Genomic DNA, 72,089 nt, shown 5'->3' with positions numbered 1-72,089 from the left:
TTTTGAAAAATAGAATACTTGCACAAAAGGAAAGAAAAGTGCTTTAGTTCCAAGCACTTCAGTAACAGAGGTGATGAGAATTCACAGGAAAACTGACCCACAAATGATATACACAGCTGAGTTGTGTCGATCAGGAGGAGGAAAGAGACTCATCTCCCCTTCTGTGGACAAACACGCCTAGCTCTTTAACATCAAGGACAAACAAGGTGGAGGAGAGCAAAAAGCAAAGGCCAAGATGGTTAAGTGACAAGATTAATGACATTCATAAAATTGATGGAGGCCTGTGGGCTTGAAGTGATTGTAATAGTTCACATGAAGCCCAAGGACGTAAATATTTAACAAATAATTACTTCTTGGTCTCATATCCACCACAGGGCCAGAAAGTGAAAGTAGAGATTATTTTCTCTTTGAGGACTCAGTTATTTAACAATGAGAGGAAGGGGGAAAAAAAGCCAAAAAGATTTTCACTTGACCTTATTTCTCTCCAAAACTACACTCGGTCCATTCAAGGTTTGGGAAATAAAGATTCTCATTACTTTGCTTTTCTGTATGCCATAGGCTTTAGGATATTTCTGGTAAGTAGTTCCTCCTGTTTAAATTAGACTCTATACAATCTTCCCTCCCTTGATTGAGACACTTTGGTAAATTGGCTTGCAACCTCAGGCTCGCATCTCTCATTGGATTTAATTGCTCTTGTTAAAGCGATTTGGTTTTTCTTCCTGTTTTGGGACAAGTTTCAGTAAGGAGGGCATTTCCTCAGTGTCAACCTGGGTAAGCTTCACAGACCTCACCCATCCATTGTCAATACTGCACTCTTGGCCAATTTGGTCAACTTTCCTTCATCCTCATTCTAGTCGCTCCACTTGTAATCACTTGACAATTTCTTTCTGTCCACTCCACAGACAAAACCAATTCACTGAGATCATGGTATTGCAGTAAAGAAAGAGTTTAATTAACACTGAACTACCCAGGCGGTAGGACTGCAGTTATTACTCAAATCAGCCACCCTAAGAACTCAAAGGCTAGGGTTTTATGGATAATTTGGTGGGCAGGGTGCCAGGGAATGGTGCTGTTGAATGGTTGGGGATGAAATCATAGGGGTGTGGAAAACGAGCCTCATGCACTGAGTTTACCTCTAGGTGGAGACTCCAATACTGGTTGAGTGAGTCATAAGTCCCAGGTCTGGAAGGAGTCAGTTGGTTGCCAGACTGCAAAAATCTGAAAAACATCTCAAAAGACCAATCTTAGTTTCTACAATAACGATGTTATCTGTAGGCCCAATTAGGGAAGTCACAAGTCTTGTAACCTCTGGCCACGTGACTTCCAAACAGCAAGGGATTATAGAAAGGCAAGCCAGGGACAATGGTTGGTTTTGTTTACTCCTACATTTTAGCAGAATTCACACCTCTCCCATAATCCTAAGCTTGCGGACTTTCATTAGTCTTACAAAGGCAGTTTTGGTCTCTGAGCAAGGAGGGGCTTCATTTTAGGGAGGAACTATTATAATTGTTGCTTCAAAGTTAAACTATACACTAAATACCTCCCATGGTTAGCTTGGCCTGTGCCTAGGAATGAGCGAGGACAGCCAGCCTGTGAGACTAAAGGCAAGACACAGCCAGCCATGTTAGACTTATTTTGCTGTTGTAATCTTTCAAAGGCTGTTCCACACTTAGGCCAAAGCAACAGTGGCACTGTTAGAAATATTGTTAAGTTTATTCCTGCCAGGAAGAAGAGAGAGTGACATTGCTCACTTTGGAAAGGTAAATCAACTTCACAAAATGTACCGTCAGTTTAATAAGAGTCTATATTTATTGAACACTAATTATGGGCCAGGCACTGCATTGAGTGATTTACAAACATTATTTCATTAAACTATCACTACAGCTTTATGAAGTAGGTACTTTTATTATTCCCCAGCTTACAAGTGATGTAACTAAGATTTAGAGAGATTATGTAACTTGTTCAAGGTCACAAAGCTAGGAAGTGGATGACCAAAGATTATATTCCATATCTGTCTAGCTTCCAGAGTTTGTCCCTTAATTAATATATTACAATGCCTCACATATTAGTGCATGAAAAGAGACAAAGCACTAAATAAATGACAGTTAATTTTTAAAAGATAAACAAGGTACTTGCAAAACTGCATGATGATTGAATGTTTAAAAGAACTCTGAAATCTCTAGAGGAGAAACGTATTAATATAATAGTAATCTTGTTTTTGTGAGTTTTTCTTAAGGATCCCACTGTGCGGACATCTTCATGGGAATATGGAATGGGATAATAGCCAAAGTCAATAAAAGTCAGTTGAAGTAACTAACATTCAAGTTGGTTTTGAAGGGACAGTCTCCTACAGGATAACTAATGCACTCAATATTTGTCCCTGTCTATATTTGCCTGGCTTCTCTGTTCCCATCTACCCAGTCTTTAATAAGATCTGAGCATGCAGGAACCCTCTCCCTCCAGTCTTTTTAACGCCATATACCATTCATTCCTTCTGCTGACTCTTCTGGCATCTGGGGTCTCTCAGGAATTCTCTATACTGTATCTCTTTTCCTTAATATCTCTTAACTCAGTATCTCTTAACTCAGTGTCTCTTTTCTTCTGAACGTAAGCCCTTCCTCTCTTATATTCCTCCTCCTCTAGACCCCATTTAAATATCTCTGCTTCTGTTAGAACTTGTTATTAAATGTGAGTCTCCAAATTTCATTGAAACAAGAAACTGTTTTATGAAAGATGTATTAAAAACAAAATTAAATGTAATTTTCTGGATAAAAAGTCAATATTCAATACTTTAAAAATTCCACCCTAGGTACTTAATTATGATAGTAACTCTTAAATTAAATATCTTTTATTCAGTTAATAAATAATTATTATCAATTAGGTAAATATTAACACATGCTGAGAGACACGCTATCACGATGTTTAAGAATGTAGGCTCTGGAGGCAGACTGGATCCAATGGCTATCTCTGCCACTTGTAGCCATGTGAACTTGAGAAAACTGCTTCATTGTGTTATGTCTCCGTTTTCTTATCTGTAAAATGTGAATAATTATGTCAACTAATTCATAGGATTGTTGTGAATAGAAAATATATTGATGTATGAAAAACATTTAAAGAATAGTTGGTACATGGTAAACACTCAAAGATGTAATAATTATTACTATATATCTTCACAATATCGATAGAACTGCTTTAATAAACCCCCCAAAAATGACTGACAGATTTGCTTAGGCTGATCCACCAAACTTATGCCGAGAGCCAATAAATAAATACGTGCCTGGATTTATACCCAGTCTGTGCAGTATGTCTGGCCTTATCTAGGGAAAGGAAAAGGAAACATAGAAGCATATTTGCAAATACTTGCCCAAGAATAGAAGAGAAAAAAGAGAACCTATCTATTTTAAGATTTTTTTGTGGTAGGAGGAGCATGGGATTTGACATCAGAAGAATTATTTTCCACCTCTAAGGTTATCATTTAAGAGTTGCAAGAACTTCTAAGCCTCTATATTTCTGATTTCAAAAATAATACTGCTAACCATAGTGACTTCCCAAAGTTATTATGACAATAAATGAAATAAAATTATGAATATATTATTTTTATATTCTATTGGTTATATTTAGTCATGAGATCACAACTGCGGCAAGATGAGCTAGAAAGTGTAATGGCTAGATGATCAGTCACCCTCAGGAACATTTCCACACTATAGTAGGCAGGGAAGCAAATATTAGCCTTAGTTACCAGAGTATGCTACATATAGTAAGTGATAGGGATTTGTAATTCCCTAAAAAATACCTCTGGATCCAACTGGGTTTTAGTATTCAAAAATTTTAGATTGTAGGAAGATAATATAGTTCCTGTACCATGTTACATATAACACCCACATTAGAGTCTAGAAAAGATCCCCATAATCAAAATTAGTGATATTTCTGCAGTGAAACAAATTAATTTTCACAATAATGTGACACATAATTAATTAATATATATAAAATAAATAAAAATATCAGTAATCTCACATCAATTGAAGCTACAAAAGGGGCTTTCCAAAAACATACAGTGATGAACAAACTTTTAGGTTTAAACTGCTAATAAGAAATTGTGAACCTACATCAGGACACAAACGTGTTTCAACAAAATCATAAAAGAAGGACTTGGATGCTGCTAACAGCATGTAGAAGAGCTCTCGCTCAAGTGAAAGGAGGTCAAATGTGCCTGGTCAGTTACTATGTGCTTTAACGCCTTAACAACTTAAATGTTTTGATCTTTTTGTATTTCTAAATGCAAAGGTTTATTAGGCCAAGTGATACAATAAGTACTTAATCATTTGTTACTCACAGAAGAATAGCTGTTTCATAGCATTTTCTCTCCATTTACAAAACTAAATAGATGAACTGACACTTTGAAAATAATCATCAAAATGTCCTTTCCACTAAGCTCTAGTCATTGCCAACAGGCACTTTTAAATGAGCCATAAACCTTTCAGCCCGGAAGCACAGCAGCTTAGCCTAGCTTTGTGATATAGCCATTCCATTTTTGTCTCTTTTTCACATTCAAAATAAGATAGAGTTAAAGGTGATAGAGTTAAATTGAAATCATATGACCAGGTCAGACGTTATTAGGATTGCTGAGGGAGCTCTTGTCAGTGGTCAGGGGGTGGGTTTAACTATATGGTAGGCATGTGTTTCGTGGGTCATTACATGTTGTCATATAGGTGAAGGCTTACTAGTAGTGTAAAGACATAGGCCTGAATAAGGGCTACGGCGAATTTGAGGATGGTCAGTAGGGTTAGAATAATGAGAGCAATTGAAGCTGTGGGAAAACTGTTAGTTGATAGTATTCGTGTAGCTCCTCCAATTAAATGCATTAGTAGGTGTCTGGCTGTAATGGTGACTGTTAATCGTACAGCTAATGCCATTGGTTGAATGAATAGGCTGATAGTTTCAATGATCACTAGTATAGGGATAAGTGGCATAGGTATGCCTTGTGGTAAAAAATGAGCTAAGGAGGTTTTTGTCTCAAAGTGGAAGTCTATAATTACTGCTCCTGCTCATAAGGGGATTACTATACCTAGGTTTATTGACAATTGGGTAGTTGGTGTAAATGAATGGGGTAGAAGCCCAAGGAGATTGGTTGAGGCAATGAAGAAAATTAGGGAGATCAGTATAAAGGATCAAGTTCATCCTTTAATGTTATAGTTAACTATTGTTTTACTACAAGTTGAATTAGTCACTGTTGAATGGAAATCAATCGGTTACTGATTAGATGACTGGAGGTTGGAAATAGTATCGTGGGAAATAAAATGACTAATACTACTGCAGGTAGAACTAGAATTGTTGGGGTATTAAAGAGGTAAATGGATTTTCATTCATTTTAATTCTCGGGGGCTTTATGGTTTTGCGTTTTGATTATTTTTGGTGTAGGGGTATACAATAAATGAAATTTGATAATTTTAACTGGATGATGGAGAATAAAGTTATTATTATTAACAGAATGACAATGGATCATGCAGAAGTATCTAGTCGAGGCATTCACTGCAGAGAGATGCAGATCCCCTCAGTCTTTAACTTAAAAGGTTAATGCTGGATGACTTTGCAGTAATATTATAGATCAGACATGGATCAAATTATGAAGCATTTTAAAAGGATTAATTCTAGGACAATAGGTATAAAACTGTGGTTAGACCCACAGATTTCTGAGCATTATCAATAGTAAATGCCTGGTTGTGTAGCGGTTAAGGTAGTTTAAGTGTCTGGGGATTGCATCTGTTTTGAGGCCCAGTGAGGGGATAGTTCATGAGTTCAGAACATCTTTGGATAAGATTAATATATGGATGGGGATCTCTATTGGGACAATTGTTTGGTTATCAGCTTCAAGAAATCGAAGTTCTCCTGCCTTTAAGTTTGAATTGAAGCCTAATTCTTCATAGTCTGTATATTTGTGGCTTCAATATCTTTGGTGGCCAATTGTTCTGACGGTAAGAGAAGGGTTGTTAAGCTCATATGTTATGTACAGAATACATAGGGATGGGAGGCAATTAAAATTAAGATAATGGTAGGTAAGATAGTTCAGACAGTCTTGATTTCTTGAGCCTCTATGGTGCTAGGATGAGTTAATTTTGTTGTATTAGGGAAATAATGTATAGGACCAGGCAACTAATTAGGAAAGTAATTATAAGAGCATGGTCATGGAAAGTGAGTAGTTCTTCTTTAATAGGGATGTAGTGTCTTGAAGGCCTAATTGAACTAGATCAGCCATTAAGACATACAGTGTTTAACTTATAAATTTACTTTGACAAAGTTATGTAATAATTTCACTAATATCTTATCGAGAGAGTCATATAGGTTGTGGGATTGGCTTGAAACTGGTTTCTGGAGGTTCAATTCCTTCCTTTGTCATTTAGGTTTTTACGTAGGTTGGCTCTTTGAACGTGTGGTAAGGTGGTAGACAGCCGTAAAGCCACTCTAAATTAGTAGATGATTGTTCAATTGTTAGTACTTTTCATTTTGAAGCAAAGGCTTCTCAGATTATAAAGACAATGTTAGTATAACTGCTGTTAGTGAGATAAATGAACCTACAGATGAAATAACATTTCATCCGGCATACACATCAGAATAATCAGAGTAACATCAGGGCATACCAGATAGACCGAGGAAGTGCTGTGGAAAAAAATGTTAAATTAACACCTATGAATATCATGGTGAAGTGAATTTTAGCATAGGTCTGATTAAGTGTGTAACCTGAAAATAGGGGGAATGAGTGGACAAAGCCTCCTATAATGGTGAATACTGTTCCTATTGATAGGACATAGCAGTAATGGGCTACAACATAATATGTCGTGTAAGACAATGTCTAGTGATGAGTTAGCTACTATGATGCCATTTAAACTTCCTACTTTGAAAAGGAAAATGAATCCTAGGGCTCAGAATATTGTGGGAGGTCATTTGATATTACTGCCATGCAGTGTAGCTAATTAGCTGAAGACCTTGACACCAGTAGGAATAGCAATAATTATGGTAGCGGAGGTGATGTATGCGCGTGTGTTTACACTTATTCCTACTGTAAATATATGGTGGGCTCATACTATAAATCCTAAGAAGCCTATTGATATTATGGTTCCTACTATACCCATGTACCCAAATGGTTATTTTTTTTTCCAGAATAATACGATGTGATGTGGGAGATTATCCCAAACCCTGGTAGGATAAGGATATAGACTTAATATCTATGAATTAGAATAAATGTTGGTACATGATTGGTACAAGACAGTGTCACCCCCACCAGCAGTGTCAAAAAAAGGAGTGTTGAGGTTACTGTCAGTTAATAGTATAGTAATGCCGGTGGCTAGGACTGAGGGGAAAAGGAGTAGAAGGACTGCGGCAATGGAGATTTATCAGACAAAACGGGATGCTTGATACTGGGATATGGCTGGGGGTTTTGTGTTAATAATTGTGGCAATAAAGTTAATGGCCCCTAAAATAGAAGAAGCACCTGCTAAGTGGAGCAAGAAGATGATCAGATCCACAGAGGCTCCTGCATGTGCTAGGTTTCCTGCTAAAGGGGGATAAACTGTTTAGCTGGTTCAAGCGCCAGCTTCTACTACTGAGGATGCAAGTAGGAGTAGAAAAGATGGGGGAGAAGTCAGAAGCTCATATTATTTATCGGGGGATATGCCATATCAGGTGCACCAATTATCAGAGGGACTAGCCAGTTGCCAAAACCCCCAATCATGATTGGTATTACTATAAAGAAGATTATAATGAATGCGTGGGCAGTAACAATAACATTGTAGATCTGATCATCTTCTAGCAGAGTCCCTGGTTGGCCCAATTCTGCTCGAATCAGAAGGCTTAAGGCGATGCCTACTATCCCTGCTCATGTGCCAAATATAGTGTTCCAATATCTTTGTGGTTAGTTGAAAACAATCAACGACTGATGAACCTAAGTGGGGAAAAAGGTTAAATGGCTGAGTAAGCATTAGACTGTAAATCTGTGTGTTTATGTGCTTTGCTTATTCTTTTTTTAAACTGCCTTTAAAGCTAAGCAATCCCAAACACTCTCTGTAACCCAGGACATTTCCAAAGCCAAATTTTTTTAGCCAGGTGCTAAATGAAGATGACCACACAGATACATTATATTGTGTCAAAATTATGAATTTTAATTTTAATCTTTAGTGACTGAAGTCTGATAATGGCTAAATCTGGTGACATGACCTTGATGTTAATATTTTTAAATTATATATATCTTTTCAAATATATGAGAGTTAACTGCCTCATGATTTAAGCTATGTTTTCCAACCTCCTGGGTTCTAACAAAGACGCTAACCTCAGGCAATTTAGAAAAAGATTTGTTGCATGATAATGAGAATTGAACAGCACATACAAAAAACTGATATTGTTCAAATAGCATCATGAATTTAAAAACCTGATAGACTGTAATATTTATCTCATGACAACAGACTACTTGAAAATGCTGTAAAATCTAAAAATAATGCATTTTAATTTTCCTAACAGTTTGAAGCAAAATTGGATGTTTTAAAATTAAAGACATATAGGGCATTGACTGGTAGGTCTTAATTCAAATAATGAGGCCTTATGTGATGTAGTATTTCATATTAAATCCAATTTATGAGCCCAAATATTTTATGGAATTAAAAATAGATTATGACAGCTTATGTAGTCCTCCCTCAATGGTTACCAAACTCTTTGCCAGAGTAGTGATAATATCTTACATAGATGAGATGCATCTTTTTTGACTGGTAGCTGAAGATTCTTGACTGCATCTGCAAAAGATATAAAACACAAGACTGCCCAAAATGGTCTGAGATGACTCTTGGAAGATAGGCCTTATAATACCAATGCTGACCATATCAGTGACTTTGGGCAAATTAACTGTTTTCTCACTGGTAACCCATAGGGATTGAAGTTACTGATATCAAGTATCCATTTCAAATCTAACATTCTCTAGTTTCAACGTATTTTACTAGAAGGGATATAAACAGAATTTTCTAGCTTCCAACTTAAGTCATGCACATGCTGTGAACCCTTTCTTTCTGAGTGTCTTCATCACGCTTGTCATGTCCTGGTTTTTCTGATTCCACCATACCTGTGGCATATGGGCTAAAGTAAAATTGCACCAGATGGGTTAAACATTGAAGAATATTTTACTTAAGGCTATTGCAATAGATGAGAGAGATTAACCTCACTCTGCTAAAACAAAGAACGGAAGGATTTTTAATTACTGGGGTTAATGGAAAAGTACTAGAGGATGTTAGGAAGAAGTTTATCAAAGTGATTAGGCCATATGCATTTGCTAAGTGTAACTTATCAAAGTCAGGATTTTGCCCTTCCACAGAGACTGAAAGATGGGAACCCTATCTTTCTCGATGACTGTATTTCAAAGAGATGGCTCCAGGTTCTTAAGAAAGACATTCCTGAGTTATAGAAGATTCACGTCTCAAATAGGTAGAGAAAGAATTACAATTGCAAGTTTTCTAAAGCAAGTGCTTTAAGAAAGGTGAGGTCAGGAGACTATAGTCCTAAAGAAACCTGTTGAAAATTTGGTTAAGCTGAGGAAAATGTTAAGACCATCTTGATGATTGTGTCTTTGTAAACCAAACATTTTGGTTTAGAGGAGGCCAAACAGTATCCTGAGAGGAAAATAAGAACTGAAATTGAAGTTTAACAATGTCCAAATGCTCACAGATACTATGGAGCACTTGACTTAAGCACCTTACAAGCAGATTATTTACCACCATTTCTCTAGTGCCCAGCAGGTGCCAGTCACATAGTCATAGTTCCATAAAAGCAGTATTTAACATGGAAAAACTGTTCCTTCGTCGTCTGGCCTTCACCAACAGATAATTCCTTACTGTACACAAATATGTCAGGCTGCCACAATGACATTCATCTCCAAACCACAATTGTCTCAAAAGCAACAATTTATTACCTTTTTCTCCAGAATCTATGGCTAAGATCATGAGCTATAGAGTCAGAGAGCTTAGTACAAGTTTTAGCTCTGTTGTGCAGTGACTGGTTGATCTTGAGTAAGTTTCATAACCTTCAGGAAGCTCAGCTTTCAAATCATCACAAAAGAAATAATACCAGTACCTACCTCATGGGATTGAGAGAAAGAAAACACTTAGCAAAGTACCTCACACAGAGTAAGCCTCTAATAATTACTGATTTGCTTTACATGGTTAGTGTTTTTCATATAAGAAGCTTGCTAATAGTATGTTGAATTAATAAGTGAAAAAATGAATAGTTACCAAAACAGTTAGGTGATATTTTAACTATATTATTTCTTCTATCCTGAATATTTAAACTATAGACAGAAAATTAAAAATTTCTGCTATATTAGTCTGATCTCCCACTGCTATGAAGAAATACCCAAGACTGCATAATTCATCAAGGAAAGAGGTTTAACTGAATCACATTTCTGAATGGTTGTGGAGGCCTCAGAAAACTTACAATCATAGCAGAAGACACCTCTTCACGGGGTGGCAAGAGAGAGAATGAAGGCCAAGCAAAGGGGAAAGCCCCTTATAAGACCACCAGATCATGTGAGAATTCATTCACTATCATGAGGGCAGCAGCATGGGGGTAACTGCCCCCAAGATTCAGTTATCTCCACCTCATCTCACCCCTGACATGTGGGAATTATTACAATTCAAGATGATATTTGGGTGGGGACACAGAGTTAAACCATATCATTCCACCCTAGCCCCTCTCAAATCTCATGTCTTCACATTTCAAAACACAATCATGCCCTTCCGACAGTCCCCCAACGTCTTAACTCATTAAAGCATTAACCCAGAAGTACAAGTCCAAAGTCTCATCAGAGACAAGGCAAGTCTCTTTTGCCTATGAAACTGTAAAATCAAAAGAAAGTTAGTTACTTCCTAGATAAATTGGAGGTATAGATATTGGGTAAATACACCCATTCCAAATGGGAGAAATTGGCCAAAACAAAGGGGCTACAGGCCCCATGAAAGTCCAAAATTCAGTAGGGCAGTCATTAAACATTAAAATTCCAAAATGATCTCCTTTGACTCCATGTCTAACAACCAGGTCACACTGATGCAAGAGGTGGCTCCCATAGCCTTGGAAATCTCCATCCCTGTAGCTTTGCAAGGTACAGCCCCCCTCCAAGCTTCCTTCATGGGCTAATATTGAGTGCCTGTGGCTTTTCCAGGGGCATGGTGCAAGCTGCCAGTGGATCTACCATTCTGGGGTCTGGAGGATAGTGGCCCTCTTCTCACAACTCCACTAGGCAGTGCCCCAGTGGGGACTCTGGGGGTTCCAACCCCACATTTTCCTTCTGCACTGCTCTAGCAGCAGCTCTCCATGAGGGCCCAGCCCCTTCAGCAAACTTCCACCTGGACATCCAGACATTTCCATACATCCTCTGAAATCTAGGCAGAAGTTCTCAAACTTCAGTTCTTGACTTCTGTGCAACTGTAGGCTCAACACCATGTGGAAGCTGCCAAGGCTTGGGGTTTGCATCCTCTGAAGCCATGGCCCCAACTGTACCTTGGCCCCTTTTAGCCATGGCTGGGACACAGGGGACCAAGTCCTGAGACTGCACAAAGCAGCAAAGTCGTGGGCCCAGTCCATGGAATCATTTTGCCCTCCTAGGCCTCCAAGCCTGTGATGGAAGGGGCTTCCGTGAAGATCTCTGATATGCCCTGGAGACATTTTCCCCATTTTCTTGGCAATTATCATTTGGCTCCTGATATGGTTTGGCTCTACGTCCACATTCAAATCTCATCTTATAGCTCCCATAATTCCCATGTGTTGTGGAAAGAACTGGGTGGAAGATGATTGAATCATGGGGGTGGTCTTTCCCATGCTGTCCTCATGATAGTAAATGGGTCTCACAATATCTGATGGTTTTAAAAATGGGAGTTTCTCTGCACAAGCTCTCTTTTTGCCTGCTGCCATCCACATGTGACTTGCTCTTCCGTGCCTTCCACCACGATTGTGAGGCCTCCCAGCCATGTGGAACTGTAAGTCCAACTAAACCTCTTTTTTTCTGTAAATTGCCTAGTCCCAGGTATGTCTTTATCAGCAGCATGTAAACAGACTAATACAGCTCCTCGTTACTTATGCAAATTTCTGCATCAGGTTTGAATTTCTCCTCAGAAAATGGGTTTTTCTTTTCTAGCACATTGTCGAGCTGCAAATTTTCTAAACTTTTATGCTCTGCTTCCTGTTAAATGCTTTGTCACTTATAAATATCTCCCACCAGAAACACTAAATTATCTCTCTCAAGTTTTAAAGCTCCACAGATCTCTATAGCATGGGCAATATGCTGCCAGTCTCTTTGCTAAAGCATAACAAGAGTCATCTTTTCTCCAGTTTCCAACAAGTTCCTCATCTTCATCTGAAACCACCTCAGCCTGGACTTCATTGCCCATATCACTATCAGCATTTTGGTCAAAGTCATTTGACAAGTCTCTAGGATGTCCCAACTTTCCCATATCCTCCTGTCTTCTGAGTCATTTGAGTCACTAGGAAGTTTCAAATTTTTGCACATCCTCCTATTTTCTTCTAGGCCCTCCAAACTGTTCCAATCTCTGCCTATTATCCAGTTCCAAAGTTGCTTTCACATTTTCATATATCCTTCCTTATAGCAGCACCCTATTCCTTTGGTAACAGTTTGCTGTATTATTTCATTCTCATACTAATATGAAAAAATACCCAAGACTGGGTAATTTATAAAGGAAAAAGGTTAAATTGACTAACACTTCCACATGGTTTTGGAGGCCTCGGGAAACTTACAATCATGGCAGAAGGCACCTCTTCATAGGGTAGCAGGAGAGAGAATGAGTGTCAAGTGAAGGAGGAAGAGCCCCTTATAAAACCATCAGATCTCATGACAACTCACTCACTACTGTGAGAACAGCGTGGCAGAAACCACCCCCATGATTCACTTATCTCCACTTGGTCTGCCTCTTGACATGTGGGGATTACTACAATTCAAGGTGAGATTTGGGTGGGAACACAGAGCCAAACCATATCATCTGCCTTCACAAGACAGACACAATATAGCCAAATATGTCAATGAGTTCATCTCTAATTAATTAATTGTTTCAATTAAAAACAAAGTACATGGAATAAATATTTATTTTCAAAGGAGAAACAAAAAAAGAAACAATAAAATTTCTATCAACTTTATGAAGTAATTAAATGAACATAAAACAATGTTATTTAATAGAGAAATGTCTCACTTTTTTTTGCTTAGTTGTTTGAAATATGACTACTGAAATTTACATTACTTTTCTGTTTCCATCTACCAAATAAGAATAATGAAACTTGATAAGGTACATTGACACCCCCCTCAGTGGAAAGGCATTTGTTAATAATAAACAGGGTCCAATGACCTTGTAAAGATGAGGTACCAGATCCTTCCCATCATCCAACGAGTCTTTGGCAAGATCTCCAAAAACACAACCGTTCACTTAGATAACAATTTTTGGGTGGGGATGTTACAGTAATTTATGGTAATTGCTCCATTCAAAAAAACAATTTTAACGAAAAAATAGAAGGCATCTCTATTTGGGAGGCATTCTACCTCAACAATCCTATAAGCCTAACTAAGGGATGTTAATGAATCAAAAAAGGAAAAAGAACAGTAATTTGTTTGGGCAAGCATGACAACTATAGTTCTGTCTATATTTTATTCAGAGAAATTGAATGTCCCACACCTTATGTTCAAAGTTTTTCTTACTTAATGATGTATGGCTTCTCAATAAGTTATAAATTATTCCCAAGAATAAGCTAGAAAATATATATATTCTGATTGAGACTACAATTGACTAAAAAATGACATGATGGTTTGGAAGATCTATCCAAAAATAAGCAATCATGTCAACCTTGTGAGTAGGCAACATGTTCAAGTTTGTCTTAGATTGGAATCACTTGCATTTGCATCTTTCTCAATCTAGAGAATACTGGATTTCCTTCTGAAAAAAACATTTTAGTTTCTTCCTGAAGGTATAAAGGAGATTCATACACTGGAGAATATTTTTAACTAGGAATGTACACTTTTTTATGAATATATTTACATTAATAAGTGCTGTGAACATACCAAAAAAAAAAAAAACATATGGTGTCTGTTCTTGAGAAACTTACATTGCTGCCCATTTCTCTACTTCAGTCTATGGAAAAATATTAAAGAGTAGTCTATACAACTAGTCTCCAGTTCAGTTTATTTTTTCTGCCTATTCTTTCTCAAACCCAATTCAACAAGACTTTTACTCCAATAATCACAAAAACTGCTCTTATCAAGGTCACTAAAGGCATCTATGTTCTTAAATCCCATGATCAGTTCTCAAATAATTTGACCTATTTGCAACATCTGTCTCTCCACCTTAATATGCTTTCTTTGTGTGACTTCCAGGATGTCAACTTTACATTTTCCCACTACCTCTCTGAACATTTCTTTGTTTCCTTACCTGGTTCTCCTTTATTTCCTAAACCTCTCAATATTAGAGAAACAATGGGCTAAGTTTTTGTATGTCTTCTCTTTTCTAACTATATGCATTATTTTGACAATGAGAATTGCAAAAATAATCTTCAACTTTTATCTTGATAGTGGTATAGACGTATCAATTCGAAAACTATTTTGTGTGTATTTAATTATGAGCCAATGAGTAAATATGTTGATCTTCATCAATAAGTGAATGAATAAAGACAATTTGTTATATATACACAATGGAATACTATTCAGTCTCAAGAAAGAAATTTTGTCATTTGCAATGACATGAATGAACCTTGAGAACACTGTGTTAAGTAAAATAAACCAACGGCAGAAAAACAAATACTGTATGATCTCACTTATATGTTTAATCTAAAAATAGATGAGCTCATAGAAGTAGAGAGTAGAATGTTGGTTACCAGAGGCTTGGAAGATTTGGGGCTGGAGGGATGAAGTCAAGGGATACAAAATTTCAGTTAGAACTTATTCTGAGGATTAAGTTCAAGAGATCTATTGTACAACATGGTGGCAGTGGTTAATAACAGTGTACTGTATTTTGAAAATCACTAAGATAATAGATTTTGAGTGTTCTCACTGCAAATAAAAGATGTGAGGTAATGCATACGTTAATTAGATTGATAGAGCCATTCCACAATGTATGCATATTTGAAAACATCAGATGTACACAACAAATGCTAAATTTTTATGTCAATTAAATAAAAATTAATAACCTATACTTTTATTTATCCTTTGACCTAGAAATCTTACTTCTAGGAATTTTTCTGAAGATATAGCTCCAATATGAGAAATATATATGCAAAAGGTATTTCACTGTAGTATTTTTTTGTTACTATAAAATATTAAGAACAAAAAAAACTAAAAATAAAACTTAATTGAGTAAGCTATGAGTCATACACCCAATGGAGTACCTGCAGCTCTACAGAAGAATGGAGAGAAGCTCTATAAAGGGATATAGAATGATATTCAGTATGTATTATTAAGTTACAAAGCAATGTACAATGGAGTATGTATAATTTACTGTGTCTTGATAAGACAAAGTAGGAGGCATATACATGTGTTAGCTTATTTTTGCAAAAAGAAATATAGGGATAATACACTCAACATTAATTTAATGGGCTACCTCTAGGAAGTAAATGGGAATTGGATGGCAGGAAGCAGCACTTCTCTTAAAATGGTTCTTTGTGTAGTTTTGACTTTAAATACCACATTATCATTTTATATATTCAAAAACAAAAAATCAAAATTAACTGACACAAATTAAATTTAAATACAAATAAACAAAAATAAGTTATCCTGTGTATCAAATGGATTATATAACCACATTAGAAAAACTATAATCTAAATGATATTTTGTAAACATTACTTTGATTATATACCTTTAGTCTAAAGGCAATGAGAATTGCAAAAAAAATCTTCAACTTTTATCTTGATAGTGGTATAGATATATCAATTCTAAAACTATTTTTTGTGTATTTAATTTTAAGCCAATGAGTAAATACGTTGATCTTTTTCGGGGCCCTTACTTCTTACTATGGGAGAAGGAAACACAAACTGAGAATGTGAAAAGTCAAGAAAACCTCTATGGTTGGAATTTTTTAAAAAGGTTCAGTAGGTAGTCGTGACATCTTAAAAGAGGTAATAGTAATCAATTTCCTGTTCATTGAAATAGTTCAGTAGCAATAAGTATGCCTAGTGTCCAGATCTTGATTTTTACGTCCACTTCTCCATTAACAGAAGCCAAGGATCCTGGATCTAGGATCTGATCATTGATCCCAGGGCTCAGACAAAGAAAGTACTAATAAATTAATATAGAGTTTTAGCTTCTAAGCTCAGACTATCTCTTTCACTAGTTTGATAATTAGAGTAGCTTTCTGACTTTTTTCCCTGCTTCTACTCATGCCCCATACATTCCATTCTCAACAGAGCAGTCACAGTAATCCTGTTAAAATGCAAGTTTAATCATGTCAATCATAAAGCCCTCATGTATTTTCAGATCTGTTAGAGTAAAAGCCAAACTCCTTTGAGGGCCTATAAATCTCTATAGAATCAGGTACCCCACTCTTTTTCTCTTGCTCAGTTCCTTCCAGGCACATTGGTAACTCTTTTGCTTCTTAAACGCATGAAGAGCACTCTAAACTCAAGTCCTTTACACACACTGCTTTAGTTAACTCAGAATGCTCTTCCTGCAGATATCCACATGGCTCTCCCCTCTTTTCCATCATTTCTTTATTCAACCATCATTTTCTTAATGAAGTCCTTTTTGGTCATTCTATCTAAAACCCCTAACTCACTCCTTCCCAACCTTCTTCATCATTATATTTGTTCTCCTCTTTAGGTATCATTTTCTAAGGAATCATTTAACTTGTATTTATTTTTAAATGACTACTTAATTAAGCAAATAACAGAGTAACCAAACACAAAGAAAATGTAAGCCAAACAAACCAAAAAAGCAAAATCAAATGCCATGTAAATCTACTATATTATATAATACACGTTATATAATACCATGTATAAATGGTATTAAAATAAAATGAATTCATGAGTTTTTATAAAGAAAATATTATATAGATAAGATGACAATGGAAGTATAAAATTGAGCTGGTGCTTGACTAAGAGGAACTGGAAAAAAATAAAGAATGTTGATGGTAAGGGAATACTACATTGAAGATTCACTTTCACATCTTCAAAAAATTTGATTATTTTCAAAATGTGATCCTTCAAAGATATTAATTTTCAAATAGATTGAAAATGATCATATCAATATCCTTCTCACCCTTGAATCATCCAAACCATCATTACTATATCTTATGAAAAATAAAATAAAATAAGGAAAAACAGAAAATAGTCACTTAGGCCAAAGACATTGAATGATTACTACTCTTTCTTAAGTATCCAACCTGGAAAATTAATTTAAATCAAAAATCTATAATTTCATAAGTATTCTCTACATGGCTGATAAATTTTGTCAAAGCAAAAGGCATTTTCTGATGTCATGTCATTTTTTTTTCTCTTTGTAGGTCTGATCAATGCATTCTTTCTCTCACAACATTGATAAAAATTTAGGAATCATGTCACTACCTCCTCTGCACTCTTCTGTAGAATTTTAAACAACTGATCTGGGAGACCTTTGCTAAAATACCTTTTGAAGGATATGAGAGCACCTTATCACTCACTATGCAATTAATAATTTTTTCTCTTTCAAGAAAAAAATGAAATTAAGGAAGTGTGATTATTATTATTATTAAGAGAGTTACTGTGTATGTCTGCAAAACAGATTATACATATTGCAGATAACATTTGAACAATTGTAAGAATTCTCTTTTATTAAACAGTGAAGGAACTCCTGGGTAAAGCTCACTCAGTTGCTGTTATAAAGATGTGATGAGCTTGCATTAAGGTGCACTATTTATGTTTCAGAAGTGAAAAAATAAGGGCATATTTCTACCTATCCAGAAGTCATCCAGTCATGCGCAGAGCTTGACTGTGATTGTGATAAAATACCTCTGTGTCACTTCTCTACCTTCAAGTACCTTCTCTACTCTGCCAGCAAGGAATCTGGAATTGCTCGGATATAACTCTGGCATGGGGCTGAAAATCAATGGCTGATACCTTAAGTTGTTAACATTGTCTTATAGATCGAGAATGAGCATACGATACACTAACCTTTTTAATTGGCTTCTTTCTCTTAGTAGCCTAAAACTTCAAGTTTTTCTTTCTACAAAGAATAAGAATGAGGTGTTGTTGTTGTTGTTGTTGTTTTTGTTGTTTGAGTAGTCTCGCTCTGTCGCCCAGGCTGGAGTACAGTGGCGCGATCTCGGCTCACTGCAAGCTCCGCCTCCCGGGTGCACGCCATTCTCCTGCCTCAGTCTCCAGAGTAACTGGGACTGAAGGCGCCTGCCACCACTCCCGGCTAACTTTTTTTTTTTTTTTCTTTTCACTGGAGACGGGGTTTCACCGTGTTAGCCAGGATGGTCTTGATCTCCTGACCTTGTGATCCACAGGTCTCAGCCTCCCAAAATGCTGGGATTACAGGCGTGAGCCACCACGTCCAGTCAAGAACGAGATTTTGTCCAAAGAAGTGAGTCATCTCTAATTTCAGCAGTTCTAAAACAATCATCATTATGGTTTATATCACACAACATTACAATGATTTGGTTACTTAACCTAATTTCCACCAGCCTGTAATGAAGTCAAAGAGAAGAATTTTATCTTATGAGCCTTTGTACTGTGCTTGACAAAACATTTTAGTTCATGCATGGCACACAATAAATATTTTTAAAAGAATACAAAAAATTAAGCTCATAAAATCTGTGAATGACATAAAGCTAGGGAGATGGGCAGCTCATACATTAAGTACAAAATCAAGACTCCAAGTTATCTCTAAAATCAAGCTAAAATCTAACAAGTGGCATTTTCAAATCTTTTATTCAGACTTTCTAATAAAATACCCAAATATAGATCTGAAAGGAAATTGACAAAACTGCAATTCATAAAAATACTCTCAGGAATTAAAGTTCACAACAACATCAAAACGAACCAGTGTGAAACAGCCTCTTTGGAAAACTAATGCAGGTTTGTGACTGTGGCCCAAAGACCTGGGGCCTGGTAAACCCAGGAACCAGCCCACCGGCACCATCAGAACTCATATACCAGGACACAAGAAGTGTGAAGCTCTTCCTCCACTTTAAAAGGAAGATAATATTTTTAGTTCTACAGGAGGAAGAAACTTGCTATTGAAAAGATCTAGCTATGTCAAAGAAGCAAAGGTCAAAGAATATGCAGAGAAATTGCAAAAAGCCCCAGAGGGAAGCAAAGAGAGGGAGGCACAGCTGCAACAAATTAAAAATAGGAACAGGGATTCTCTGGTCAGAAAATAACCACCTCCTGATGGAGTTAGAATCTTTCCAAAAAGCAACATTCTAGAATCATCCAGGAGATTTCTGCAATAGAGAATAGCCTTGTAAAAACTAAAAGAATTACAGATGAATACAAAAATATATCGGAGAGCTGGGCAAACAAATGATTCCAGGGAATAAGCAAAATGAGCCTCTGTTATGTCTCTGCAAGAATCTGAACTGTATCTGAATTAAACCAATGAAAGAACCACCTTCTTGGAAGGGAAAAAAAAAAAAAAAAAAAAAAAAAAAAAAACTTTACCATGAAAGAAAATCTCCTGAAATCTGTTCAGAAGATGCAAGATTAAGCTAATGATGTGTGTGTGTGTGTGTGTGTGTGTGTGTGTGTGTGTGTGTGTGTGTGTGTGTTAGAAATCTACAGAATGGTAACTGCAAGAGAATTCCAGAACCCCCAAGCTCAGCTCAGAGGAAGCTAAGCAGTTGGACAAAGCCATCTAAACCCAAAGCAATGGCTCGATGGAATTCTCCAAGGAGGATCTTGCTCTGATCTAAATATACAGTGGAAATCTGATGTGATCTAGTGAATCACCCAACCCCTATCTTCAATAACTGTGACTTCAATATCTTCACTCAATCTTGGAATGAACTTACTGTGGTCAATAGGGCATACTTTCAGACCCATATGTCTGACTGATTAGTCTCCAAACTGAACAAGTGTTCTGACATTATGGAGGGGGAGCAGGTACGAGAGATAGCAGTGACCAATAGCCAGATAGTACCCATGTGACTTTGAGCCACAAAAGTTGGAAAATGCTTGAAATTTGGGGTGCTACTTTCAAAATTTTTCTCACCATCACTGCAGAGTGTGGTCAAGATGTTGTTTTACTAAAATCAGAAAGCCTTTGATGGGTCATATAAAGGTTTATGCATGTCCTTGATATAACTTAAACCATAATTAACTGGATTTGCAGACTCTCATCTATGTCTACCAGAGCAAAAACCTCCAATGTTTTATGGCACATTAAGGATTGACATTTTAAACTGTTTTTAGAATTTGAGTGGCAATTTACCTGACTTTTTTTTTCCAAAATAATACCTGCTACCACAATGCCTAGCTAAAGGCTGATTAATCTGCCCCTTAGTGGGCTTTTGGAGATGTGCTTATCTCCAACTTGAGGTTGAAGACAAATTTCATCTTGACCAGTGTCAGTTAAGTAATTTTTATTCTTCAGGTGCTTCCTGACCATTAGCTTGTCTGACTCTCCAGTGTGAGATTGACCTCATTTTCTGGTTCTAAGAGGGTCTTCCATCAGGGCGGGCTGGCCTCGGTAACATGGCCCCTGATAATCGGGCTTTATTCAAAACCTTATTGAATTAATAGAGGCATCCTTCAAAGGAAATTCACATATGAAGATTGTTGCTAGAAGCTTACTTATCAAAGAAGTAAAATAACACAGGATATCAAATAATCTACAGTGGGTTTACTCATCACTGATTATTATGATCTGATGTCTCACATTTTTTGGATTAAAGAACACAGTAATTTCAGGAGCGCTATTCTCACCTGAATAATTTTCTTTTTGTTATTATTTTCTAGGAAAAAAAGCAAATGTATCTTTAAGTCAAGAGTACAACTTTTTATACTACTGCAATTCAACAGAAGAAATAAGTGCCAGGCTTCCTAACCTAAATGTTTTCTTAATCTGCATAAAAAAGATAGGCTTTTACTTTTTGACAATAACAAAAGAAGCGAAAGAAAGTAATGTTCAATTTGTTTCCAGCTGAGTGACAACCTCATGATGGTGTTTTATCCTGCCATATCTACTTATGCTTCTCTATTGTCTCACATGGTGGTGAAAACTATTTTGGCTTCTGTTTGTTTTTATTGAACTAAGTAAACATGAAAAATCAAATCCATCATAAAAACTTTTTAATTTTAATTTTTAGTAACATAGTTTAGATAAGTGCATGTACTACTAAAACTATTTTAACATTTGATCATTTAATTGAATCTCCTACATTTCCATTATAAATGATAACAGTCCATATTTCTATTCTCTCAAATCTATTTTATTCCATGAATTGGTATGTGGAATGAAGTTTGTTTTGAATGGTAGAGGGGAAAAACAACAATTATTGGAAACTTAGGGGGCTATGGTAGATTCATGTCAACAGTGGAATTTGTCCTACCCTGTCTTGCACAGGACACTCTAATCAGTGATAATGGTGGTCCCCTCAGAACCAGGTACTATTTACTTAACTAACAAACAAAGGCACAGAAAATTTCTAAAGAGCATTGGCAAACTAGGGTAATTGAATGATGATCAACATAATGAGCAATGATTAAAGGTGCTGAGAACATTATGTAGAAAAAGAAGAAAGAAAGATTATGCTTAATGAGATGATCTTCAAAATCTCCCCCTCCCCCTTTTTCCCCAGGGCTGCTGCGCCTCATTCACTAAAGCCAAATCCTGGGAAAGATTCCTATGAGATGGTTTCTGTCATTCTTCCTAAACTGGGAGCTAAGTGATTAATATAGAAGAGAACCCACAGATAAACATATCTCTGCAAATGGGAATAAGTACCATACTGCTCATAACCAACATCCCCACCGTGGTTCCTCTTAGCACTTCAGTCAAAGGCACACTCCAAACAGAAGAATCTGAACCACAAATTTAGCCAGTTTCTACTACCTTCAGAAAGGTTTTCAGAAGTTATTTTTCCTCCCGGACCTCCTAGATTTCTAGTTTCTCTATTCCTGCTAGGAGGGACACTACTACCTTATTTAGGAGTATCTTGGAAGATTCAAGTGGGAAACCATTCAGATCTGTCTCTTCCCCTCAGAGCATCGACATTTTAATCTAACTCTGCATACTGAAAACAATGAAGAATTCACAAGGAAAGTCTCAAACCCAAAGTGTTGCTTACAAGCAGCGTGACGACAAGGATGAAGCCAGAGAGCCACCTATGGTACAAAATTTTAAAAGGTATTTAATCTCAAGGTCATACTATGAGGCTTTTCATGTTCTGATCCTTCCCAGTATCATCTCTTAGAATTCAGGCCTCACAAACTATATCCCAAGTTTACTGAACAACTTGGTGGTTCCTAAACGACTATCAGAAACATGCTCCTCCCTTTATCTAAATCCTTCTCTTCCTACAGCTGGCAAATTTGGGGAGAATTTCTGGAACACACTGCCTACACACAAAATTGAATTAGGAATCCTTACCCTCAGTATAACATTTATCACACACTATATATATATATATTTTTTAAGCAAATTTACTGAATCATAACTTACATTAAAATATGAGCCATGCATTTTAAGCAAACATAGCATATCTCTTCATTAATTTAGATATTTAATTTCTTTCAAGAATTTTATGTCATTTCTAGTATATAGTTCTTATTTATATTTAATTGCATATATTAATAGATGTTACATGTTTATGTCAATTTTACAACACATTCACATAGTACTTTTTAATTTAATCTTTTGCTTTTTCTTATATACTTCTCTTTTTTAATTGACAGAAATAATTGTACATACTCATGGTGTACATAGTGATATTTCAATACATATAATGTGTAGTGATTAGATCAAAATAATTATCATATTTATCATCTCAAATAATTATCGTTTCTTTATGTTGGGAATGTTCACTATCCTCTTAGCTATTTGAAAGTATATATTATTGTTAACTATAGACATCCTACAGTGGTATAGAACATCAGAATGTATTCCTCCTACCTAGCTGTAATTTTGTATCTTTTAACAAATCTCTTTTTATCCCTCTCTTCCCCCACCCTTCCAAGCCTCTAGTATCTTCTGTTCTACTTTTTACTTCTATGAGATCAACCTTTTTTAGCTTCCACATATGAGTGAGAACATGCAGTGTTTAACTTTATGTTGCTGGCTTATTTTATTTAACATATGTCCTCCAGTTTCATCCACATTGCCATAAATGATAAGATTTTATTCTTTTTTTATGGCTGGATAGTATTCCATGTGTACATATACAAAATTTTCTTCACCCATTCATCTGTTTTTGGACACCCAGGTTAATTGCATATCTTGGCTATAGCGAAAAGTGCTGCAATAAACATGGGGGTGCAGATGTCTCTTCAATGTAATGATTTCCTTTCCTTTGGATAAAGTTGCAGTGGTAGGATTTCTAGATCACATGGTAGTTACATTTGCAGTTTTTTTGAGGAACTTCCATGCTGTTCTTTGTAGTGGCAATACTGGTTTACATTCCAACCAACAGTGTGTAAGAGTTCCCTTTTCTCCACATCCTCCTCAACATTTTTTATTTTTGTCTCTTGATAATAGCCATCCTAACTGGGGTAAGACAATACCTCATTATAGTTTTGATTTGCATTTTTCTGTTAGTTAGTAATGCTAAAAACTTTTTCTTGTATTTATTGTTCTTTTATATGTCTTCTTTTGAGAAATGTCTGTTCAGATTATATGGCCATTTTTAAGTTAAGTTGTTTACTTTTTGCTCTTGAGTTGTGTCAGTTCCTTGTATATTCTGCATATTAATCCTTTGTTAGATGAGTAGTTTGTAAATATTTTATCCCATTTTGCAGGTTGTCTTGAACTGTTTATTGTTTTCTTTGCTGCACAGACCATTTCAGTTAGACATAATCATTTTTATTTATTTTTGGCTTTTGTTGCCTGAGCTTTTGAGGTCTTATTTATAAAATCTTTTCCCAGACCAATGTTCTGAACTATTTCCCTTTTTTAATTTTAGTATTTCTATTGTTTCAAGTATTACATTTAGGTCTTTGATGCATTTTGAGTTGATTTCTGTATATGGTGAGAGGTGGGTGTCTAGTTTCATTCTTCTGCATATGAATATCCAGTTTTCCCAGCACCATTTATTGGAGAGATTGTTCTTCCCCAAGGAATGTTCTTATAATCTTCATAAAAAAATAAGTTGACTGTAAATATGTGGATTCATTTCTGGATTCTTTATTTTGTTCCACTGTTCTATGCATCTGTTGTTATGACAATACCATGCTGCTTGGGTTATTACAGCTTTGTAGTATATTTTGAGGTCAGATAGTATGATACCTGCAGCTCTGTTCTTTTTGCTCAGGATTTCTTTGGCTATTTGGAGTATTTTGTTGTTCCGTATAAATTTTGGGATTCTTTTCTGTTTTCATAAAGAATGTTATTGGTATTTTGATAAGGATTGCATTGAATATGTAGATTGCTTTAAGTAGTATTGTCATTTTAACAATATTAATTATTTCAACTCATGAACATGGGATGTCTTTCCATTTGTTAGTTCCCTCTTCAATTTCTTTCTTTTTTTTTTTTTTTTTTTGTTTTTTTTTTTGAGACAGAGTCTCCATCTGTCACCCAGACTGGAGTGCAGTGGTGTGATTTCAGTTCACTGCAATCTCTGCCTCTCAAGTTCAAACAATTCTCCTGCCTTAGCCTCCAGAGTAGCTGGGATTACAGGCACCTGCCATCACGCCAGGCTAATTTTTTTTTTTTTTTAAATTTTAGTAGGTACAGGGTTTTACCATGTTGGTCAGGCTGGTCTTGAACTCCTGACCTCAAGTGATCCACCTGCCTCAGCCTCCCAAAGTGCTGGGATTACAGGTGTGAGCCACCACGCCCAGCCTCTTCAATTTCTTTCATCAGTGTTTCGTAGTTTTCCTCGTAAACTTCTTTTACCTCCTTGATTAAATTTATTACTAGGTACTATACTTTTATAGCTGCTATGAATGTGATTGCCTTCTTGATTCTTTTTCAGCTAGTTTGTTGTTAATGTATTAAAAACACTACTGATTTTGTATATTAATTTTGTGCACTACAACTTTACTGAATTCATGTATCAGTTCTAAGAGTTTTTTGGTAGAGTCTTCAGGTTTTGCTACACATACTATCATGTTGTCTTCAGGGAAAATATAATTTCCTCCTTCTGAATTCGGATGTGTTTTATTTTTTCTTTGCCGAATTTATCTAGCTAGGAATTCCAGTACTATGTTGAAAAGGATTGGTGAGAGTGGGGGTCCTTGTTTTTTTTTGTTTTTTTTTTTGTTTTGTTTTTTTTGTTTTTCCAGTTGGAGGAAAACCTGAAAACTTTCTGTTCAGTAGGATGTTAGCTGAACAGGATGTGTTATATGTGGTCTTTATTATGTTAAGATATTTTCCTTCTATGCCTAATTCATTTAGAATTTTTATCATGAAGAGATGTTGAATTTTATCAAAAACTTTTTCTTCACATATTGAGAAAATTATATGATGTTTGTCTCTCATTCTATTGATGTGTGATGTAAATTGATCTATGGGTCTAATTGACCTATAGATCCCACTTGATCATAGTGTATTATTTTTTGATGTGTTGTTGGATTCCGTTTGTTAGTATTTTGTTGAGAATTTTTGTGTCTATATTCATCACTGATATTGGCCTGTAGTTTCTTTTTTTAAATTGTGTCCTTGTCTGGCTTTGGTGTCAGGGTTATGCTGGCCTTGTAGATGGCAATTGTATTTTTTAATCATTTATTGCTAATATAGAGAAATATAATAGCTTTTTCTATGTTGATTTAGTATCTTGTGATCTTGCTAAACTCACTTTTTAGTCCTACTTGCTTTTTTATAGTTTTTTAGGATCTTCTATATGCATAATCATATGATTAACAAACAAAGACACATTTACCTATTTATTTCCAATGTATATGTCTTTTATTTCTCTTACTTTTCTTATTACACTGGCTTGAACTTCCATTAAAATGTGGAAGAGGAACGTGAGAGAAATTTTAATCTTTTTTCCCAACCTTAGAACTATTACATACAATGTCAGATGAAGGTTTTGTATATACTCTTTTTTAGTTTGAATAAGTTTATATTTGTTCCCATCCTCTTAATAGCTTTTTAAATTATTTAATGTTGAGTTTTGTTAAATTAGTTTTCTTCACATATTGAAATTATTGTATAGTTTAACTCTTTTGTTGTAGTAATATGACAAAATACATTGATTGATACTCAAATGATAAACCAACTTTGCATTCCAGAGATAAATTTTGTTTACTCATGATGTATTATACTTTGTGTTTATTGCTGGATCTAATTATGATAATATTTTGTTAAGGATTTTGCATTTGTATTCATAAAGTATATTCATGTGTAATTTTACATGCATTCTGTAATGTCAGTACCATAAAATGAGTTTGGAATTAATTATCCTTTCAGTATTTGTTAATTTTCAAACAATAGCTAGTATTTCTTTTTTTAAAAGATTGTCTAGAGTTCACAAGCAAAGCTATTCTGTATTGTATTTTTCTTCATGGAAAAGTTTTTAATTATAGATTTAATTTCTTTCACAGATATATGGCTATTAAAATTTTCCTTCTTATTGATTCAATTTTTCTAATTTGTACCATTTTTGAAATGTATCTATTCTATCTAAAGTAATCAATCTCTTGTCATTTATCCATATCATATTATAACATTCCTCCTTTTAATGCCTGCAGAATATGCAGCAATACTTCTGTCATTTTTGAAATTGGTAACTTGTGTCTGTTTTTTCCTGTTTAATGTAGCTTGATTGCAATTTTTTGATAATTTCAAGGAAAAATATTTTTATTTAATTTTTTCTACTGCATTTTGATTTCTCCTTTTATTGCTTTCTGCCTTATTAATACCTTGTACTTATTATCATCTAATTATTTTATTGTACTTATTTATCTTTATTGTTTTTATTATTATTTTCTACTTTCCTTGAGTATAATTTTTTGGTAGCATTCAAGAAAGAAGCTTAGAATTTATTTCAGACACTTTTTTTTCTAAAATATGCATGTAAGAGTATAAATTTCTCTTCATGTACACCTAAATTTTAATATGTTATGTTTTCCATTGTCACTCAATTAGAAACATTTTCTAAGTCTTCACATAATTTCTACTTGACCTGTGGGCACTTTGACCTACCTAGTCTAGTTGGTTGATGTTTGTTGACATTTGTTTTTCTTTACCAGTTACTGAGAGAAGATTCTAGAAATTTATAGGCATAATTGTCAATTTGTCTATATCTCTTTCAGTTTTGCTAGTTTTTCTTCCATGTATATGAGACTACTTGATATTCATCCCACATATCAATGAGACCTTTTATGACAGTTTGGTTTCTTTTTCTATGTGTTTCAATTCAAGTAATTTCTATTAATATATCTTTAAGATTTGTGTTAGTCTGTTCTCACTGTGCTATAAAGAAATACCTGAAACTAAATAATTTATATTTTAAAAGGGGGTTTAAATTTGCTCACAGTTCTACCAGCTATACAGGAAGAATGCCTGGGGAGGCCTCAGGAAACTGTCAGTCATAACAGAAGGGAAATTAGGCATGTTTTACACGGCCAAAGCAGAAGAAAGAGAGAGAAGGGGGAGGTGCTACACACTTTAAACAACCAGATCTCATAAGAACTCACTCACTATCATGAGAAAAGCAAGGGGGAAATTCATCCCCATGATGCAATCACCTCCCATCAGGCCCCTCCTCCAACACTGAGGATTACAATTTGACGTGAGATTTGGGCGGAGACACATATCCAAGCCATATCAAGATTATTAATTATTTCCTCCACAGTTTCTAATCTACTGTTAACACAATTCACTAAAATTATCACTTCATTTGCATTTACAACTCTTAATCATTTCACTATGCTTCAGATTTTCACTTTGTAGCTTAATTATGTTTATGTTTTCCCTTAAATCTTTTCATACATTTTTAATCACTATCTTAAAGTCATTGTCTGATAACTCTGTCATTTGCCATTTCTGGATGTTTCCATTGACAGATTTTTCTCCTTGTAATGGGACACATTTTTCTGCTTTTTCTCTTGTTTTTAAATCAAATTCTGGATAATGTAAATTTTGTTTTTAAATTGTTTAATTTTTTTTTAATATAAAGAATGTTGGACTTCCAAGGTTGGGTACATTTATATTTATAATTATTGTGTTCTTTAATTAACATCATATCCCCTAAATATGTAAAGCAAATATTAAAAGAATTAACAGGAGAACTAGACAGTAATACAATAACAGTAAATGACTTTAATACTCCAATTTCAACACCAGAGATATCACCCAGACAGAAAATCAATAAATAGTGGACTTGAATAACAGTATAGGTCAAATGGATCTAACTGATATGTGTATATATATAGAGAGAGAGAACATCCCATCCAATAGCAGGGAAATACACATTCTTTTAAAGCATACAAAAAACATTCTTCAGGATAGATCATATGTTAGACCACAAAACAAGTCTTCACAAATTTAACGTCATCTCAAATATCTTTACTAATCATGTTGGTAAAATCTAGAAATCAGTAACAGGAGAAATTTTGGAAAATACACTAGTATATGAAAATTAAAAACAACACACTCATGAAAGATCATTGGATCAAAGAAAAAAGCATATATTTTATTATTATTTTTTTTTTTAGATGGATTGTCCCTCTGTCACCCAGGCTGGAGTGCAGTGGCTCGATCTCTGCTCACTGCAACTTACACCTCTCGGGTTCAAGCAATTCTGCTGCCTCAGCTTCCTGAGCAGCTGGGATTACAGATGTGTGCCACCATGCCTGGCTATTTTTTTTTTTTTTTAATTTTTAGTAGAGAGAGGGTTTCAGCATATTGGTCAGGCTGGTCTCAAACTTCTGACTTTGTGATCTGCCCACCTCGGCCTCCCAAAGTGGTGTGAGCCACCACACCTGGCTGAAAAAAAATTTAGAAAGAAATTAAAAGAAGTATCTTGAGAAACAAGTGGAAATTACAATATACCAAAACTTAGGGAATGCAACTAAAGGAGTTCTGACATGGAAGTTTCTAGCCATAAAAGCCTACATTAAGAAAAAAACTACTTCAAATAACTCAACTTCACACCTCGAGGAACTAGAAAAAGAAAAGTAAATATTGCAAGGGCAGCAGAAGGGAGGAAATAATAAAAATAAGAGTAAACATAGATAAAATAATAGACTAGAAAAACAATAGAAAAAGTCAATGAACCTAAAAATCTGGTTGAAAATATCAACAAAATTGGCAAGCATTCAGCTATGCTAGCCAAGAAGAAAGAGGGAACTCAAATAAAATTATAAATGTAAGGTAAACCATTACAATTAATATCACAGAAATAGAAAGGATCACAAGAGATTATTATGAACAATTATAATAATTATACATCAACAAATTGGATAACCTAGAGAAAAATAATAAATTCCTGGAGACATACAGTCTACCAAGATTGGATCATAAAGAAAATAAAAATCTGAACACACCAATAACAAATAGAATTATTGAATCAGTAATCAAAAGCCTCCCAACAACAACAACAAAGCTCAGGACTAGATGACTTCATTGGTGAATTCTACCAAGCATTTAAAGAATTAATGCCAATCCTTCAAACCTTTCCAAAAAGTTGAAGAGAATAGAACACTGCCAAACTAATTTTAGGAGTCCAGAATTACCCTCATATTGAATTCAGATAAAGACACTAAGAAAAGAAAATTACAGGTCAATATATCTGATGAACATAGATGCAAAAATCCTCAACAAAAATTACTAGCAAACCAAATATAATTCACATTAAAAGGATAATACATCACGATAAAGATTCATCCTTAGGATGCAAAAATAATTCAACATGTGCAAATTAATAACTGTGATACACCACATTAACAAAATGGATAATATAACTTATTATGTTAATAGACACAGAAAAAGCATTTAACCGAATTCAACATTCTTTCATAATAAAACCTCAGAACAAATTAAATGTAGAAGAAATATACCTCAACACAATAAAGGCCATATTTAACAAACCTATAGCTAACTTACACTCAATGTTGAAAAGTTAAAAACTTTTACTATAACATCAGAAAGTAGAAAAGGATTCTTACTTTTGCCACTTCTATTTAAAATAGTACTAGAAGTCTTGGCCAGAGCAATTAGGCAAGAAAAATAAATGAGAGGTATTCAAATTGGAAGGGAACAAGTAAAATTGTCTCTACAGATGACAAAATCTTATATATAGAAAACTCTAAAAACTTCACCAAAAATATTTTAGAATGAATGAAGTAGTTTGGAAATTTTTCAGGATACAAAATCAACACACAAAAATTACCTGGGTTTCTATACACCAAAAAATATGTATTCAAAAAAGAAATTAAGAAAGCTATTCTGGGCCGGGCGCGGTGGCTCAAGCCTGTAATCCCAGCACTTTGGGAGGCCGAGACGGGTGGATCACGAGGTCAGGAGATTGAGACCATCCTGGCTAACATGGTGAAACCCCGTCTCTACTAAAAAATACAAAAAACTAGCCAGGCGTGGTGGTGGGCACCTATAGTCCCAGCTACTCGGGAAGCTGAGGCAGGAGAATGGTGTAAACCCAGGAGGTGGAGCTTGCAGTGAACCAGGATCCGGCCACTGCACTCCAGCCTGGGCGACAGAGCAAGACTCCGTCTCAAAAAAAAAAAGAGAAAGAAAGAAAGAAAGCTATTCTGGCTGGGCACGGTGGCTCACACCTGTAATCCCAGCACTCTGGGAGGCCGAGGCGGGCAGATCACGAGGTCAGAGGTGATCAAGACCATCCTGGCTTACACAGTGAAACCCCATCTCTACTAAATATACAAAAAAAAATAGCCGGGTGTGGTGGTGGGCACCTGTAGTCTCAGCTACTCCTACTCAGGAGGTTGAGGCAGGAGAATGGCGTGAATCCAGGAGGTGGAGCTTTCAGTGAGCCAAGATCACACCACTGCACTCCAACCTAGGTGACAGAGAGAGACTCTGTCTCAAAAAAAAAAAAAAAAAAAAGAAAACGAAAAAGAAAACAATTCAATAATATCAAAAAGAATAAAATACTTAGAAATAAATTTAAACAAAGAGATGAAAGATCCATACACTGAAAAGACATTGAGGAAAGAAATTAAAGACAAATAAATGAAAATATATCTTCCATTCATGGATTGGAAGAATAATTTTGTTAAAATGTATATATTACCCAAAGAGATCTACAGATTCAATGAAATCTCTATAAAAATTCCAATGACATTTTTCATAGAAATAGAAAACAATCTTAAAATTTATATGGAACCATAAAATACTGTGAATAGCCAAAGCAAACATGAGCAAGAACAAAGCTGAAGGCATCACACTTCCTGATTTCAAACTATATTACAAAGCTATAGTAATCAAAACAACATAGTACTGACATAAAAACAGATACATAAACCAATGGAGCAGAGCAAAGAATCCAAACATATAGCCACACATACATGTTCAACTAATCTTTGACATGAGTGCCAAGATTACAATGGGAAGATAGTCTCTTTAATAAATGTTGTTGGGAAAATTGGATATTAACATGAAAAAGAATGAAATTGGAGCCTTGTCTTACACCATATATAAAAATTAGCTCCAAATGGATTAAGGACTTAGATGTAAGATTCAAAATCATAAAACTTCTAGAAGAAAACAGAAATTGAAAGCTCCTTGAATTTTTAATGCATTGATTTTTTTATATATGATAACAAAAGTAAAAATAAACAAATGGAAATATATCAAACTAAAATGAGCCTGTATAGCAAAGAATAAAATTCAAAAAAAGAAAAGGCAACCTATGAAATGAACTAAAATATTCAAAATTGTATATTTGATTAGGGTTAAATGAGGAATTCACACAATTGGAAAAAAAAAAAAAACTATTCTTAAAAATAGGCAAAGAACCTGAACAAACTTCTTTTTCAAAGAAGACATAAAAATGTTGAGCATGTACATGAAAAAGTGCTCAGTATCACTAACCATTAGGAAAATGCAAATCAAAACCCCAATGAGCTATCACCTCACATCTGTTAGGAAGATTATTATCAAAAAGATAAGAGATAACAAGTGTTAATGAAAATGTAGAGTAAAGGTAAATCTTGTACACTGTTGGTGGAAATGTAAACTAGTAGAAGAATTATAGAAAACAGTGTGAAGTTTCCGCAAAACTTTAAAAACAGAACTACTATATGATCTAGCAATTCTATTTATAGGTATACATCCAAAGGAAATGAAATCAGTATCTTGAAAAGATAAATTCACGTTCAAGTTCATTGTAGTATTATTCACAGAAGCCAAGATATTGAAACAATCTAAGTTTCCATTAATGGATGAATAGATAAAGAAAATATAGTATGTATTTATGTATGTATAAATAAATATACACATATACAAAAAATGGAATATTATCCAGCCATAAAAAAGAAGGAAATCCTTACATTTGTGACCTGGAGGATCTTATGCTAAGTGAAATAAGCCAGACACAGAAAGAGAAATACTGCACAATCTCACTTATATGTGGAATCAAACAAACTCAGAATCACAGAAGCAGAGAGTAGAATGGTGGTTGCCAAAGGCTGGTGCGGGGGAAGGGAGTTGGGAGAAATGGGAAGATATTGGTCAAGGTGTTTATATATTGTAAGATAAATACATTCTGAAGATGTAAGATACAGAATGAGTGATAATGAAGGTGTTCATTAATTTTTTAAAAATAATGTTGGGCTTTGTTCTAACAGACACTTATATAACTTGCAGGTTGGCTTAATTATTTAGAGACCCCTTCATAAGCTTTTTTAGGGTGGGACTAGAGTAGATTTTTCTCTAAGTCTGCTTTAGCCCTACCACCATTCTGGGGTGTCTACTGAGTGCTCTGTGGTTCACCCTCCGCTTTGCATGATTGGGACTCAAATGTCTCACAGAAATGCATGAGCTCTGCGAATTGCTCAGCTTACAACTTCAAGTTTGTCTTTGTTCTACATCATTGAGTTTTACTCTATACATACGTAGTTTAGTAGTCAGCTAAAAACTCAAAGGCCTATACACATATTTCTAGGACTCTTTTTCTATGTAGATTCCAGATTTCAACCACCTCAGATTACTCAAACTCTAATCTCTGTCTCTTCAAGTCAAAGAGTCTACTATACTTTGCTTAGATTCCCCTTTCTCTACCACAGTACAGAAAATGCCTACAAAAGAAAGCTGGAACAAACATAAGACTCACCTCATTTGTTTCCCTTCTCCAAAGGATCACATTGCTGAGATGCCAGCTGTCCAATGCCTGAAAAGAGCTGTTTAATATATCTGGTCCATTTTCCAGTTATTTATGGCAGGAAGGCAAGTCTGGTACCAGTTGGCTAGAAGTGGGAGTCTATCACACTGTATTTTAATTGCTCATTTTTGTGTAGTAGGAATCTCAGTTTGAGCACAGGCTACATGCAGGGCTGAACTTCAGGCATGTTTGATGTATTAGTTTTTTTTGTTGTACTGTAACAAATTAACACAAATTTAGTAACTCTAAACAACACAAATTTATTCTCTTAGAATTCTGGTAGTCAAAGTCTGAAATGAGTCTTGCAGGGCTAAAATCAAAGTGTTGACAGCACGGTTCCTTCTGGAGGCTCTAGACAGAATCTTTTCCTTGTCTCTCCCAGCTTCTCAAGGCTGCCCACATTCCTTGGCTCACAGCCATGTCACTCCAATCTCTGCTTCTGTTGTCACATCACATTCTTCATACTTTCAAACTCCTACCTCCCTTTTATAAGGACACTGTGTTTACATTGGAACCACCTAGATAATCCAGGATAATTTACCCATTTCAAGAACCTAACTGCACATGCAAAGTCCTTTTTGCCATGTAAAATAATATATTCACCTGACAGTTGGGGCTTGGACATCTTTGAGGAACAATTTTTCACTCTATTACATTTGGCAATCTGTGTAAAAATCACATAAGAATGTATTTATGTGAAGATTTTGGATTTTAAATTAAGCAGGAAGGGAGAAATTGTATGAATTGACCATAGGAGTGAGCTAACAGAGAAGACTGTGTATTTATCAGGTTCTCCACAGAAACAGGAATAGGATGGAGACAGAAGAATATGAGAGAAGAAAGTGAGCAAGAGAAAAATATTTATTTAAAAAAATAGTGCACATAATTTTAGAGGCTGGTAAGTTCAAAATATGCAGGGAAGCCTGGCAGGCTGGGAATTCCAGCAGGAGTCAATGCTGCAGGCTTAAGTTGAAGGCAGTTTGGAGGCAGAATGCTTTCCTCTTCTGAAGACTTCAGTCTTCAATCTTTTATCTTAAGGTCTTCATCTGATTGGATGAGGCCAACCCACATTATGGAGAGTAATATGATTTATTCAGTCTACTGATTTAAATCTAAAATATACATTCAAATACATTGACAGTAACTTCTGGATTGCTGCTTGAACAGCAGCTGAGCACCACACACTGAATTGTCTGTGATTGTCAGTTTTGTGCATCAGCTAGTTGATGCACAAAACTGACAATCACAGACAGCATACTGTCTGTCCATCCATCCAATTACCTAAGGAGAGGAGTCGCTGTAGACAGAAAGTAGAGTTATCTACATAAGAAATTTAAGACATATTTTCATAGAATAAAGTATGACACTGACATGAGGAGTCTGAAGTGAATATAAAAACATTTTGGCACCTTAAGCTTTTGGAGGCCTTGAGAACATTGAGATACAAATTTTGGTGTGGACTTTCCCATTCTTTTAGTAAGATGAATCTCTTTTAAATAGCTTATCTAACAAAGAATATCAATGAGAAGGAGCCCAGGCATAAGGTAAAGATAAAGCCAGTGCTGAGAGGCTGACTCCTGAACACATGTGAAACAGCCCCTGAAAACTCTCAATTACTTGAGGGAGATTATGAAAGTTCCCAGGTGTCCTTTGCAGATTTCAGGAATTTACAAAAAATTATTAATATATTATAAATATTAAAGTGATCCAATCTATATCCATATGGGGACAATGCCTAAGAAAATTCTAGTTACTATTATTTGTCCCACCATTAAGCAGGGAGCTATTTGATTATTGTCTGTTCTTACTCATGACTGTATCTTAGTGGCAATTCATAAATATGCATTGAATGAATGAGTCAGTCAGTGAATTAGTAAGAAGAGATTAAGGTAAGAGAGAAGAAAATGAAAACAACTAAAGTCATTCTGAATGGTGAGAAGTTTGATGGTAAGTTATATTCAGCTTTTGGTATACTTATATTTCCCAACCTCCCAATTATTGTCATGCAAGGTGCCAAGGAATACACGGAAAATGGCACCACACACAAAGTGATATGCAATCAGAATTCTTGCATTTAAATATAAAACCATAGAAAATCACTGTCAAATTCTAGCATGTCAATGTGTCTGGTTGCAAGGGATAGCAAACGGAATCTTGTTGTTATCTCCTGTTGTGCATCAGAAGCTATATACCCATTGCAGAGCCCGGTGACCTCTCAAGCATGTGGTTCTGCAAGCTTTCTTTAACATAATAGCAGATATTTTGTCTTTAAGCATAGGGAAAAAAGACAATTTTAAATAGTTAAGTTGATGACACTTTTAGGAAAGAAACTGCATAGAAGGAAGTGAAGTGGTCCAATATCTTTGTGGGGATTATATATATTCAGGGGATTGAAAAATACAAGAAGACACAAAATGCATGCGACAGATAGGAGAGGAACCAGGAGAGTTCGTATAATAAAAACTAGGAAGAGAGAGGGTTTTAAGAAGAAGGAGGAAGAAATGGGAAGGGTTGAATGCTGCAGAATGTTTAGGGAGGATGATAAATTAGAAAGGTGTTTACTATTTGGCAATTAAGAAAATGTACTAAAAGATAAAGTAATGTCCCTGAGGAGATGAGAGGAGAATGATGTAAAGCAGGTAGAAAGGTTATCTTTGGACAAATCATAGGAAGGAGGAAGTGAGGGAAGTCTGGGAACTCAATGTATGAAATCCCATTGAAGCAGGAAATTGATAGAGAAGGTAAAAGAACTTCACACTGGTAACTTGAAATAAAAGAAAGAATGAGAGAATATATTGAAAGTGAAGAAGTTGCAAAGAAATCTATTGAATCAGCTGCCATAATATGAAATGCTGTTATTAGAGCGTGTCTTCTCAGATTCCAAGTCTGCTGGTGAGAGTAGGCTGTGACATAGTTTTGACTATGGAGTAGAGGTAAAGGAATACAGATTTCTAAAATATATCAGTAGGAGAAATTAATCGTAGGAGGTTTCACAGTGACATTTCAGGTTTTGGGCCTGCCATCAAATGTATTCATTCATCCATCAATTCAACTCAGTAGGTATTCATTGACTAGTTGAGTAGTTACTTCAAACCTAATGATTTGTTAGAATGATGAGCAAAAGTAGACATAAACTCTAACCTTATAAGCCTTTTTTATGTGAAAGGGGAATGGGGGAATAGGATATTGATATTAATAATAATGGCATAAATGAATGTAAAACATTAACATTTATAAGTTCTTCAAGGAAATATGAGAGTGATGTATGGGAAGATAAAGCCACGTGTTTTGAAGAGTCAAGGAAACCATTTAACAAAAAGATTATATCAATTCTCTGCCATTTCTTTCAGATGATAGAAGCAGAGGAAATACTTTCTAATGAATTTTTTGAGACTAGTATTTCCATAATATCAAAACCAGACTAAGACCATGCAAGAAATAAAACTAGATACCAGTATCTCTCATGATAGACAGATAGATAGATAGATCCAAAAATCTTTATAAATTATTAGCAAATCAAATTCAATAATATGTAAACAGAATTATATATCATAACCAAGTGAAACTGATCCCAGATATGCAAACCCAGTTCAACATTCAAAAATTAGTTAATGTAATCTTATCACCTCAACAGGCTGAAGAAGTAAAACACAGGATCATATCAATAGATACAGAAAAAAAGCAGTTGACAAAATCCAACAGCCATTCACACTAAAAAGTATCAGTAAATTAGGAAGAGAGAAAAACTTCCTCAAATTGGTTGAGAACATCTATTAAAAAAAAAAATACAGCTAACATCATGCTTAATGGTGGTAAACTCAAAGCTTTCCCACTAAAATCAGGAACAAGGAAAGGATGTCCCATTTCACTCTGTTCTTCAATATGGTATTGGAAGTTCGAGATAATGCAAAGAGTCAACAAGAAAAGAAAAGTGAAACAAGAAATAAAATTGTTCACAAATGACATGGCTATCCATGTAGAAAATCTGAAGGAATTTAAAAGAAAAGTAAATAAACCTAGAATCAATACATGATTATAGTAAGGTTGCAGAATGTAAGGTTGGTATGCAAAAGTCAACCGAGTCCCTGTATATCAGCAATAAAAAAGTAGAATTTGAAATTAGGAAACAATACTATTTATAATAATAGTATCTAAAAAATAACATATAAGAAGCACATGAAAAAACTCTAAATCCCTTAATTTAAAAACTAAATAAATGGAGAGAGCTCATATTTATAGATAGAAGACAATATTATTAACATGCCAGTTATTTCCAGCTTATTTCTAGATTAAACGCAATCCCAATCAAAATTCACAGAAAGTTATTTTGTGGATATTGACAAATGCCTCTTAAGTTTAGATGAAGACGCAAAAGACCCCCCATAGCTAACAAAATATTGAAGGAGAACAAATTTGGAGGACGAATACAACCGGATTTCAAGACTTACTACAGAGTTACAAGGTAGTGTGATATTGGAGAATCAATTAATTGATTTATGGCATAAAAAAGAGAGCCCAGACAGGACTCAAATAAATATAATCAGCTAATCTTTGACAAAGGGTTAAAGGCAATATAATGGAGAAAAAAGTATTTTTTTGTTTTTTACAATGGAGAAAAAAGTATTTTTCAATACAATGGAGAAAAAAGTATTTTCAACAAATGGAAATGGAACAATTAAGCATCCACATGCAAAAAAAAAGGGGGGGTGTATTTAGACACAGATCTTATCACCTTCTCAAAAACTCAAAATGGATTGCAGATCTTAATATAATATGCAGAACTATAAACTCCAAGAAGATAACGTAGGAGAAAATGTAGATGTCACTGATTTTGATGATGACTTTGTAGATACAATGCCAAAGACACGATCTATGTAAGAATGGTAAACTGGACTTCATTAAAATTAAAATTTTCTGCTCTGTGAGAGGCAGTCAAAATAATAAAAAAAAATTCAAAAAATGAGCTACAGACTAGGAGAAAATATTGCAGAAGACACATCAATTGGACAAAGGACTTGTCAAAAATATTCAAAGAATGCTTAAAACTCAACAAGAAGGAGAAAAAGACAAACAAACCCTGATTGAAAAAAAAAAAAAAAAAAAAGACTTAACAGCCTGGGTGCAGTAGCTCATGTTTGTAATCCCAAGACTTTGAGAGACTAAAGAAGGAGAATCTCTTGAGCTCAGGAGTTTGAGATCCACCTGAGCAAAATAGTGCGTCCTTGTCTCTACTAAAAATCAAAAAAATTAGCCGGGTATGGTGGCGTGTGCCTGTAGTCCCAGCTACTGAGGAGGCTGTGGTGGGAGGATCACCTGAGCCCAGGAAGATCGCTTGATACCAGGAGGTCAAGGCTGTGGTAAGCTGTGATTACACCAATGCACTCCAGCCTGGGTAATAGAGCAAACTTCTGTCTCCAAAAAATTATATATATATATATAAAATATATATATATAAACAATATATATATAATTCTGCTCAGATATCACCTTAACAGATATCACCAGAGCAGATATGCAGATGGCAAATAAGCATATGAAAAGATGTTCCACATCATTTGTCATCAGGAAAATGCAAATTAAAACAAGAATAAGATACCACCATACATCTATTAGAATGACCAAAACCCAGAAACACTGACAACACCAAATGCTAGTGAGGATATGGAGCAACAGGAACTGTCATTCATTGCTGGTAAGAATGCAAATGGTACAGCCACTTGGGAAGGCAGCTTGGCAGTCTCTTATAAAACTAAACATATTCTTACCACATAATCCAGCAATCACACTACTTGATATGTACTTGAAGGAGTTGAAAAAGTATGTCCACACAAAAACCTGCACTTCATAGCAGATTTATTTAAAATTGTCAAAGGTTAAAAGCAACCCCAAACATCCTTCATTAATCCAACCAATGCATATAGTTAGGACTAAAAATTGGTCTATCTAGCTCTGGAAAGACAAGAAGGAAACTTTAAATATATATTACTACATGAAAGAAGCCAATCTGAAAATGCTACATATGTATGATTCCAACCATACAACATGCTGAAAAAACCAAAACTATGAAGATAGCAAAAAGATCAGTGGTTGATAGGATTTTAGGGGATGTAGAGAGGTTACTTCAGGCAGTGAGACTATTCTGTATGATACATTTGTGCAAACCCATAGGATATACAACACCACGAATGAATCCTAATGGAAAATATTTGTGCTAGGTGATAATGATGTGTCAACGCTGGTCATCAGTTGTAACAAATGCACCACTCTGGTTGGAAATGTTGATAATGGGGTAGGCCATGTATGTGCAGGAACAGAGGATATATGGAAAATGTCTCAATTTTGTTATGAACCTGAAACTACTCTAAAAAACTAAAATATATCAAATAAATTTTCTAAAAATGTTATTGGAGACTCTATCCATGATAAGGCTATAGAGGTAGATAGGAGTCAAATCAGTCCAGGTCATAGGGAAATTTTGTCATAAATCAGAAGATAATAAACAGAAACTAGCTTGATCAAGTTTACATTTTTGAAAAGATATTCTGGCTGCAATGTGAAGATTAATGTGGATGGGGTGCCACAATAAATGGAATTTAGACCAATAGAAAAGCTATTGCAGGGTAGAGGTTATTGTAAATTAGAAAAGGTAGTGGTGACTAGAAGAGAAAGTACATGAGAGATATTTCTAATCAAAGTCAAAAATCTTGTTGATACATTGAACATTTCATATGTGACACTCACTTGATTAGTAAACAAGTTGATGATTATTGCATCTGTGTGTATGGATGCTATAGTCATATTTACATGCTAACAAACTACTACCAACAAATTACAGCATGAATTTCCCTCAACGTGAAGAAGAGATGGAATGTTCATAATGAGGAAGAAGTCTTCTGATTTTCTAAATAGGTAGATATCAGGGTACTATTTGAATTTGACAACAAAATTCACAGATTATGTAACTTGCTTTCCACTGTCATTGAGTCTGCAAGCTAGTGAACAATGTGACCATTTATTCTAAAAGGAATAAGCACCCAACCAAATCAGAGAGCTGACTAACGGCTCCAGTAATATTCCCATCAGAACTCATTCTGGCATCAAACTAAGTTCCCCAGACAAATTACTAAGTTTTACACATAAATTTTTCCTTCTCCATATTTCTCTCAGCCAAAGCTTTATTCCAACTTACTTTAAATTTCTTTCCTGTTTTTCTTTTCTTCCATAAAATAAATGCGAGTACTTTCACCTCGAAGTGACTTCTCCATTTTATTGTCTTTTAAGAAATTCTCCTCAGTCTCCAGTAGTCTATTTTGGTACTGAGAATGAAGTTAGGAAAAAAATATCATTTTAGATTTTAAGCTCTTTGAGAGAATTTTGCCTACCTTTTTTCTCCACAATATCCCTAAAACGTATTCTAATGCTGGGGATATTATCAGTATTTAATAAATTATTGTTGAATAAACAATAAATACATTACTGAATGAAGTTAATGTAAGTATCATTTTCTCATATCAACTTTCCCCAATCCCTTATAATAGGTCATGTCCCCTATTAATCACCTTTAAGTCCCCATTCTTCTCCTTCATGGCACCACTCACCATTGTAATTAAGTTATAAACTGTGTAATTGGTTGTTTAATTTATATTTTATAGCACACTCTGAGCTCCATGAAAGCAGGTACCACTCTGCCCCTATTCACTGATATCTGCCCTGTGCTTAATACTGACTGAAACACAGAAATCATGAAATGAATATTTGTTGTAAATTTATACACAGTAAGCAATGTAATTAAGGGATATGAAAAATCTTAGATGAGAGAAGAAATTTGCAGCTTCAGATTCATGTCAATTTTTCAGTTGATAAAATGGAGACCCAGAAAAGTTAAGTGACTTGCTCAGTGTTTCATAGATAATAAGTTGTCAGAGCTGTATTTTAATCTCAGTTCCCTCCAACTCCATAGCCTGTGCTTTGAAATGGAAACACTGTGCCACGCTGCACCATTTAAGCAATGATATATTCATTTAAAGCACCAGAGATCACATTTTAGGGAGAGAAAAAGTTTGTAGTATGAGATGAATCAATCAGCCATATGGAAGGAAGAAAAAAAGAACAGGCTGAAAAGCTTCCTTTCACTTTGTACAATATGAATTGTCACAGGAATCAAATTTGGCACATACTGTAAAGCAAAGAAAAAAAATTATCCCACATTGGATGTAAAATGTGACTTGCATTTTATCTATGTTTTTGAAATTCGGAAGAGGATACCAGAAGACTTGTGGAGTTGAGGGCATGATGTTTTGATGATAGGCTTTTTATGCACTTATCCCCAGGCAGCTAGAGGAGGACCTGAAAAACTGAAGCCGACCTCAGACATAATGAATACATTAAATGATGAAGCGTCTGGTCAGGGTCAGGCAGCCTCCTTGAAGAGAGTAGATGTGTCTCAGGACACTGAGTCTCCAGACAGAGGCAGGGGCAAAGAAATGGTCTATCAGGGCATAAAACATTTACATCTGTTCTTCTTCTGTCACTTCTCTTTGAGGTTGTTTCCCTTGCCTTCAGCAACATCGCAGGCTCACAACCAGATTCTTATGCCTGCTAATTAGAAGAGAGGTCTAACAGCAGCGATCAAGTCTCCACCTGCAACTGGCACCTAATTCTAACAATATCAAATAGATAATGGAAATTATGGATCATTAATTATTAACTCCATCTAACCTGCCACATTCAAGTTCCACAGATTGTCACTTCCCATATGGCTGTGCAGTCAAGGCTTTGCACTGTGGAATCCTAAGTACCCAACCTTCTAACAGGTCCTTATCACAGAATTTCACATATCAAAGGCATTTTTGATTTCCAAGTAAAACACACAGCCCATGCACTAATCCTCTTTTAAAAAAATCTGTCTCAAAATCTCATCTAGCCTGTGTTACAATCCCGTGATTGGGAGTCACTACCTCCTCAGGCAACCTCATTCTGTTTTTAGGATAGGTAAAATCGCTAGAAAAATCTTCCATGGTTAAACCAAAATTGAGTTCTTTGTGGCTTCTGCTGCTGTGGCTTCCTCTGCTCTAAAGAATTTCATCCATTCTTCATCTACATTGTATGTCATGTTGTAAAAAACATGGCATCCTAAAAAGAGTTCTGGAATTTTACAAGCATGAGCTCAAATGTTAATTCTGGACGTAGAAACATTTATTATTTCTCAAACTCAATTTCCTCACCTATACAATGAGGATACCACCTCATGGAATTCCTGCTATACTTAAATGAGTTAAATGCTACCTAGTGCCAATGGGTAGACTTCAATGGTAAAGAGCATGAACTCTGGAACCAGGTTGCTTGGTTTGAACCTTGGCCCCTAACACTTACTAGCTGTGTGACCTTGGGAAAGCTACTTAAACTCTCTGGTCTCCTTTTTTATCATATTTACAATAGCTATAAGGAAAGTAACATTTCTTATATCAGAGGGTTGTTTGGAAGATTCGTAAGTTAATATGTTAGGTCCAGTTTTAATCAGGGTAAGCTAACTGCTGTATCAAAGGAAAAGCCCCAAATCCTAGAGCCTTATGACAAAAAAGACTTATTTCTTGCTGTCATCACTATAAAATTGGACAATTCAAGGATACAGTCTCCTTCTATCTGGGAGCATCATTGTCCCACAGGACCTTGGCATCTTCCACTGGATCCCCTGTTTTCAGTACAGGTAATCACAACACAGAAGAGTGAAGAAGGACACAGACTTTTAGCCACCATGGCCTAAAACTGTCCCACATCTCTTCAATTCACATCCTACTGTCCAGAACCAGTCATCAGTCATGGGCAACGCTCACACATAAAAGCCCTGGGAAATGAAGGCCAGTGATTTGCCTAGGAAAAATAGTAAGTAGGTTTGGTGCCAGTTACCGGTGGAGACTTGATTGCTGCTATCAGACCTCTGTTCTAAATAGCAGGCATAAGGAACAGTAAGTGGGTTTGGTTTGGTGGTTCCTCATACATCATGGTTGAGGGTCTTTCATCAGTTCTTAGACTTCATAATGTCACCAACATTTTGGATCTTAACCAGTGCAATGCATATTGCTTTTAGTTTTCGGTATGCACACAATATAAACACATATCAATTGGTTCATTTTTCAATATCTTTGTTGTTGTTTATCTTATGTTTTCAAAATGGAGAAAGCCTTGTAAAGGAAGGAAATTCTGACACATGCTACAACATGTATGAATCTAAAAGACATTACATTAAGTGAAATATATGTATGTCTCTGCCACAAGGACTGAGAAGAGTGCCTGACACTTCAACACACACTGTTAAGTGTGGGTTATTATTATTACCATGCCATGTGATGATAGCAACTAGAGCAATTGTAATTAAAATAGTCCTTGATACTTAAAAAGCCATCATATTTGCTGGACTAAGCATCCTTTTTGTCATTTTTTCATCCATCATGGTTCAGAGTCTTTCATCAGTTCTTAGACTTCATAATGTCACCATCATCTTGGATCCTAACCAATGCAAATTGTATTGCTTTTAGTTTTTAGTATGCACACAATATAGACTCATTTCAATTGGTTGCTTTTTTAATACCTTTATTTTTCTTCATCTTATGTTCTCTCTGAATCCATGCCTTGCATTTAACTAAGACTTAGCTTCAGGACATGCCATTGATCAGAGATTTCAAACTATGGGCTTTGACTCCCGAGTGAGACAAGGATATTTCAGTGGATCTAAAGTATGTTTCTATAATGGAATAGAAAAATATATATATACATATATATATATGTATAGTTTGTTGTTAGATTTAAATGAGTTTCTATATGCAAATCATTAGAACAGTAAATTTTCAAAATGAAGAAAACCTTATAAAGGAATGAAATTCTGACATATGTTACAACATGTATGAATCTAGAAGACATTATACTAAGTGAAATAAGCCAACCACAAGAGAATAAATATTATATGATTCCTCTTCGATGATGTCAAGAGCTGTCGTGTTCATAGAGATAGCAAGTAAAATGGTGGTTGCCAGGGAATGGAGTAATGAGGAATTGTTGTTGAATGGGTACAAAGTTTCAATTTAGGAAAATTCAAAATGTTCTAGAGATGGATGAGATGGTAGTTGTTCGGTATATGAATATACTTAATGCTACTGAACTGTGTGCTTAAACATGGTTAAATGGTCAATTTTATGTTGTTATTTTAACAAAAGAAGAAAAAAATGGAAAAAAAATCAGAATAGGTTAAAAATATGAGAGTCTCACACTAGAGTGAGCTAGGTATTATTTTATGAAACATTTATTTCATACATGTGTGTACTTACCAATGAAGTAAATGTATTTCTTAGTATGAGTCAAGGTTAAATAAAAGCTACTATTCCAGAGAACAAGTATCACAACAACACGATTATGCATATGCATTACTGTTTGAGCACAGTCGTCCTTGCTGAATCTAAAACTCATAACAATTGTTGCTTTTGAAATTCCAGAAATTGTTGTAGCAGTGCACACACACATAACCCCCACCGCCGCTACCACCACTTTCCACTTACAACAATAACTCCATGCTCTCACATGTTTAAAGACATGACTATGCTATCTGTCCCTCCCTTCCCTCCTGATCATTCTTCCCTTCTTTTATGGATCAACTTAAATGTTGTTCACCTGCAAGCTTTTTTTGACTTGACCTCTGTCTGTGATAAGAGAAAAACATACTCCTCTAAGATAGCATTTATTATTTCATTTGTAATTTTTTTTAAATTTTTTCCCCACTGAGTCATAATCTCAGAAGAAAGTGTTTATCTTGCTCACCAGAAAATCTCCAGGATTTATCAGAGTGTCCAGAAGGCACTATAATATGTTTAAAAATTGTTAATGGATAAATGAATGATGATTGAGTAAAGACACAGAGCTACCTCAGTCGCAACTTCAACTTAAAAGATATATAGCATAAGCTGTTAGATAGCCTAGAATAAATACTAATTTCATATTTATCCTGTGTCTTTTTACTTCTCTGTGGTTTTTCCTTAATCATGTAGATACTTATTTCATAGTTATTGATGACCCCTTTTTTCAATATGAGAGTAAGGAACTTAGAGTAAAAAGAATGTATGCAATGAAACTGTTAAAGTCTTTTTTAGAGAAATGAAACACAAACATAATAATGACAGCTCATACAAAGAGTGAAATTGAGCTTCTCTTTTACCTCTGTGTTTTATGGCAGCCACAGATGCCTGAAATTACAGATGTGCCTATAAACTCCTAACACCCCGAAACCTTTAGTTGCTCCTTTGAAGGTATCATTTGCACAGATACCTCTTTAAAAGGTGACAATTTTTCCCATATCCTGAAACCACTCACCCATTAAGCCCTGTTGTATTGCTCTTACCTTCTTGCTATTATCATATTACTCTTTATTCTTGACATCCAATCTATCGAAAGGGAGAGACTTGCTGTGCTATGCTTCCATTCACGTGCTGCCAGGTTGCTGGGGACGAGGCTAATCTGTCATTTTGGGTCAGGAGGGAGGCTGGAAGCAGTTAGGTGAGTAGTGAGTCATGACCTTTGCTTTTATGATTTTTCCCATTTTGAACTAACTTTCAGACTTTTTATTGTCGTTGTTAGTCCACTGTTAATTCTACAGGAGATTCTATAAAGAACAAAAAAAGAATAAACTTTGGATTATTCATTTTCACTATCAAATAAACCTATCATGGTTATTTAAAGGGAAAGTTAGTTCTCTGATGACATTTTCCACATCACATTTAGAACCTTCTACTAACACAAGATGTTAGTTTGCCTTTCCTTCACTCAAGGTATTGACAAATATTAATAAAAACTATCTCTTGGACCACCTCTGCAGCATATCATCAATAAACAGCTAACTATTTCAAGTCTGCCATTCAAAAAAAATTCAGAATATATGTCCCCTCACCCAGGAAGTTCCAGCTTTGAGGATTTAGAGTAGGAACCAGAAACTACTAGTAGCTTTTATAATTAGCAAGTCACTATCACACACTCTAATGAAATCGCATGATCCCCAGGACCTTTAGAGGCAAATGATTTACTCCAAAATTAAAGGTCTTTTTCTATCGAGAATTGTATATCTATATTCCAGCCTTGAAAAGACACCACAATTAGATGTGAAAATTACTTACTGTGTACATTGTTAGGTAAACTGTTTAGGAAATAAAAGATACACATTCCTATGAATCCATAGAAGTATTATCTGGCTAGAATAATGAGAACATAGTTCAAATAAGAAGAATTTAGTTTTGAATAGGAAAAGAACAAAGTCTACATAAGAATGTCATACCCGGCCAGGCATGGTGGCTCACGCCTGTAATCCCAGCACTTTAGGAGGCTGAGGGGGGCAGATCATGAGGTCAGGAGTTCGAGACCAGCTTGGCCAACACGGTAAAACCCCGTCTCTACTAAAAATACAAAAATTAGCTGGATGTGGTGGTGCGTACCTGTAATCCCAACTACTCGGGAGGCTGAGGCAGGAGAATCACTTGAACCTGGGAGGCGGAGATTGTGGTGAGCCAAGATCACGCCATTGCACTCTAGCCTGGGCAATAGAGTGAGACTCCGTCTCAAAAAAAAAAAAAAAAAAAAAAAAAGTCATAACCATTGATATAAGTGGACAGTGATATTCTAGTACCAAAGATGCAATAAGTGAGCAAGAGGTCAAGTCCAGAAGAACCTAGGACTAGGTAACCAGAACTATACACTTCAGGAGAGCTGAGGCAAGACTGGGGCTAAGCCAGGAAGGTTAAGGAGTTTTTGCACTTCTGTTCCTCTGCATGGAATGTTCTTCCTTACACCATTGCATGAATCTCCTTTATAGTCTTCAGTTCTCAGTTCAAATACTTCCTCAGAAAGACCTTTTCTGACAACCCTGTTACTACACTATCAGCATACAAGACTTGCTTTATATCATTGCCAGTTCCTTTTTTCATAGCTACAACACATCTTCAGCTATCTTATTTTGAATTTTACTTGCTTTTATTTACCTCTTTTTGAAAGGTATGTTTTTTTTTTGTTGTTGTTGTTGTTGTTGTTGTTGTTGTTTTGAGACGGAGTCTCGCTCTGTTGCCCAGGCTGGAGTGCAGTGGCCGGATCTCAGCTCACTGCAAGCTCTGACTCCCGGGTTTACGCCATTCTCCTGCCTCAGCCTCCCGAGTAGCTGGGACTACAGGCGCCCGCCACCTCACCCGGCTAGTTTTTTGTATTTTTTAGTAGAGATGGGGTTTCACCATATTAGCCAGGATGGTCTCGATCTCCTGACCTCGTGATCCACCCATCTCGGCCTCCCAAAGTGCTGGGATTACAGGCTTGAGCCACCGCGCCCGGCCAGGTATGTAAGTTTTATAAGATCAAGGACCTTCCCTATAATCCCCACAGACCGGAATATAATATGACAATTCATGAAGGTGGTGCCCAGTAAATATTGTGGCATGAAAGAAGGAAGGGAGGAAGATATTCATAGGCCCCTTGCAGAGACATTGTCATGCACACTACATATATCATAGAATTCTTCTCAAATTTGTCTTGATTAGACACATTTCCTCTGAATAGAAGATAATGCAATGCATCAATTCCATCCTCAACTATCTGGAATCCCTTGCCATATAAAGGATGCTCTATTGCTGCAAAAAGCCTCATTTAGTCTTCATGATATTCTGTGGCAGTGGTGTTATTACTTATCCTGGAGATGAGGAAAGATACAAACAGGACATGAACTGAAATTTTCTAAATCTAAATCTCTTGCTCTTTCCTCTAAACGAAATTCTTAGCTTCTCAGTATCTGTGGTACTGAAATAAAAGAAACATAAATGTTGGTTGTACACGAATCTCTTTTTGCCTTTGTTTTTGTTTTTCCTGGTTTTTATGTATCTAGGAGTATATCTGAGAGATAAAGAGGGAGAAAGAAAGCAACAGTGTGTGCATGTATGTGAGAGAGAACGACGGAGACCCAGACACAGAGAGACAGAAAGACGCACACACATACAGTAAGAGAAAGAGACAGAGAGCAGACAGCGAGAGAGAAAAAGTAGTTTCTGTGGCAGTTTCCAACATTTGCTACATTTTCTGGAGTTAATCAGCTGAAACTTTCTCCAACGCCTAATGTGTTACCTGGGCTCAGGGCAGTTTATTATGATGAACATTGATTTGAACGTAGAAAATGTGAATTCCAATACTTACATCAACATGCATCAGCTTTGCGTCTTTGGGCAAGTTACTTCCTCTTTCTAGACCTCAGTTTTCCCATCTCTAAAATGAGAATAATATCATTTACCTTATATAGGTGTTGGAAAACCTAAATAAGAGTTTGTACTTTGAAATTCTAATGTGTTGGGCACCTTTAAAATCTCCATAAAAATGTGGCACCCTCTCCCTTAGGTTATATTTTTCCTTCTCATTATTCTAAATATAGTGCATAGATAGATAGATAGATAGATAGATAGATAGATAGATAGATAGATTGTGCATACAAAAATATTGTGTATATATAAAGATTGTGTATTGCCTAGGCGTTTGTATATTTACCCAAGCAATCCTTTCTTGTGTGTGTATTTCATAAACCTAGTTTAGGCTACTGCAATGTTAGGTATTTATTTAGTTGTTTTTAGTTGTTTTTATACTTTCATTAGTCTTCCTGATAATCCACAAGTATGGAGTTAGATACTATCTGTGATTGCGAATATTTTTTCTTGATATAACTCTAACTAAATTTAAAAAGAATTACAAAAGCAAAATTTGGAAAGATCCTTAGAGGACATTACTTTCAAAGCCAGCTGAATAAAACTTGCCTGGGGAGCTTGGTAAAAATACAGACATTACAATCCAACTCCAAAGATTTGGATTTAGTAGGTATGGAAAAGTACCCAGAAATTAGTGCTTTTATGAATCTCTCCAGGGGATTCTGATGCACAGCCAAGTTTGAGAAGCAATGTAATACAGATGAGCAGTTTTCAAAAGTTGTTCAATCAGTGGAACATTCCTTTAACTTCTTTACTTGAAACCCCAACATACAAAACTAATAAAAGCACAACTGTTCTAATTGAAGGGGATGATAAACACCTCATCAGCTCCGCCTCTCTCAAAACCTGAGAACTGCTGAGGAACTCCAGTAAGGAGCAGAGGTTGGAAATGATTGATCTAGACCAAGTCTTTCATAATATTACTCATAGTCATTCGGCTCCAGTTTAAATGCCACCAGTGACATGAGATGTCTCATTTATAAATAGCCTTTGCTACTGAGATGTAGTTATTTATTTACTAGTAATATGTTGCTCCCTTAGTGTTCTGCAGGCTTGTGTATTGACATAATTAAATAATTGTTAGATTAAGTATAAAACTAACAAACCCATACACGTACAGTGAACTCATTTTTGACAAAGGTGCTAAGAACATACATTAAGGAAAAGACAGTATTTTCAATAAGTGGAAAACTGGATATCCATATGAAGAAGAAAAAAATTAGACTCCTATTTCTTGCCATATACAAAAATCAAATCAAAATGGATCAAAGGCTTAAATCTAAGACTTCAGACTATGAGACCACTACAAGAAAACATTGGGGGAAAATCTCTAGGACATTGGTTTGAGCAAAAATGTCTTGAGCAATACCCCACAAGCACAAGTAACCAAAGCAAAAATGGACAAATGAGATCACATCAAGTCAAAAAGCTTCTGTCCGCAAAAGATACAATAAAAAAAGTGAAGAAACAACCAACGGAATGGAAGAAAATATTTGTAAACTACCCATCTGACAAGGGATAGAATGTATAAGGAGTTCAAACAACTTAACAGAAAAAAATCTAATAATCTGATCAAAAAACAGGCAAAAGATTCAAATAGACATTTCTTAAAAGAAGACATAAAAACAGCAAATAAGATATGAAAATGTATTTAACATCATCACTGATAATCAGAGAAATGCAGATCAAAACTACAATGAGATATTGTCTCACCCCAGTTAAAATGGCTTATATCCGAAACAGAGGCAATAACAAATGCTGGTGAGGATGTGGAGAAAAGGGAACAACTGTACACTGTTGGTGGGTATGTAAATTAGTACAACCACTCTGGAGAACAGTTTGGAGGTTCCTCAAAAGAATAAATACTGAGCTACCATATGATCCAGCAATCCCACTTCTGGGCATATACCCAAAAGACAGGAAGTTAATATATTAAAGAGATGTTTGCACTCCTATATTTGTTACAGCTCTGTTCACAATAGCTAAAATTTGTAAGCAACCCAACTGTCCATCAACAGATGAATTAATGAAGAAAATGTGGTACATACACACAATGGTGTAGTATTCAGCCATAAGAAAGAATGAGGCCGGGTGCAGTGGCTCATATCTGTAATCTCAGCACTTTGGGAGGCCAAGGCAGGCAGCTCAAGAGGTCAGGAGTTCGAGACCAGCCTGACCAACATGGTGAAACCCCGTCTCTACTAAAAATACAAAAATTAGCTGGGCGTGGTGGCAGTCACCTGTAATCCCAGCTACTTAGGAGGCTGAGGCAGGAGAATCGGTTGAACCCAGGAGGCAGAGGTTGCAGTAAGCCAAGACTGTACCACTGCACTCCAGCCTCAGCGACAGAATGAGACTATGTCCAAAAAAAAAAAAAAAAAAAAAAAAGAGAGAGAGAAAGAATGAGATTCAGTCATTTGCAACAATGTGGATGGAATTGGAGATCATTATGTTAAGGAAAATAAGCCAGGCGCAAAAAGACAAACATCACATGTTCTCACTCATTTGTGGGATCTGAAAATCAAAACAATTGAACTCATGGACATAGACAGTAGAAGGATGGTTACCAGAAGCTGGGAAGGGTAGTAGAAGGGTGTGGGGGAGGTGGGAATGGTTAATGAGTACAAAAATTATATATAGTTAGAAAGAATGAATAAGACCTACCCATCTGACAAGCGATAGAATGTACAAGTTCAAACAACTCTATAGAAAAAATTATAATAATCTGATCAAAAAATGGGCAAAAGATTCAAATAGACTTTTCTTTCCCAATAGCCATGTAACTAAACAGCATACAGAGGTAGAAAACATTTTGTCATTGTTTAAAATAAAGAAAAAAGTAAACTGGTTTACTTGTGTCATCTCTTGATATAGTTTGCAAATATCACAAGTTTTCTTTTCTTATTTGTGCTTATTCTACAGCACTTACATACAAAATTGTCTTTGAGCACTTTTTCTATGCTCAGCCATGTATTAGTGTTGTATGTACAAAAGTCAGTCCGATTCAACTTCTGTCCTTCATGAATTCACAAGGTAGAAGAGGAGACAAATACATAAACAGTTGTAATATAATGAAGTAAGTGCCAAATGAGACCAAAAAAGGAAAGGTGACTAGCTTCAGGAGGAGGTGCTATGTGAATTTCAACAAGAAGAGTTAACAGAAGAAACAGAAAAGGAAAGGAGAGAAAGAATAGGCCAGTAAAATTCAAGAAAGCAGTTTCTTTTAGAAACAAAACAAAAAACAAACAAATAAACAATAACAACAACAACAACAAACAGAACAAGTAAAGGAATATTTGGAATGTTTATCAAAAGAATCACGAGGAACACAACATCCCTAAGAAATTCCTAAGATTTCCATTTGTGAATTCTAAATAAATCTAAGCTTTGAAAGAAAAACAATGATTTCAACTGTACCATTATTTTAAAAAATCATTAAATTAATATTGGCAATATGGACTTTACTTTGTTAAAGAATCTATGGATCAAGGGTGTGTTGTGATGAGGCAGGAATCATTATTTTCATTATTAACCTTATAGAACTATTTGACTTTTTAAACTATGTATGTAAAACTTAAAAGTTAAAGTTAAGTTAGAAAAAAGTATACAAGATGTTATGTCATAATTTATTAAAAATTTAGAGAATGAGTAAAAGAGGGCTTTGTGATAATTACAGGAAAAGCATTATATCAACAAATCAGATAAATTTGTTTTACATTAAAGGAAAAAAGTTACTATGAATCAGCAGGTGCTGTTGTACATTGTCAACTCAGCATTACTGACAACTCCCTCTAACTCAGTTTAACAAAGAATCCTGCTAAGCCAACTTAGCAAGAATCCCCGCCCTTGATATTCAATCAAACTTCTCTTCCTCCATCACTGATACCTAACCAAGTTCCTCTTAGTAATTTTCCATCCACTCCCTCATCCTGCAGTTGGCATTAAATCCCTATACCTTCTTTTGTATTAGGAGCTGAGTTCAATCTCTCTTTATTACAGTAGTTTTGACCCTTACTGCAAGTCTTGAATAAAATGTTCCTTGCAATTTTTGTTAAGTGTCCAGGGGAAAAAAATTTTTCTTTAACGGTGGCAAGAAAAAAAAATCCAATTTTAATCAAATTATTTTACACTAATTATAATGTAACAATTTAAATATTCTCTTTAGTGAATCTTTTTGTTTATTCCCTTCTTCCCATGTTCCCTTAGAATGGTGCCTGAGTGTGTGCAGGAGGGCCTTACTTGACCTTGTGCTAATCTCTGCACGTGTGCCAACTTGAGTCCACCAGTGTTTGGCAGGCTTTATCCTATCTTTGACTGTTAGGAACCTCTCTTTGACTGATAAAATTGTGGCCTATTAATTTTCAGCTTGATTCAGACCTGGTGGCCCCTCTCTGCTGGGTAAGCCTTTGCTAGGCTCTCAGTAGTTCTGAAGATATTTTGAGTTTCTATGAAATGCTTCATCTGGCATCTGGTTTATCTCTGCCTCTGAAAAAAAAAAAAAAAAAAAAAAAACCTGCATTACCAAGAACTATTTTATAATGACACCTGGCTTCCACCATGGCTCCACAGGATTCTTACTGGTTCTCATATCTGTGTCTATGCCACACAACACCAAAGGGACCCCCTGAACTACAAAATAGACCCTCCTTGTGGTTGACCATCATTCCCATGTTAGCATGGATTTGTTCTGTATGGTGACCTCTTCAGATCACTAATGGGGACTACAGCTAGAGTCCTCCCCATCTACAATTTTCAAGTTGACAAGTTTTCATGAATCTGTATATTCAATCCAATATCTCACTAACTTTGCTCTCATCTTCAGTTGCCTCTACTCATAATTATCGCAGGATGCAAAAGAAGTACAGTTCCCTTTTACTGCTTCTACGTTATATCCTGAGGTAGCTTCCTTTCATTATGGAATAAATTCTATGCTGTGATCCAAAAGCCCAATGCTTTATATTTCAAATGGGAGGTAAAGGATTAAGAAACAAACAGAAAAATAAAACAAACCAACTTTTTACTTTTAAAATGCTGTTTAACCTTATAACATAATATTAAATTTTTATTTCTCTAGGAATTTCTTTTATAGCAATCTTAATGCCCATTTCAAGCCCCTTGAACATACAATAAAAAGGAACAAAAAGCAGAAACAAAATTCTTCAGTAAGAGAACTAGTAAGATTAAGAAGAAAGATTGGTAAAGAGGACAAATGCAAGATATAATACAGAAATCAATAGCTTTTTTACACTAGTAATGCGGCTTGAAATTGAAATGGTACAGAATAATACATTTACAATAACAACAAAAACTATCAAATACTAAGGTGTTAATTTAACAAGAAAATTCAAGATCTATGTGAAGAACAACATGAAAATCTTGTTATTAAAGAGCACAAAACCAAAACAAGCAAATGAAGATCTATACTATATTCTTAGATGGGAAAACTTAATATCATTAAAATATAAATTTCCCCAAAAATTAATATATATTTTTTAGTTCCAACACCAAAGATTTTTTAAAGGGATATGGATAAAGTATCTTAAAGTTAGTATAGCAGAATTATAGGAACTTGTAAAGAAACAGGTAATGGAAGAATATTCGTTCCACCTAATATTAAAAACTATTATAAATTTTCTGCAATTCAATTGTATTGTCATAGGAAGAAAAAATAGATCAATAGAGCAAAACTAGTAGTTTAGAAATATAACACAGCATAAGTGGAGATACACTATATAACAAAGGTGGTTTTAATTAGTTAGCAAATACATGATTTATTTAATAAAGAATGTTGGAACAACTGGCCATCCATCTGGCAACACATAAAGCTGAACTGGTACCTCATACATGAAGAGATACAAAAGTAAATCCAGATGTGTTAAGAAACTAAATATAAAATGAAATACATAAAGAAAGATAGATATGCAAATATAACGTTGGATAGGGAAAACTTCTTAAACAAAATGAAAAATCCAGAAGTTCTAAAAGATAAGATATCTACGTTTGACTATGTAGAAATTAAACATTCTTTTGTGTAGAAAATAATACCATAAAAGAGTAAAAACAGATTAAAAAATACTTTCAACATATTTAACAAAAAAAAAATTGCTAACCATAGTACAAAAAGAACTTTTTCCAAATTGATAAGAAAAAGGCAAACCACTTAATAGGGAAATAATCAAATAATACAAACACATAAATAACTGGAGAACAAATCTAAATGTAATTAATACAGCCAGTAGACATATAACCTCATCAGTAGGGAAGGAAATATAAGCCAATATCACTGAAATAATTCTGGTAATTATCAGACTGGCAAAATTAAACCAAAGGAGAGCTAAAGACCTTTCTGGTGCGAATGGACACAGAATAGAATAAAAGAAAAATAATTTTTGCCTATAGTAAACAATGTCAATATATATTAAAAATATAAATAACCTTTGTATCAGTCAGCATTCTGGGCTGTAATAAGAGAAATGGGTCCTGAAATTTAAATAGAAAGCAACTTATTGACAGAATATCAATCATTTACAGAATTTACAAAAAGACTAAAGAATAAAACAATGAAAAGGGGCAAGGAGGGGACCTGGGCAAGATGGCCGAATAAGACCTGCTCCGGTTGCAACTCCCAGAGAGATCAATGCAGAAGTCAGGTGATTTCTCCATTTCCAACTGAGGTACTTAGCTTATCTCATTGGGACTGGTTAGACAGTGGGTGCAGCCAACAGAGGATAAGCAGAAGCAGGGTAAGGCATCGCCTCACCCAGGAAGTGCAAAGAGTTGGGGAACTCCCTTCCCTAACCAAAGGAAGCTGTGAGGGACTGTGCCCCAAGGAATGGTGTATTCCAGCCCAGATACTACGCTTTTCCCACAGTCTTCACAACCCACAGACCAGAAGATTCCCCCCTGATGCCTACATCACTAGGGCCCTGGGCTTTAAGCACAAAACTGGGCGGCCATTTGGGCAGACACCGAGCTAGCTGCAGGAGTTTTTTTTTCATACCCCATTGGCACCTGGAATGCCAGCAAGACAGAACCGATCACTCCCCTGGAAAGGGGGCTGAAGTCAGGGAGCCAAGTAATCTAGCTCAGCAGATCCCACCCCCATGGAGCCCGGCAAGCTAAGATCCACTGGCTTGAAATTCTCGCTGCCAGCACAGCAGTCTGAAGTCCATCTGGGATGCTCAAGCTAGGTGTGGGGAGGGGTATCTGCCATTACTGAGGCTTGAATAGGCAGTTTTCCCCTCACAGTGTAAACAAAGCCACTGGGAAGTTCAGACTGGGCAGAGCCCACTGCAACACCTCAAAGCCCCTGTGGCCAGACTGCCTCTCTAGATTCCTCCTCTTTGAGAAGGGCATCTCTGGAGGAAAGGCAGAAGCTTCAGTCAGGTGATAATAGATAAAACTCCCATCTCTCTGGACAGAAACCTGGGAGAAGGGGTGGCTGTGGACGCAGCTTCAGCAGACTTAAACATTTCTGCCTGCCAGCTCTGAAGAGAGCAGCAGATCTCCCAGCACAGTGCTCCAGCTCTGCTAAGGGACAGATTGCCTCCTCAAGTGGGTCCCTGACTCCCCTGCCTCCTGACTGGGAGACACCTCCCAGCAGGAGTCAACAGACACCTCATACAGGAGAGCTCTGGCTGTCATCTGGCAGATTCCCCTCTGGGATGAAGCTTCCTGAGAAAGGAACAGGAATCAATCTTTGCTGTTCTGCAGCTTCTGCTGGTGACACCCAGGCAAACAGGGTCTGGACTGGAACTCCAACAAACTCCAGCAGACCTGCAGCAGAGGGGCCTGACTGTTAGAAAGAAAACTAACAAACAGAAAGGAATAACATCAACATCAACAAAAAGGATGTCCATATAAAAACCTCATCTGAAGGTCACCAATATCAAAGACCAAAGGTAGATAAATCTACAAAGATGAGAAAAATAAACAGTGCGAAAAGGCTGAAAATTCCAAAAACCAGAACACCTCTTCTCCTCCAAAGGATCACAACTCCTTGCCAGTAAGTGAGCAAAACTGGATGGAGAATGAGTTTGATGAATTGACAGAAGTAGGCTTAAGAAAGTGTGTAAAAACAAACTACTCCAAGCTAAAAAAGTATGTTCTAACCCAATGCAAGGAAGCAAAGAACCTTGAAAAAAGGTTAGAGAAATTGCTAAGTAGAATAACCAGTTTAGAGAAGAACATAAATTACCTGATGGCGCTGAAAAACACAGCATGAAAACTTAGTGAAGCATACACAAGTATCAATAGCTGAATCAATCAAGAAGAAAAAAGGATACTGGAGATAGAAGATAACTTAATGAAATAAAGTGTGAAGGCAAAAATAGAGAAAAAAGAAAGAAAAGGAGTGAACAAAACTTCCAAGATATGAGGGACTATTTGAAAAGACCAAATCAACATTTGATTAGGGTACCCGAAAGCAACAGGGAGAATGGAACCAAATTGGAAAAAACTCTTCAGGATATTATGCAGGAGAAGTTCCCCAACCTAGCAAGACAGGCCAACATTCAAATTCAAGAAACACAGAGAACACCACAAAGATACTCCTTGAGAAGAGCAACCCTAAGACACATAATCGTCAGATTCACCAAAGTTGAAATGAAGGAAAATATTTTAAGGGCAACGAGAGAGAAAGGTCGGGTTACCCACAAAGGGAAGCCCATCGGACTAACAGAGGATCTCTCTGCAGAAACCCTAAAAGCCAGAGGAGAGTGGGGGTCAATATTCAACATTCTTAAAGAAAGAAAAGAATTTTCAACCCGGAATTTCATATCCAGAATTTCATATCTAAACTTCATAAATGAAGGAGAAATCAAATCATTTACAGACGAGCAAATACTGAGAGATTTTCTTACCACCAGGCCTGCCTTACAAGAGCTTCTGAAGGAAGCACTACATATGAAAAGGAAAAACCGGTACCAGCCACTGCAAAAATATACCAAATTGTAAAGATATCAACACTGTGAAGAAACTGCATCAACTAACAGGCAAAATAACCAGCTAGCATCATAATGACAGGATCAAATTCACACATAACAATACTAATCTTAAAGGTAAATGGGTTAAATGCCCTAATTAAGAGACACAGACTGGCAAATGGGATAGAGTCAAGACTCATCATCATCAGTGTGCTGTATTCAGGAGACCTATCTCACGTGCAAAGACACGCATAGGCTCAAATAAAGGGATGGAGGTATATTTATCAAGCAAGGGGAAAGCAAAAAAAAAGCAGGGGTTGCAATCCTAGTCTCTGATAAAACCAACTTTAAACCAACAAAGATCAAAAAAGACAAAGAAAAACATTACATAATGGTAAAGGGATCAATAAAACAAGAAGAGCTAACTAACCTATATATATCTGTACCCAATGCAGGAGCACCCAGATTCATAAAGCAAGTCCTTAGAGATCTACAAAGAGACTTAGACTCCCACACAATAATAGTGGGAGGCTTTAAACCCCCCCTGTTAATATTAGATTAATGAGACAAAACTAACAAGGATATTCAGGACCTGAACACAGCTCTGGACCATGTGGACCTAATAGACATCTTCAGAACTCTCCACCCAAATCAACAGAACATGCATTCTTCTCAGCACCACATCACACTTATTCTAAAATTGGCAACATAATTGGAAGTAAAACACTCCCCAGGAAATGCAAAAGAACATAATTCATAACAATCAGTCTCTCAGGCCACAGTGCAATCAAATTAGAGCTCAGGATTAAGAAACTCACTCAAAATTGCACAACTATATAAAAACTGAACAACCTGCTCCTGAATGACTACTGGGTAAATAACGAAATTAAGGCAGAAATAAATAAGTTTTTTGAAACCAATGAGAACAAAGATACGATGTACCAGAATCTCTGAGACATAGCTAAACCAGTGTTCACAGGAAAATTTGTAGCACTAAATGCCCACAGGAGAAAATGACAAATATCTAAAGTCAACACTTTAACATCACAATTAAAAGAACTAGAAAATCAAAAGCTAACAAATTCAAAAGGTAGCAGAAGACAAGAAATAACTAAGATCAGAGCAAAAGTGAATGAGATAGAGACACGAAAAACCCTTAAAAAAAAATCAAAGAATCCAGGATCTGGTTTTTTGGAAAGATTAACATAATAGATAGACCGTTAGCAAAACTAATAAAGAAGAAAAGAGACAAGAATCAAATAGACATAATAAAAAATGATAAAGGGGACATCACCACTGATCCCACAGAAATACGGACTACCATCAGAGAATACTATAAACACCTATACGCAATTAAACTAGAAAATCTAGAAGAAATTGATAAATTCCTGGACAAATATACCTTCCCAAGACTAAACCAGAAGAAGTCGAATCCCCGAATAGACCAATAGCGAGTTCTGAAATTGAGGCAGTAATTAACAGCCTACCAAGCAAAAAATGCCCAGGACCAGACCGATTCACACCCATATTCTACCAGAGGTACAAAGAGGAGCTGATACCATTCCTTCTGAAAATATTCCAAATAATAGAAAAAGAGGGACTCCTTTCTAACTCATTTTATGAGGCCAGCATCATCCTGATACCAAAATCTGGCAGAGACACAACAAAAAAAGAAAATTTCAGGCCATCATCCGTGATGAATATAGATGCGAAAATTCTCAGTAAAATACTGGTAAACTGAATCCAGCAGCACATCAAAAATCTTGTCCACCATGACCAAGTCGGCTTCATCCCTAGGATACAAGGTTGGTTCAACATACGCAAATCAATAAGCATAATCCATCACATAAACAGAACCAATGATAAAAACCACATGATTATCTCAATAGATGCAGAAAAGGCCTTTGATAAAATTCAACACTCCTTCATGCTAAAAACTCTCAATAAACTAGGTATTGATGGAATATATCACAAAATAATAAGAGCTATTTATGACAAACCCACAGCCAATATCATATTGAATGGGCAAAAGCTGGAAGCATTCCCTTTGAAAACCAGCACAAGACACGGATGCCCTCTCTCACCACTCTTATTCAATAAAGTATTGGAAGTTCTGGCCAGGGCAATCAGGCAAGAGAAAGAAATAAAGCATATTCAAATAGGAAGAGAGGAAGTCAAATTGTCACTGTTTGCAGATGACATGATTGTATATTTAGAAAACCCCATCGTCTCAACCCCAAATCTCCTTAAGCTGATAACCAACTTCAGTAAAATCTCAGGATACAAAATCAATGTGCAAAAATCACAAGCATTCCTATACACCAATAATAAACAGAGATCCAAATAATGAGTGAACTCCCATTCACAATTGCTATGAAGAGAATAAAATACTTAGGAATACAACTTACAAGGAATGTGAAGGACCTCTTCAAGGATAACTACAAACCACTGCTCAACAAAATAAAAGAGGACACAAACAAATGGAAAAAACATTCCATGCTCATGGATAAGAGGAATCAATATCAAAATGGCCATATTGCCCAAAGTACTTTATAGATTCAATGCTATACCAATCAAGCTACCATTGACTTTCTTCACAGGAATAGAAAGAACTGCTTTAAATTTCATATGGAACCAAAAAGGAGCCCATATAGCCAAGACAATCCTAAACAAAAAGAATAAAGCTGAAGGCATCACACTACCTGACTTCAAACTAAACTACAAGGCTACAGTAACTAAAACAGCATGGTACTGGTACCAAAACAGATATGTGGGCCAATGGAAAACAACAGAGGCCTCAGAAATAACCTCACACATCCACAACCATCTGATCTTTGACAAACCTGACAAAAACAAGCAATGGGGAAAGTATTCCCTATTTAATAAATGGAGTTGGGAAAACTGGCTAGCCATATGCAGAAAACTGAAACTGGACCCCTTCCTTATACCTTATACGAACATTAACTCGAGATGGATTAAAGAGTTAAATGTAAGATCTAAAACCATAAAAACCCTAGAAGAAAACCTAGGCAATACTGTTCAGGACATAAGCATGGACAAAGAATTCATGGCTAAGACACCAAAAGCAATGGCAACAAAAGCCAAAGTTGACAAATGGGATCTAATTAAACTAAAGAGCTTCTGCAGAGCAAAAATAAACTATCATCAGTGTGAAAAGGTAACCTATAGAATAGGAGAAAATTTTTGCAATCTATCTGACAAAGGGCTAATATCGAGAATCTACAAGAAACTTATACAAATTTACAAGAAAGAAACAAACAACAGCATTAAAAAGTGGGCAAAGGATATGAACAGATACTTATCAAAAGAAGACATTTATGTAGCCAATAAACATATGAGAAAAAGCTCATCATCACTGGTCATTAGAGAAATCCAAATCAAAACCAAAAAGAGATACCATCTCATGCCAGTTAGAATGGAGATCATTAAAACATCAGGAAACAGATGCTGGAGAGGATGTGGAGAAATAAGAATGCCTTTACAATGTTGGTGGGAGTGTAAATTAGTTCAACCATTGTGGAAGGCAGTGTGGCGATTGCTCAAGGATCTAGAACCAGAAATACCATTTGACCCAGCAATTCCATTACTGGGTATATTCCAAAGGGTTATAAATCATTCTACTATAAAACCCTATGCACACGTATGTTTATTGCAGCACTGTTCGCAATAGGAAAGACTTGTAACCAACCCAAATGCTCATCAATGATAGACCAGATAAAGAAAATGTGGCACACATTCACCATGGAATACTATGCAGCCATAAAAAAAGGATGAGTTCATGTCCTTTGCAGGGACATGGATGAAGCTGGAAACCATCATTCTCAGCAAACTAACATAGGAACAGAAAACCAAACACTGCATGTTCTCACTTATAAGTGGGAGTTGAACAATGAGAACACATGGACACAGGGAGGGGAACATCACACACTGGGGCCTGTCAGGGAGTGGGGGACTAGGTGAGGGATAGCAATAGGAGAAATATCTAATGTAGATGATGGGTTGATGGGTGCAGCAAACCAACATGGCACTTGTATACCTATGTAACAAACCTGCACGTTCTGTACATATATCCCAGAACTTACAATATAATAAATAATAATAATAATAATAATAATAAATAAAATAAAGAAAATGGGCAAGGATCATTGAAATCTAAATAGCTGGAAACACAGCCAAGGGAAAGTCCAGGAACACCCTGTTCAGGGAATCTTTGTCCTTGCCAGTGGATACTGTATACCATTCTTGACCACCAGTTCAATTTTTTAAAAAGGAAGACTTCACACTCTCAGTTTTTAAAATCAGGATTTTGTTTTGTTTTTTAATTTTTAACTACCTGAAAATGTATTTAACAAAACAATGTCTCTTTACGTGAAAACATACATTAAAAAGTTTTGAATTCCTTCTATTTGTTTAATTTTGTTTTTTTTCAGAGAAAAGTCAACTGAAAAAATTTATGAAATATCAAAATGTATGTATTAATATATGTACTCACATGTATATAAATGATTTTCATTTATTTTAAATAATTATCTCTGGGTAGTAGGATAATTTAAGTAGTTTTTTATGCATTTTAATGACGTGCAATTTTTTTTGTTACAGAAAGATGATATATTAGTCTGTTTTCATGCTGCTGATAAAGATATACCCAAGATGGTCAATTTACAAAAAAAAAAAAAAAAAAAAAAAAAAAAAAGACTTTTATTGGACTCATAGTTATTTCCACACATTTGGAGAGTCCTCACAATCATGGCGGAAGATAAAAGGCACATTTCACTTGGCAGCAGACAAGGGACGAGAGCTTGTTCAGGGAACTCCCCTTTTTAAAACCATCAGATCTCATGAGACTTATTCACTATCATGAGAACAACAAAAGAAAGACTTGCCCCATGATTCAATCGCCTCCCACCAGGTCCCTCCCGAAACATGTGGGAATTCAAGATGAGATTTTGGTGGAGACACAGCCAAAGCATACTACATGAGCTTTATTAAAACGATAATATCATTATTTTAGTTAAAAGAAGAATGAATCATTGATTTAGTTTTGAGAAAGAATAGAGTTACTTTAAATACATTACTCCTGTAAATAGCGGACTAGTTTTTCCCATAATAAAATGTTTGTAAAGAGAGGGTCAGTTCCAAGTTTGGTTCCGAAGTTCAGCCCAGCCAAGGTCCTGAGTTGGATTTTTACAATTTTCCATTTTGGCTTCAAGGAGACTACAGTAGCACCAAGAATCTTAGACCACATAACTATTTTCAAAGGTAGGAAACACAGGGCATTGCTTCTGTCTTCTCAGATATACCCATCAGCTTTCTCCTTTATCTCATTTTCACCCCTACATTATGCCTGACTCTCCTGACATCGGGAGACCTCTGGGTGATAGCGGAACAAAATCAGGACTCTGTTAGCCAGGAAAGGGGAGAAAGAAGGGATGGCCTTTGCAATCTACACTGTCTACTATATCCATTTTTTAACATTTCCATATAGGAAGAAATAGAGATGAGAGAGAATAAGGAAAAGAGGAAAGAGGGAAGGGAAGGGAAGGGAGAAGGAAAGAAAAGAAAGAAAGAAAGAAAGAAAGAAAGAAAGAAAGAAAGAAAGAAAGAAAGAAAGAAAGAAAGAAAGAAAGAAAGAAAGAGAGAGAGAGAGAGAGAGAGAGAGAGAGAGAGAGAGAGAGAGAAAGAGAGAAAGAGAGAAAGAGAGAAAGAGAGAAAGAGAGAAAGAGAAAGAAAGAAAGAGAGAAAGAGAATAAGAGAGAAAGAGAGGGCATTAGGACAAATAACTAATGCATGTGAGGCTTAAAACCTAGATGACGGGTTGATAGGTGCAGCAAACCAACATGGCACATGTATACCTATGTAACAAACCTGTAAGTTCTGCATATGTATCCCAGAACTTAAAGTAAAAGAAAAAAAAAAAAGAAAGAGAAAGAAAGAAGGAAAGAAAGCAAAGAAAGAAACGAAAGAAAGAAAGAAAGAAAGAAAGAAAGAAAGAAAGAAAGAAAGAAACAAAGAAAGAAAGAAGAAAGAAAGAAAGAAAGAAAGAAAGAAAGAAAGAAAGAAAGAAAGAAAGAAAGAAAGAAAGAAAGAAAGAAAGAAAGAGAGAGAGAGAAGAGGGAGGGAGGGAAGAAGAGGAAGAAGAGGAAGAAGAAGAAGAAAGGAAGGAAGAAAGGAAGGAAGGAAGGAAGGAAAGAAGGAAGGAAGGAAAGAAAGGGAGGGAGAGAGGGAAGGACGGAAGGAAGGGAGGGAGGGAGGGAAGGGAGAGAGAGAGAAAGGCAGGCTTCATAAACATCTCAAAATTTCTATACATATCTGTAACATGTTTACTTTCAAATCACCTATAATTTAGAATTTAAGATCTCAATTTATCTAATCATCCAAGAAAAAAAAAATGTACTTTTATTAGATTGTTTGTTCTTTTGCTCTTCATTAATCCTTAAGAAGATACCTTGAATATTAATAATAGCCTTTCTTTACAATGTATTTCCTTGGCTTTTGCTGTGAAGCAATGAAATTTTTGGTAGAGACTAGGCTTAAAATATTTAGACAATTGGCAGAGTCATAGTCCAATGATAGACTTGTCTCAAAAATAGTGAGAATAAATGTTATTTAAATTCGTATTTAATATACACTTTATAATTTTTTCTATAGTCTATAGACATTATTTGCTGATAAACTTCAAAACTTGATACAGTATACTCAACTTTTCTTAAAAATCCAAATGTGACTTATTTTTCTTGTGCACTTTTGTGTCAGAGTTTTGTAAACAATTTGGGATTGAGAAAGAAGGAGTAGTAAATAACAAAGATACGATTTAAGAAAAAATGGAAGGTGGTAATCAAATAACTTCATGCAGCAATGACTGATTTTTTTTTCTTAGCTTTTGAATAAACTCTTAGCTAAACAACTGATTCATTATATTGGTGAGGCAAACAGAAGCCTTTGTGAAACCAAAAAATAAGTTATCAAATACAATTCTCTCCTCAGGAAACTAAAATCCAGCAAATTGAGGGAAGCTACTTTTAATCTCTGTGCACATTTCCAATCTAGAAAGGCTTGCTTTGTTTCTACATTAACAGAAATTGGTGAGTTTTAAAAGAGCATGCTCATCAGAGTCTAATAAGATTGAGTTTGGAATAAGTAGGTAACAATTACAGATAATGAAAATGGTATCTAATTGAACCTAGATGTTTGTTTTTGTTTTTGTTTTTGTTTTTTCCAGGTCTTCATTTCTTTGTATAATCTTTTAAAGATGGCTCTTAGGAATCCCCGTTAATGTTTTACTGTTTTAATAAGGAGCTGCATTTTTGTACTAAATTAGAAGTAATAGAGTCATTTAGTTAACTCTATCTACTCCATAAAACCCAGTGTGAGACACATATTCAAAACCATTACTCATCCAGTGAAAACCCAGTAATTTTGTTTTGTTTTGTTTTGTTTTGTTTTTTTGAGATGGAATCTCGCTCTCGCTCTGTTGCCCAGGCTGGAGTGCAATGGTGCAATCACAGCTCGCTGCAACCTCCGTCTCCCAGGTTCAAGAGATTATCCTGCCTCGATCTCCTGAGTAGCTGGGATTACAGGCATGAGCCACCATGTCCGGCTAATTTTTGTATTTTTAGTAGAGACAGGGTTTCACCATGTTGGCCAGGCTGTTCTTGAACTTTTGACCTCGTGATCTTCCCACCTCAGCCTCCCAAAGTGCTGGGATTACAGGCATGAGCTACCGCACCTGACCAGTGACAACCCAATAACTTTTAAGCAAAATACGCAAAAGAGATTCCAGGACCTACAAACCAAAGGAAAGACTGGCAACACTGCATTTCCTTTTCTTTACGGAGAATTGAACCAAGACACTTAAAAGTATTAAAAGAAAGAATATTCACGAGACCTGACAGTAAAGACAGTGCAAACAACAAAATATTAAGCTATAAAACAATACCAAAGTAAGTGGGGAGATTGTATTTTGGCCAATAAACATGCAACCAATTTCATTATTTTCTTTTTATCGCTCAACCTTGGTTAATTAATTGAGGTAAATATAATATTTGGGCAAAGATTAAAAACCAGATTGTAACGTGTATGTCACTTAAGATCTAGTGTAGAAACAGTTTTAAACTTCATCTGGTGCTGATATGGGTTGAGTATGAACCAGTTATTTGTTTTCTTTTTTTATGATTTGTACCTTAATTAAATAATTTTGTATCTTTTGTTATTGTTGGAATTCTTCTATTTTCAAATGTGTCGGAAGCAACCTGGGGCTTTATTTGGTTGTTCTCAACTGGACATTATAATAGGCTTTTGTTTGTGTATCTGGGAGAATGGAAATCTGGGTTGTAAGATTTAATTAAGAGAAGCTATTTTATAAAAGATTTGGCGATGTTCTTTCTCTAAATACTTCAGTAGAGCTGCTTCACAAGCAGTGAACATAGAAGACTGATTTGATTGTTGAAAAATGAACAATCCCTCCAAACTAACTATGAGTAACTAACTCAAATCCCTCCAAACTAACTATGAGTTTGAGCCATTTTTTCTAACCCTATGGAATTCTAGTATCTAAAGTTCAATATTCAATAAATGACAAAATGAAAGACAAAATTCCTTCTTGTTTTGGTTGAGGGGGGGTGGCAGGAGACAGAGTCTCACTTTGTCACCCAGGCTGGATTGCAGTGGCACGATCTCGGCTCATTGCAACCTCTGCCTCCAAGATTCAAGCAATTCTCCTGCCTCAGCTTCCCATGTAGCTGGGATTACAGATGCCTGCCACCACGCCCAGGTAAGTTTTGTATTTTTAGTAGAGACAGGGATTTACCATGTTGGCCAGACTGGTCTCAAACTCTTGACCTCAAGTGATTCTCCGATCTCAGCCTCCCAAAGTGCTGGGATTACAGGCATGAGCCACCATGCCCAGCCTTTCTCTTAAAGAAAACACAAAAAGCAAGTATGTATTTGGAGAGTTTCAACTGAATTTTATTTGTGGGGTATTAGTGAAGGAATAAGAGACATATTTGAGATTCTTTCCTGTAATATGTTTGCCACTTTAAATTTATTTTGACACATGAAAGTAAATTTTCTTAAAAGTATAGTAGGAACAGGCTAGGGAATTATGTATAGACTTTCTTTCCTTCATTGCATATACAAAAGTGAGGAGGAAAAATTTTTCTGTCATTGCTCTTGTTTACACACACATGTGCACACACACACACACACACACACATGCATTCCCTGACAGTCTCTGGAATAAATGTGACATTAAGTGGTGACACAGAATTCAGAATTCAATTTCTAGCCAGCAGTTTTATGCAGAAGCTATAGGTATATGTAAAAGAAAAAAAAATCTCACTAAGGAGTCTCCAGCCCAGGGTTAAAGCAGTCATGTTAGTTCCTTTATTTTACTTTATTCGGCATCTTACATCAGGACACAAAGAGACCTACCAATGGGAATTAATTACCTAATCATAGAAAATACATGAAAGTGGTCAAACGCCATGGTTGTCAAGCACAACACTCAACACATTTTCATTAAAGGAGGGCATTTGCCAGATACAATAGAGCCTGGAACTCCTAGGGAACTGAAAGGCAATCAACAAGGATGAATACAAATTCACTAATGAAAGCAGCTACAAGTTGGTTATAACCCCAAGTTTTAGAAGAATTAGGAAAAAAAAAAGCTTTAAAACCTGATTTTATAAACTTTGTTTTCCTTTATCTGATTTTAACTCAATTCACAAAATCCCTCCTCATGTTTTAGTATCCTGTTAGGGGCTTTTTTACCCTGATTTAAACATTTGTACCTTAGACTAGAAAATAGAAGATGGCTTTTGAAAGGATAAGGCCTTTACAAGTATCTATAAGAAAACTTTGGGCTATATATCTCAAAACAAAAGGCTAACCACCCTAAATTCATTATTATAATGTTGTAGCCTAAATGTTTGTGTCTCCTGACAATTCACACGTTAAATCTCTAACCTCCAGTGTGATGGTATTTGGAGACTGGGCCTTTGGGAGGTAATTAGGGATAGATAAGGTTGTGAAGGTAGGCTTTCATGATGGGATTACTGCCCCTAGAAGAGGACACCAGAGAGCATGTTCTCTCAGATCTCTCCATCTGCCACGAAATGACACATCAAGAAGGTGCCTTCTGCAATCCAGGAAGAAAGCCCTTACCAGGAACTGAGTTGACCAGTACTTGATCTTGAGCTCCCTAGTCTCTAGAAAATGTATTTCTCTGGTTTTAGTCACCTCCTCTATAGTATTTTGTTATTGCAACATGAGCAGACTAATAATATGCGTAGTCAATAAGAAACTGATATAACACAAAGGCTTTCTTGTTTAGGATGAAGAGGGCAGACTGGCCTTACCTTTGTTTGTATAACCCTAAGCAAGTTATTAACCTGTCTTAACCTATTTCTTCTTCTAAAAGATGGGAATAACAACACCAGCATTCTTCTAGTGTGTGAACGTTCAAACAATATGAAGCAAAATCTTCACAGAGCATCTGGCAAGTGGCAAAATCTAAATTAAGGTTGATTATTTGAGCCCATCCCCATCACTTCCATAAGGAGTAATAGCCTTCAGATTCCATTCCTTATTTCTACCAGTACCTCACTGCACATTAAGAAATACTTTGCGTTTCTTTCTTTATGATGCAAAGAAGAATTATTTTACAATTCAAACAGATATTCTGAAATGTGTTATCACTTGCTTGGAATATGATGTTACCCTTTTAAAATCTGATTGTTTTCTGAAAGCCTTGAAAGAAAACTCTAAACCTGTCTGAATAATATACAAATAATTCAACATAGTAAATATTTTTTAACATTTGATATATGCTGGAAAATTTTTATCTTGGATGCTATAGAGCACACATGGGTGTCTTAAGACGGGGTCCCGTCCTCAAAAGGCCCAGAATAGTGAAGGAAACAGACATGCAAATTAGCATTTTATAGTGTAATGGCTACTATCATAGTCATAACCACAAGGCTTAGTGAAGACACAAAGGAAAGACTAGTCTGTTCTTCCTAGGGTAGACAGAAAAGGCACCTTACAGAAGGTGAAACTGTTAAGCAGGTAAGTTTACCAGCATTACATGAACTTTGTACCTTACTGCAAGAACTAACAGCAGCTAAAGTAAAATGAATGAATTTGTGAAGGGTTCATTATGCAGCTTGCACACTGAATAGTCCATGTATGTTCTTTGTTTCAGCATTCAACACGGGATACCACATTGCACTGAACAATAACACCAGCAAATTACAACCATTGTTACTACTGTTACCACTGTATTACTGCTATCACTATTACTATTACCAATATTAATAATAATAATAATCCATATCCTGTGTATAGGATTTATACACTTCATTCTAAATCTAATCTGTAGTCATCATTCTTCATTTAGTGCAAAACGAGGAAACTGATGTTCAAACTCAACAATTTGCAAAATCAATTCTTTTTTCGTTAGGAATAATAAGAAAACATCAATATCATTGATATGGCTTTCTTAAAAGTGATGAAGTAATAGAAAACAGGAAGCAATTCTACACCCTCCAGATGCTCCACACAACTATCATCCTAGCTCCCACCGTACTTGTTCTTAACTACTTGAAAAAATTAGTTAACATTCTCATTCGCATCAATTAACATTCTGAGAACTCTAACAAATGCTGTTCATAAGCTGTGTTTATACTACATTGCTTTTCCTTTTTCCACATTTTTAATTATGAAAGTAAAATATGCTCATTATAGGTAATTGAAAAATATAGACAGTTATTCGGGGATAAAAAATTAATCCATATCCTGAAAACCCAGAAATAACCACAGTTAACATTTGATGATATATTTCTTTCTAGCCCATTTTCCCTCTGTTTCTCTGCATTTGCACGTGTATTTTTCTTAGAAAATATGCTTTATATAAAGCATATTTATTTTACCCTATATTATTAGTTTAATAAACTTTTTGGAATCATTTTATATTTTAAAAACAGTTGCAAAGATAATACAGTATTGTATAAGCCCTTCACCTAGCTTCCTCTAAAATTAACATCTTATATAACTGTGCTACCTGTCTCCTTTGTCTCCTGATTTGTGACAGTTTCTCAATCTTTCTTTGTTTTTTGTGGCTTTGACATCTTTGAAGACTACTGGCTAGGTATTACCTTTGGACTTTTTTGATGTTTTCTCATGACTAGAGCCCTTCTCATTACCAGTATGTCAGAGAGTACATGATAGCAGCATCATTCATCATTGGTGAAGTTAATCTTGATCACCTGGTCAAGGTGGTGTGTGTCAGTTTCCAATCTTCCTTTGTCATCCTTTGTTATTTGTGAGTCACTACATCCAGTTAACCCTAAAGACATAGGTGAGCTTAACAAAGCTGCATATCCTAGAGGAGTAACTACACATATTATTTGAAATCCTTCTGTAATGATGATTTACCTTTTGCATCTTGTCTCCCATTCATTTATTTTTTCTATTATTTACTAACACCATATGGACACCTAACAGTTTAGTTTATACTTTGGGTTATATTGTGTTATTTTGTTGCTCAAAATGATCCCAATTTGACCATTGAGAGCTCTTTCATGTGGCTCTTGTGTCTTTTTGAAATGTCCCGTTTTCCCCACTTTATTTTTTTAATTTTTTTGTTTGTTTGTGATTATTTCTTTACTTTCTGGCACTACGAGATGCTTCATGCTTGTCACCCCAGCCCTCAAATTAGCCATTTCTCCAGGGAGCACCATAAGTTAGGCTCATTCCATTTCTTTATCAAAGAATGGTATTAGACATTTAAGATCTGAGTTCTGGGTTTTATATTATCCTTTAAGTAGAAACAATATCCAATAACCCAATAAATTATTCACCATTTATTTTAGTATAAGCAAGCATGAAATTGAACAACCTATTGCTTGATTTGAACTACAATTTGTGTTTCTCTAATTTTTCTTCACCAAAAGTATAATATGCATACCATAGTGAATTGCTTAAGAGCCTGGACTCTGAAATCAGAGTCTGGGTTCACCCATTTGACGTGGGACATTGGGCAGGTTTCTTTATCTTCTTGTACCTCAGTTCTATCATCTAGAGAACAGAATAAGTAATAAAGTATGCACCTCACCCAGAAATTGTGAGAGTTTAAATAAGTTATTATTTGCAACGTACTTAGAATGGTGCCTGGCACTCAATAATTACTAGTTGTTATGATTGCTATTCTGACAACTTTAACCAGAATTCTGATACTGAAAAGGCAACATCCAATAATAGCCAACACTTACTGAGCCTAGCTTATGAGAAAGACACTCATTAATTCTATTTATAAGGTATATCTTTTTTAGAAAATGTATATTATTAATTTTGATCTTAATTTTTTTAGTATGCACATATTAAATTATATTTTATCTCATGTTTATATTCAATTTATCATAAAATCTTTATGAGTAGGTGGAGTACACAAGATTTTTAGAGCAGTAAAATTACTGTGAATGATACTATAATGGTGGGTACATGTTTTATTACACATTCATTCAAACCTATAGAAGGTACAATAACAAGAATGAACTCTGATATAAACTAGGGACTCTGGGTGATACGGATGTGTCAATCTAAATTCACCAGTTGTAACAAATTACCACTCTGATGGGGAATATTAGTAATGGAGGAGACTATGCCTGTGTGGAAGCAGGGTTTTAGGAAAGCTCTGTGCCTTCTGCTCAATTTTGCAATAAACCTCAAACTGCTTCAAAGAAATACAGTAAACTTTATTTAAAAAATCAGTATGTGTTAGAGCATCTCCAAGATGACCCCCATAAAGTCCTCCTCTAACTGTATATGTATGCTATTTCTCACTTTAAAAAGTAGAATCTAATTCCCCTTCCCCTGAATTTGGAACTTTGTTAGTGACTTATCTAACCAAAAGAATGTAACAGAAGTAACATTCTTAAACTTTCAAAACTAAGTTTTATAAGAAGATTTGGCATTTACACGTGGGTATCTAGAAACACTTATTTTGGAAATGACTCTTCTCAGGACTAAGCTGTCAGGCCCTAGAAGCCTAAGCTGCATGGAGAGACCAAAATGTAAGGCACACAAGTTGACAGCTCCAATTGAGTTATCAGCTGACAGCCAGCATCAACTTCCAGCCCTCCTGGATTCCCAGGCTAATCAAACCCCTAATGATTGTAGACCCAGTTGACATCTGATGCCGCCTCATGAGAGCTTCAAAGCAAAAACTGCACGCTGCATCTGGTGAATGTACAGAATTATCAACAATACTATTAAATTATTGCTTTAAACCACAAAGTTTTTGAGTAGTTTGCTATGGAAAAATATATGACCAGAATATGATGTCTTTTTTTTTTTTATACTCAGTCATTGGTGAGAAACTTAGTTCACACAAGTAAAGGTAGCAAATATCGAAGATTATTAATAGCTTTTT

The 72,089-nt window shown here is 35.6% G+C and overlaps 2 long non-coding RNA genes across 2 annotated transcripts; one reads left to right on the top strand and one right to left on the bottom strand.

The window, feature by feature from the left end:
- The first annotated feature begins 19,812 nt into the window (after nt 1–19,812).
- LOC112427944 (uncharacterized) lies at nt 19,813–40,362 on the top strand. Its single transcript, XR_003019725.2, has 3 exons — nt 19,813–19,933; nt 21,793–22,340; nt 40,289–40,362. It is a non-coding gene; the product is annotated as an uncharacterized lncRNA (long non-coding RNA).
- On the bottom strand, nt 27,093–47,036 carry LOC105489200 (uncharacterized). The gene is made up of 5 exons (XR_011608477.1): nt 46,923–47,036; nt 45,839–46,099; nt 40,643–40,769; nt 33,406–33,668; nt 27,093–29,084 (listed from the first exon to the last, which is right to left on the bottom strand). It is a non-coding gene; the product is annotated as an uncharacterized lncRNA (long non-coding RNA).
- Between the last annotated feature and the right edge of the window lie 25,053 nt (nt 47,037–72,089).

The sequence above is a fragment of the Macaca nemestrina genome, chromosome 1 (genome assembly GCF_043159975.1).
Source record: "Macaca nemestrina isolate mMacNem1 chromosome 1, mMacNem.hap1, whole genome shotgun sequence".
NCBI lineage: Eukaryota > Metazoa > Chordata > Mammalia > Primates > Cercopithecidae > Macaca > Macaca nemestrina.
Note: the sequence above shows the minus strand (reverse complement) of the source record. Positions and strands in the feature narration are given on the sequence as shown.